This window comes from Larus michahellis, chromosome 19 (assembly GCF_964199755.1).
Source record: "Larus michahellis chromosome 19, bLarMic1.1, whole genome shotgun sequence".
Classification (NCBI taxonomy): Eukaryota; Metazoa; Chordata; class Aves; order Charadriiformes; family Laridae; genus Larus; species Larus michahellis.
Window position 1 is genome coordinate 8,257,926 of NC_133914.1, and position 70,950 is coordinate 8,328,875.

The 70,950-nt window shown below is 44.3% G+C and overlaps 1 protein-coding gene across 6 annotated transcripts; it reads left to right on the top strand.

The window, feature by feature from the left end:
- Window positions 1-2,171: 2,171 nt before the first annotated feature.
- On the top strand, window positions 2,172-29,077 carry HNRNPR (heterogeneous nuclear ribonucleoprotein R). Of its 6 annotated transcripts, none has more exons than XM_074563261.1 (12): window positions 2,172-2,417; window positions 2,919-3,101; window positions 9,512-9,680; window positions 11,989-12,107; window positions 12,542-12,649; window positions 13,352-13,465; window positions 20,029-20,205; window positions 22,859-22,994; window positions 24,102-24,307; window positions 25,294-25,443; window positions 27,487-27,608; window positions 27,801-29,077. In XM_074563261.1, exons 2-12 carry the CDS (start codon window positions 3,027-3,029, stop codon window positions 28,411-28,413), a joined length of 1,989 nt encoding a protein of 662 aa, XP_074419362.1. In that variant the 5' UTR covers window positions 2,172-2,417; window positions 2,919-3,026; the 3' UTR covers window positions 28,414-29,077. The 6 variants fall into 6 exon arrangements, with proteins under 6 accessions (XP_074419362.1, XP_074419363.1, XP_074419365.1 ...); XM_074563262.1 differs by having other exon boundaries at window positions 2,201-2,417; window positions 9,515-9,680; XM_074563263.1 differs by lacking the exon at window positions 2,172-2,417 and adding an exon at window positions 7,376-7,493 and having other exon boundaries at window positions 3,016-3,101; window positions 9,515-9,680.
- Window positions 29,078-70,950: the final 41,873 nt, after the last annotated feature.

Here is a 70,950-nt window from a genome sequence, read left to right on the forward strand (position 1 = left end):
CCATCTTTCACTCCTGGATACTGTATTACAAAACATGAGGATGAAGAACCGCCCACTGTACGAGAAGATCAGGTTCGAGACCATCTGAGGAACCTGAAGGTGCACAGGTCCATGGGACCTGATGAAATCCATCCATGGGTCCTGAGGGAACTGGCAGATGAAGTTGCTAAGCCACTTTCCCTTATATTTGAAAAGTCGTGGCAGTCTGGTGAAGTTCCCGCGGACTGGGAAAGGGGAAACGTAACTCCCATTTTCAAAAAGGGAAGAAAGGAAGACCCAGGGAACTACAGGCCGGTCAGTCTCACCTCTATGCCTGGCACGATCATGGAGCAGATCCTCCTGGAATCTCTGCTAAGGCACATGGAAAATAAGGAGGTGATTGGTGACAGCCAACATGGCTTCACCAAAGGCAAGTCATGTCTGACAAATTTGGTGGCCTTCTATGATGTTGCCACAGCATTGGTAGATAAGGGGGGAGCAACCAACATCATCTACCTGGACTCATGCAAAGTGTTTGGCACTGTCCCACACGACATCCTGGTCTCTAAATTAGAGAGACAGGGATTTGATGGATGGACCACTCGGTGGATAAGGAACTGGCTGGATGTCCGCACTCAAAGGATTGTGGTCAATGGCTCAATGTCCAAGTGGAAACCAGTGAGGAGTGGTGTTCCTCAGGGGTCAGTACTGGGACCGGTGCTGTGTAACATCTTTTTGACAAAGACATGGACAGTGCGATTGAGTGCACCCTCAGCAAGTTTGCCAACGACACCAAGCTGTGTGGCACAGTCGACACACTGGAGGGACAGGACAGGCTGGAGAGGTGGCCCCGTGCGAACCTCATGAGGTTCACCCAGGCCAAGTGCAAGGTCCTGCACCTGGGTCATGGCAGACCCAGGCACAAATCCAGGCTGGGTGGAGAATGGCTTGAGAGCAGCCCTGAGGAGAAGGACTCGGGGATGCTGGTGGATGAGAAGCTCAACATGAGCCGCCGGTAATGTGGACTTGCAGCCCAGAAAGCCAACCGCATCCTGGGCTGCATCAAAAGAAGCGTGGCCAGCAGGGTGAGGGAGGGGATTCTGCCCCCTACTCCGCTCTGGTGAGACCCCACCTGGAGTACTGCGTGCAGCTCTGGAGTCCTCAGCACAAGAAGGACATGGACATGCTGGAACGGGTCCAGCGGAGGGCCACAAAGATGAACCGAGGGCTGGAGCCCCTCTGCTGTGAGGACAGGCTGAGAGAGCTGGAGGGCTTCAGCCTGGAGAAGAGAAGGCTCCGGGGAGACCTTCCAGCCCCTTCCACTCCCTAAAGGGGCTCCAAGGAAAGCTGGGGAGGGACTCTGGATCAGGGAGGGGAGCCATGGGATAAGGGGGAAGGGTTTTAAACTGAAAGAGGGGAGATTTAGATGAGATCTCAGGAAGAAATTCTTGGCTGTGAGGGCGGTGAGCCCCTGGCCCAGGTTGCCCAGAGAAGCTGTGGCTGCCCCATCCGTGGAGGGGTTCAAGGCCAGGTTGGACAGGGCTTGGAGCAACCTGGGCTGGTGGGAGGTGTCCCTGCCCAGGGCAGGGGGTGGCACTGGGTGATCTTTAAGGTCCCTTCCAACCCAAACCATTCTATGATTAAAGAGCTTTGTGTGACATTTGTTAGGCGCCACTGAAGGGGCGGGTGCTCAGATCCCTCAGTTCCTCTCAATTTTTATGCCGCAAGAACTCCTTAAATCTATCATTCTTAACTCCTGGTAAAATAAACTGCTGCAGTGAACTCAAACGGATAAGGCTGTGAACAATTACATCTCTTTCCATCTTTATGCCACAGCAGAGCCTACATTCAGCAAAGAAGAGCTGTCACTACTGCCAAATCTGGAGAGGGAAGTAATAGAGGCAATGCAAATTTCACAAGCAGGGTGTCTGCTGCCAGACAGGTTCATCGAGACAGACTGAACACCTCCCACAGCTGTACGAGTTTCCCTCTGACTTCTGGATCAGAAAGCTTCTTTTATTTACATCAGGTAACACATACAACTTTAACCCATGCTCCACATTAACAGTGATGGAAACATACATAATACACCACGCAGGTACATGCAAGTCTTGAGGAGAGTCATTTTGTGGTTGAACTCCTGGAAGGATCTCCTCTGAGGGTATGGGTGCTACTGCTTTTATTTCTTTACCAGACTGAAGAGGGATGGTTCACACGACCATATGTACACACACACACAGATTCTCTGAATTCACTTTGAGCCGTGCTCCGGGGCTCAGCTCGGCCGGATCATGCACACGTTCACTATGTCACACAGCAGCAGGACGAGGAGATGAAGAGAGCACGCCACCGTTGGTGCCAACGAGCTGATTTCCCACAGACTTATGTATTTACTGCATCAAGTCTGCACTCATCAAGAGCCTGATCAAGCAAACCAGGTAAGCAGGCAAATTACATTTAATCCCAGATTAATTACAGAACAGAGGCCCAGACACCGGAGTCCCCCTGAGAAGGCTCATGCTGCCACTTCGCCTCCTCACCCCCAGCCGGCCCCGACCAGCCCCAGCACCGGCTGCCTCACAGCAGGACACGGCTCCAGCAGGGCCCGCCGGCAGCGCCCAAGCCAGGCCCACAGAGGGGCTGCTCCGCCCGCCTCTGGGCCGGAGCGAGCCCTGCCGGTTCACCTGGGCCGGCAGGCCCACGCGGGCGGCGCCGAGCCCGCTCCCCTCAGGCGGCGGCTCCGCCCGGGCGGGCAGGAGCGGAGGGACGACCCCGCGCGCTCCCTTTGTTCGGAGGCCACGGGCGGCGCTGCCCCTTTAAATCCCCCCAGCGCCGGGCTACCGGCGCGCCGGGCTAAAGGCGCTACGCCATTGGTTACAGCGCCTCCCTCTCATTGGTCTCCGGGAGGAACGGCGCGTCCCGCCTCCCGCTTCTCATAGGCGCCGCCACCCGCTCGTTGAGAGCGTGAGGCCCTGAGTGGGTGAAGCAGTGGTCCCTGGAAACAGTTCCGGGAAACCCCGCGTGTTGCCGGGGTCGCGCCGCCGTCCATGAGGAGAAGGAGGAGCGCGCGCCATTTGCCGTCGCTGCTTGGGCCTGAGCTGCGCCGCGCAGGCCCCGCTCCGGTGAGTCCGCGGGGAGCGTGGGGGGCGCCAGGGGCCGCTTCGCGCGGAGGGGGGGGTGCTCCGCGGCCGGGGTCGAGGGCTTCAGGGCAGGCCTCGCGGCGGGGCGGGCGGCCGCGGGCTCCGGCTAGGCCCGGCGCTGGCGGAGGCGGGCCCGGGGCGCTCGCGCCGCGCAGCAGAGCGGGTCGGGGGCGTCGCTGGGTGCCGGCCGCGGTGGGGCGGGCGGGCCGGCAGCGGCGGGAGCTGGCGCCGGGGAGCGGCCTGGGGGCGGGCCCTGTGGCCTGGTGGGGGAGGGCGGCTGGGCCCGGCGCGGGCCCTGCGCGGGGTGGGGGTGGGGGGGCGGGCGGGCGGCCGGCGGCGGGCTGAGGCGGCCCCGCTGCGCCCGCCCGCGCGGGTGCGGTGTGCATGCGGCGGGGAGCCGGGACGCGCTCTGCGCTGCGAGAGGAGTCGATTTCTCCTCGATCCCCGCCCGGCGCCCCAGGTCAGCGGGACGCGCTGCCATGTGCCGGTGGGGAGCGGGGGAAGCTTTCGGCAGAAAGCGCATCGCTGTCGCAGCGCTCTCGCGGATCTCGCGTAGCGTGTGTCGCGATAGAGCCGGCTGTGGGGAGGGCAGACAGCCCGGCTGCTCCTCGCAGCTCTCCGGTGCGCGCTTAGTGCTTCCGTTGAGAGTAACGCCTGTCAAATGCTCTGAAGGAGAAATGCTCCAGAATTTTGTTGCTAAGATATTGTTTTTCTTAAACGACGTTTCACCACAAGCTTTTACTAAATCTTAAAAAGTTTTGCATAAGTACGTCATTATTACTGTTATATTTAAAATGAGGCTTTGGTCACTGGGTCTTAGCGCCCTTCTTACCTGTCAGTTTTTGAACGTGGCTAATTATGTACTTAAATTATGCTGGATTACTTTTTTTGAAAAAGTTGCTTGGATTCCCCTTCCCTGCATACTGCACTAAAGCATCCCACCAGCAGTGATGCGTTTATGCTGCAAAGGATGTTGATGCTCATGAAGCTCTTTTCTTCCTTTTTATTTTTTTCTCCCTTTTGAAATTACACTTTGTATAACACTGATCTTTTTATGTCTCTTCTAAAAGTAAAGGTGATCTAACCAAAGTTCTGCATCTTGCAGTGTAATTTTTCTTAATTTATGCAAACTGTGGTGTTTGCAAACTAGCAGAGTTTGCTTCATAATTTTGTATCCTAGAAACTGTTTCCCATGAGTTCTTAATACCGTTACTTCTCAGTTTTTCTGTCTTGATGTGAACACTGTTGGAATAACATTTGAGTGTCAATTTACTACTCAATTTACTAGTTTTGTCAAAAAAAGGAATATTCCCTGCTTTCTTAGGCAAAGATCTGAAAAGTTTTTTAAAGATAAATTCGTCAGAACAAAGCTCATTTTTGTTGAAGTGTTGTGTTGAACTGGAGTGCCGTGAACGTTGGTCTGTACAACCCAGACGATCAGATGAGCTATGAATGGCCAGCTCCACTTAGGAACGGGCATGTCCAGGCTTTAGAGTTCAGGTTAGCAAAATGTAGTAGCTGCTGATGCAGGCAATGCTGTACTTTAATGGCACTGATGTGCACCTTGCTAAGCTGTTGTGGTAAAGTCATCTCCCACGATACTTGTGTTAGATACTGAAGCATAGTTTCTGTACAGGCTGGGCTAGTCTCTTGCTTAGCACCATGATGGAGGCTCTCAGATTTTTTTCATTCCATGGGGTTATGGAGTGGGAAAGACTGAGAACTCTCCACTGGAGCGGTGAGGGTGCTAACTACACTTAGTTTTGAAGATAGTCTACTGCTGAAATGCTGGTATGGCAGCCTGGCTAATGTGTAAAGGTCTTCAGGATGTGATAACTTTGAAACAAGTCGTCTTGTAATTGATGCTAATATAGTATATCATAACGAAGTTATTAAAAATGTACTTGCTGTGATTGAATAAGATATGGTACATATGGCTATAATGCCTTCATGTAAAAAATAAAGGGCTGTGCCAGTAATGTTGTGAACAAGTGAGGTTTTAATTAACCCCCAGTTCAGTCTTTTGATGTGAGTCGTTATCTCCCCTTCACTCATGTGTTCCTTATCTTCCTGTTTTGACAAGAGCCTTCTTGAAGTGTAAAGCATAATTTTATAGGGATTACGCTTTTCTTGTGGTTCATTTAAAAAAAAAAAAAGAAAACACCACAAAAGCCCAACAACCAAGTTAAAAACAAACAAACAACAATCCCAAAATTTCTCCTCAGTGCTGTTTTTAATGTGGTATAACTTAAATGTTTGACACAAATAACGTATTGGGTAGAAGGAATAGTAACATAAGCAAGTTGAATGATTGGTGCAAAGCTTTTATGTATGATTTAGTTATGCTTCCTGTGCACCTGAGCTAAACAAGTACAATTTAGTTCGTCCATGAAATCAGAAATCACGTAGCAGAAGGCTGAAAACAGCACTGGTGGATAATCTTCTGTGAAGTTGGTTATGGTAGTTTGAGATATTGTCCCTTTGCCAGAAATTGCCATTCCTGTTCACTTAAGTTGTTACTAAGCATGTTTTAGTTAACTAGACTATGAATTTATAATTAATTTGATGGAGTTATACTTAGATAGTCTGTGGGTGGCAATCTCTGCTAGAGGCATGGTATAAAATGCAGGGAATAGCAACGTCACGGCTGTTTAATCAGTGATTGTCAGATTGAGGCTGAGATCAGGTTTCTGTTTTCAAGATGGCATTCGCTGTGAGGCTCAGGTGTGCGTTATTTTTTTTTTTCTTTCATTTTCTAGGAAAAAGTACTATTTGAGCCATGTGAGCTATCAAACATGAAAAAGAATTGTTTCTAGGTAACTTAGAAGCACCTGTAGTTTTAACCTCCTACTTGTTGTAGGATTAGAGCTTAAAAAAGGCAGTAGTTACTTAGCAAATTATTCTTTTGAGGCGCAGGAATTCTAGGTGAAAGATAGTGTGTGTCTTACACCGTGCTTTGTATCATTCACAGTCTTCAGGAAAACATTGTTGGCAACAGCAGTGTGAAGTTTGAAACAAAGCAATCCTCCCCTTCCCTGCACACTCAGTTCTGCAGCTCTGAGGTGGGGAAGCTAGATAACTTCTCAGGCACCAGTGGAAATTCTCCTTGACTATATGAAGTTGTCCCTAATGTGTATTTATGACTGCTGCTCATTTGGTACACTTTCGTGTACACTCTTTCAAATTCATGCATTTCTGTATGTTTTAAAAACAAATACATATCCAACACATACTAATATACATAATCCTTTATTTATAATCCACACTTAAAATCATTTAGTTTCAACCAATCTCTGTTTTTTCTAGATATTTGAGTTACTTAATGCAGATGAAACATTCTTGTGTGGGTGCTCTTCTATGTGGCCTGGCTTGTCATAGGCTGAGTCACATGGACACACTGTGTATACAAACATAGGTATCATTCGTCTTTAACATGCTTTTAATATTTTTTTAGGGGATAAGAAAAATGTTAGTAAATTAATTGTTTTCCTTACTGATAAAATTCAGTTAAAAATATTTCCTTGATAGCTACACGTAGCTGATGTTATCTAGAGGAAGAGCTAAAATATCTCTTTCATCTATTTCAGCTATATACGTGACTTTCACCCACATATCTGTGCTGAACTCAGAGTGCAGATTCAGTATTGTAAGAGATGTAATTTTGCTTGTTGGTGATCATTCAGGAAGAAAAGTCAGTCTAATCTCAGATTTCAGCCCAAGCTTGCAAAGCCAGCAGGGCATCTAGTGCTATAACTGTGAAAAGAAATAAATTTATTCTGGATGCTGTCAGGACCTGAATATTTTGACAGCTATGTCACTTCAGATTTTTCCAGAGTAAATTTCTTTAAGAAAATCTTCTAAATTAAGTTTATGTGACAGGAAACAACTAAAATTTGAACACCCAAATGGAACTTTTCTGGCCGGTGAACATGCTCTGCATTTGACATAAGTTCTTTGTGAGGATACTAATTCTTAAGCAAAACTAAACCATGCGGCTAGTGAATTAAAATGCTGAGACTTAATTTACGTTGTCTACACGCCTACTTAAAAAAGCATTTGATCAGCTGTGGTGCTGTGTAGTAGTGTGATACTGAGGGGTTAGATATTGCTCCACACACTGGTGTATATTTGTCGTGTATGTAGATGTCTCTTCCTGCCGTTAGGCTGCAAGTCTTGCCTGTCAGAAGTTTGAGTTATTGAACTGCAGATGAAGTGTTTCTCCCTGGACACAGAATAGCCATCAACCTTTTGTTCAGTTATAGGCAACACTGAGAACAGTGCTAAACTTTTGAGTGTGTGACACTTGAAAGCTACTCCGGGTTCACAAAAAAATGATGTCTGGGAGCATCACCATAAGCCATTGAAATTTAGAAGGTACTTGTAATTGTTTCACATAACTTTTCTGTATTTATGTTTTGGCTTAGCCTCACAGTTCTTGGTGTGGGTGTTTTTATTTTTTTTTATTTTTTTTGCGTACAGAGAAGACAATATATGTGTAAGTAACTGATTTCATAAGGTAGTAAAAAGGTGAAAACAAACAAACAAAACCCCCTCCATATATCTCTTTTTGTGTATATCATCCTATGCATTTTTGAGAAGAGGAATTTAGAATGGTAACTCTACCCAAAGCATTTTCAGTTTAACTAAACCCCCTCTGCTCTGTAGTGTTTCAACTTTGAGATCTCGCAGAGGCTATCTAGCAAACAGACATCTATCTGATTTATGTTTTCCATGATTTTTGTAACCTATAGAAACTTCACGTTCAGTTAGCGTTTTGAGAATTCAGCTAATGCTTGTAATGATAGGTAAGCATTATTGTAGTCTTTGAGTACCATTTTTTTTTATTTATTCTGTGATTAGGCTGTAGTCACAGCTGCTTTTCAGTAAACTGAACTGGTTAGAAAATAATTTCTCTTTGTCAAGTAGAGAATGCGTGTGTTTATGTATGTGCTATGTAGCTATGAAAAACTTCCTCACTGGTTGCATAAAGAAGTGGCATCTGACAGAGAAACAATGTGAGGCTGTATTATGTCTCTCTAAAATTGCCCTTCAAGTCAAGACAGCTTTAGTAAAATCATTACTTTTCTGTCTGAAGAAAAATGATTTTTTTTTTTCCTTGCTCAAGCTTGCAGATCTTCATAGGATATCTTCCAAAAAGTTCATGAGCCGTAGTCTAGAAGGGATGGGTATACAAGTGCCTGTTAGAGGTGTGATTATGTTTGGAGACTTGTTTTGCAGCAGAGTAAATAGCTTGAGGCTTCAGCATTTAAAAAAAAAAACAAACCAAAACTGTTCTTGAATCATCTTCATACCTGTATTCCAGTACTTAATTGCATTGCTCTGACCATGCTGCATATGTCTGTCTGGTTATCATTTCACTGCTCATCATCAACTTCTTCATTATCTTTTGAAGCCCAAGGCTCATTTCATTTCTGAACTTAACAGCTGATCATCCTAATGTTCTCTGCTGGGTAGTTGAATTGTCTCTTGTCAGCCTTTTTATTTGAGAGTACTAAATGTCAGCTGGCTGGCTAATTGAGAAACTGAAACTGTTTTTAATGAATTGGGCAAAGCCCACTGGAATTGTCTGAGAAGATAGTTGTGCATTTTTTCAGTGCACATATTTGGAATCAGTTTTTTAATTCTGAAAGCAAGTCTTATTAAGAACTGAAGATGCTGCAGTCATGGCTTCCTTTTAAACCAGTAAGTTATATATTATAAAAAAAGTAGCTGTGATTTCTAGAGCTTCTATTTGAGTAAAACTGAAAGTGTGGAAACAGTTCAGTTGCAGCTTCAAATTATAATGTGCATTAGAGTGCAATGTTTCTATCCTTACTGAGTTCTGACAGTATCATAAGAAAGTGTTTGGCTTGTGCGCAGCATATTGGGTTTGAAGGAAGACATGGCAACAAGCCAAGAAAATGAAAATTAGCAAACAAGTATTGACATTTTTATACATTAAGCTACCCTGCAGGGTTATGTGTTCACTAAATTTTAAATGGTTGTTTTAAAAGTAGGGGAATGGGAAATGAAAATAGCACTAGCTCTTCTGATTCTTCATTTAAGGATGTTATTATCGTATCCCCGTATATTCTAGCTGCTATGGTAACCAGTTAACTTACCGACAATCAGCAGATAAAGTTTAGACATTGTTATGTACATGAAGTACATTTTTAAAAAATTATGTAAATTCTTCCATGTACATTTTCCACAGTATTAAGGGTTGTACTTTCTTTTGAAACTTAGGTCAGCTGCATCCAAAAAGTATTAAATAAAACTTTTGATATAGGTCATTTGCAGCATGTATACAAATTAGTTTAGATAAATCATGCATTGTCCTACAAACTAGTTATTTCTGGCTTATTGTAATATAGCTCCTGAATTTTTTCCAGCAGCATAATAAAATGGCTAATCAGGTGAATGGTAATGCGGTACAGTTAAAAGAAGAGGAAGAACCAATGGATACTTCCAGTGTAACTCACACAGAACACTACAAGACACTGATAGAGGCAGGCCTCCCACAGAAGGTGGCAGAGAGACTTGATGAAATATTTCAGACAGGTATAATATGCATTTCTTGTTTCTGACTGGTTATGAAAGTGAGGGCATACCATTTTCAAATTTTTATAGATTAAGGTTTAAAAATTCATTGTTTTTGATCTGTGTAGCTCTGAATGTTTTGCTACTTTGACTTCCCTAAAGGCAAATTGGGTTTGACATTGACTAATTACTTGACACATCCTTAGAGTTGTATGTGATATCTTAGTTGCTTTAGGGCACAGAGCACTAGTTTCTTAGATGTTGTCAAATAAAGATGTATGTTTGAGCATACTAAACTGTACTTTTTTTTTTTTCTTAAATCCGAATCATCATTTTGCTTTTACTTTTCTACTGTCAACTCCTCACAGTGGTTCTTAAACACTCAAAGGCTGGATAGGTGACTTAGTGAGAGAAGCAACTAGCTTGTCTTGCCTGGGACTACATTTGAATTGAGTCTGCCTGTGGATTTTTTTGTTCTCTCTAGTTCTGAGTGGACAGTTTAATCCATGTTGGTTGTTACACCGAAATGTTCAGTTTGACACTAACTGCTTTTCAACAAAGTTGAGGACTAAGCTATCTAGCAAATAGAGTAATATCTTGCTGGTAGCAAGTGGTCTCTGCAACTGATAGAGAGGTTTCTTAATACACAAAGGTTTTTCTAGTTTGTTTTTGTAACCCCCTTATTATTTTGTCCTATAGACAGAGGCTTCCTTTTCCTCTTTGGAGTGTGTTATATGAACAGATTTACAAGAAGCAGTAGAAATGCTCTATGCGCTGATCTTGAATGCCTTGGTGGCAAGATGTCAGTTTTTGTTGAAACAAGTCAAAATTCCACTGATGAAGTGAAGGCAGTTCAAAAACAATAGCTTACCAATCTTCAGTATGATACTCTGGCTCACATGGATGATGTCTTTTGGAAGTCATTCACAGTGAGCTTTCATCAAGCCTTTACCAGCTTTTATTGGCTTTAGACATGCACTTTCTAACTGTGGGTCATGATGATGTGCACTTGATGGTTTGAGAGGAGGTATAAGTGCCTGGTCAGAGGAACTTGTGGGGCTCTAACATGTGTTGCAGTTAGGTTGTGTTGTGAGGAGTTCTCAAGGGACTTAAAAGCTTTCCAGCCCAGAACTTGACTACCTAGTATAATTCTACTGCATGAGTAACCTGAAAACATTTATTCACACTTCCTTAATGCCACTGAAGATGTTTGCATTGTGCAGGTGTTTTGTCAGTGAAGCAAACTACTTTTGACACCCAAGCTAAATTTGGGGTTGAACTTTGGGATTTTTAATCTGCTGAGCTCTTACATGAAAGATACAGGTGCCTTCCAATATGCAGGATCACTTCTGAAATGTAGTCCTTGGGCTTGGCACTACTGTGCATTTTTTGAAATCAAGTAGTGGTTAAATAATCTGTGTATTTTGGACATCTGGCTGTTGCAAAGTGTGTGGAGTTCTTGGTATCAGTCCTAAATTTTGCTGTGTAGTTTAAAAAGTGCAAATCTTAGTCTGTACTTCTCATGCTCCACAGCTTAATGCAGGTGCATTACAAAAGGAAAGAAATAACCCGTAAAGATCCTTAAACAGAAGAAGTGCTTCAGAACTGGTCCAATGTTTCTTGGGGGAGTCTGTACCTGTAAAATTAACATTATCCTTTTCGGGTACATAGCAGGACTCGAAATAATACCTTTTTGAATTCTAGCTCTTGAAGTTGCATAGAGCAACAAAATGGGTAAAAAAGAAAAAAAAATTAGACATACAGAAAGTCCACTGATTTTTGCTTTTTGAAGTTGGAGAAAAGAGTGAACAAATCATTCTACTTCCTTATATTTTGTGGGTTAGAGCTTCATAAGTATTTGATCATCAGTTAGGTAGCTCCTTTTTCACAAAGTATAGGATACCTGTAATGTTCACGTCAGCTTACTCTAGAACAGCTCCATTCAAGAGAAGGAAGTGTGAAACTCAAAATGAAAGACAAACAAACAAAATCCAAATTATTAGAAGTGAGCCGGAATTCACTGTTTCAAACGCTGGTGTGTAGTACTGCTTTTATGCAGCACAGTGGATTCCTGAGTGTTAGAAAACTGTTACACGTGAGGTATAGTCTTGCACATCAGTTAGTACTTAGGTATATACATTTTAATTTAACTTTTTTCATTGTTGTACTCATGTTCTTTCATATACTTGTGTAGGAGTATGTAATTATATTAAATGTATAATTCTGTTGCTATGGAACGTAACTTTTTGACTTTAAAAGCAAACTGCATAGTACTTAGTTTTTATGAAATTCAATAGAAATCTGTAACTTCTTTATCTTTAACTTTTAGGGTTGGTAGCTTATGTCGATCTTGATGAAAGAGCAATTGATGCTCTTAGGGAATTTAATGAAGAAGGAGCCCTCTCTGTATTACAGCAGTTTAAAGAAAGTGACCTGTCGCATGTACAGGTAAGGTGAGAGCTCCAGGAGTGTGTTCTGGCACTATTGGCAGGAGAGTTGTAACTTAGAAATTCATTGATGTTGCTGTATTCTAACATTTCAAACCCAAATCACAAGCCCTTTAAAAATTGCCTTAAATGTGTAGGTATTTGAATGCAAAGCAAAAGCTCCCAGATAACAAAAATGAGTGTGCTATTGAGAAAATAAGGTAAAAATACTACCTGGAATCTGATGATTTTTTCAGTCTGACAAGTTTATTTGGTTCATTGTTATATGTTTATAAAGGATGTTTTCTAAAGGATTTCCAAAAATGTTTCTTTTGACACTTTCTTTATTGCATTGGCTTGATATAGTGACCTCAAGGTATGGAGTGTGTAAGATTCGGTGGATTCACAGGGCTTTTCATATGCACAATTGAATTATTTTGTAAATTGTATCTACAGAACAAAAGTGCATTTTTATGTGGAGTTATGAAGACCTACAGGCAAAGAGAGAAACAAGGCAGCAAAGTACAGGAATCGACGAAGGGACCAGATGAAGCAAAGATTAAGGTAACATTTAGAAAATACTGATTATTCTGTACTACCTGGTATATTACCTGTATGCAAACTGAAGTAATTTTGGATGTACTTAAAAAGCATCAATACTACCTGGATAAGTATCTTCACACTTGGCTTTAAAGAAATATATGACAGAGATCCAGAAGAGAGAGTGCTTTTTTGAAATGCAGATCTTCCTGATTACACAATTGCCAAAAAGTGTGAACTTAATGTTATGTAAGGTCTATGAAAAATATTGATATGTATTTAAGAATTGTCCTAGTGGTCCTTTTCTATTAAAGTTTTATGCACTCATAAAATCACTTTGAGACTGACCGGACATTTCAACAAGGTATTAATCTGTTAAGAAACTCTTCTGTTGTGCAAAAACTTAAGTACAGAGTGGGTGAAAAGAATTGCCTGGTGTTCTGGAATTCTTGGGTTACTACATATAAAATTGAAAATAAGGGAGAAGAAAAATCAGTTCTTTCCAGTTACCTTGTAGTGTAAAACAAGTGTTGCTGTGTGTGGTGGTAGTTTTTTAAACTCCCAAAATAATAGGGGTTTTTGTAAGTTCTGTTTGTCCATGTATACCTTGTTACCAAATGTGGCAAGGAGCAGATAAGGAAATGCTTATCTTAGGACAGTTTTAAAATTCTTAGTATTTTAATCCACTGTGCTCCCCCCATAACTAATGTGACAATTCTTTTTCAGGCTTTGCTAGAGAGGACTGGTTACACTTTGGATGTAACTACAGGACAGAGGAAATATGGGGGCCCTCCTCCCGACACTGTATACTCTGGTGTTCAGCCTGGTATTGGAACAGAGGTTAGTATATACAGACTAATCTGTTATTTTGAGTATTTGTGCAAACTGATAAAGAAATACTTGAAAATAAAATTATATTACAAGTGAAAATTTAAAGTATTGCAGAGGAAAACATTCTTCTATGTTTGTGTGTCTCAATCAGTCTGTCTTACTCTTACTTACTTGACATTAGGAAGCATTTCTTTACTGAGAGGGTGGTCACACACTGGAACAGGCTTCCCGGGGAGGTGGTTGATGCCTCAAGCCTGTCAGGGTTTAAGAAGCATTTGGACAATGCCTTTAATAACGTGGTTTAACTTTTGGTCAGCCCTGTGGTAGTCGTGCGGTTGGACTACCTGCCCGTTGTAGGTCCCTTCCAACTGAACTATTCTGTTCTATTAAGGACTGAAAATACTCAACTGATCTTAAGTATTTTGTCCTGTCGGTGGTGGTTAGCCTCTTCAGGAAATCACAGGAAAGCTGTAAAGTTGGCTGTGCTTTAATACTATTCTGAGTATGTTTTTATACTTTCAAGTTTCTTGAAGCATGCTAGAATGGGTAACTTGTGGAAACTCCCTTAAGATAAGAACATAAATGCTTCTCCCATGAATCAGCATTAGAGGCTGTAGCAAAACCCAGCCAAATAGTTATAGAAACCATACCTCTACCAAGTTAACTTATTGCTGGCATATAGTAGGATTTAAAGACTGAATACGGCTTTAGAGATGCTGCTTGGTTTGGCTGTCTGAGATGCTGAACACCTCGCTGAAATGTGTATGCCTTACTAAATGTAGTCTTTTGCTCTTACTCTTGAGCTCTGAGGCATAGTAATCAACAACTTCAGCATGATTTGGTAGACTAGGCAGAGCGTGTTTGAACACATGTTACTGGAGATTATTGTGGCACTTTTCCCCCCGCCCCCAGAATGAAGTGGGTGTTTTGTGTGGTAGTTTTTTTTGGGTTTGGTGGGGTTTTTTTGGTGTTTTTTTTGTTGGTTTGTTTTGTTGGGGGTGGGCTGGGGGGAGCTTGGTTTTATTTTGGGGGGGTGGGGGGGATTGTTTGTTTTTGTTTGTTTTTCTTAAGATTTTGAGAACTGCTCTTCTGTCCTCAATAGTTGTGGTTATAAAGGAGTGTAAATGCCTCTTTTTCTAATATGAAAGAATGAGATGTATCCCTTTGGATTGTGGCAGGTAATATTTTGTGTTTGAAACTTAAGTAATACCGAAGCTCTCAGAGCTTGTGCCAGTTCACATATGTTGATGGCAGAACTGTCGCTGATGTCAGTAATAGCAAACCTCTGGCTTTTAAGGATACCCAAGTACTGTTGCTGATTTCAGGAAGATTCATACTAGGTAGACTTTTTTTCCCCCAAGATGTATCAGATCTTTCGATTGTAAATATTTGTATGCTGACTGATTTGTCTTTTTAAAACATACAGTGGAATTCATTACCCGTTAACTGTAGCTTTAACTCTCTTTCAATATGTACTTGAACATTGTGCAGCAAAACAAAAGTATTGATAAATAATCTTAGGGATGTTCAGCATGTTGAACGTTCACAAATTGTCACAGTGACTATTTTGCTGAAAGGATTATGTTGGTGAAGCTGTCCAATGTATTTTTTCAAGTGGGTGGGCTTTAAGAGCAGCTGGACCTTTTTGGAATGTGATTATGTAATAAAGACAAAGTAGTTACAGCTGTGCAGAAGCTTGGAGGAGAAAATAATTGCAGTAGGATTTGATGTTAAATTTGAGTTTTCCTTTTATTTAAGGACCTGCTGCTCCAATGTAAAGCATTTTGCTTATAGTGTGGTCGCATGGTGTTGATACTTGGAGACTTATGGGAGTGTTTATTGGATGAGAATGGAAGCAATTATTTGGGTGTTTCCTTCTCTCCTTCCACTGGCTTTGTCATTTGCATCTGCAAACATTGATAACTGCTTATCATCAAGGGGCTTGTACTGTGCTCCTTTGTTTTGCTTAAAATTTCTAAGATGTGTTTTCTCTGCTTTTTCTTACCTCCTGTTACACCAGCGGTTCTTAAAAATGGTTGGAAGGGTTTTAAAAATAGATTTATTTATTTATTTTCCCTCTTCCAAGGGACAAAGGTGTAGTCAGTAAGCACGTGGGGAGATTCAAGGACATGATTCAACCTGTGTATCTGCACAAACTTCAGTTTGGTTATAGATTCCTCGCTTACCTATTTGCAAGGCTTTGGTCTCTAGCAGGTTGTTTTGTAGTTTATTCTAAACACTTTGAGTACTCTCTGTCACGCTGTTGTGACGAGTCTTTGTTACAGAAGTTCTTTCGGAGGTTCTTCTATAAACCACCAGATTATATTTAAGAATATGATGAACTTCTTGAACATCTTTCAGGTTATAGATTATTTTCCATTCTTTGAGATGCTGAAGCTTTTATGTATACCATCAAGAAGATGCTTAGAAGCATTGCAGTAAGGATGATTTCTAAAGGAAATATTCATATTACATGAAGAAAAATAAATTCCTTGGCAAGGGGAAATAATTGGAATGGGTCCTTGAACTGAAAGATGATTTACATAACTGATGCTTTTGCATGATGTTTTTGGGTTTTTTTGTAACTGATGATTTGCATAGTTTATCAAGCTCTGCTTATGTATGCCTGCTCTACACTAATTGTAGTTTATCATTTTACTAGAGTATCTGTGCAAGCAATGCTGCCATTTTTGGGGTATTCTTAAATTCCATTTTTTTTCTACGCAAAACTACTTGCAGTTGTTTTATTGTGGTTTGAAATACACCAGTTGTTCAGCAACATTGGAGGACATGTAAGCAGTAGTAACATCTACACAGCAATTTCAATAACTTTTGAAATTAAGTTCAGACAAGACGAGGAAATAAAATGTTATAAATATTTAATTCAATTCAGTCTCAGCAAAGACGAGTTTAAGTGTGTAAGGAACAAAAGGAATTTTGGTCACAAGTCCAATGCTAGTCAGGGGTGAAGAAGCTTTCATGCAAACAAGACAAGCATTCAGTGTTTCAGTTGGATATTGATGGATGGTAAATCCAACATCATATCTGTAGTATCTGCATTTGTGGGTAGTATGTAATAAGGTTGAGCTGTATTTGCTAAACAGGTTAAAATATATATTTTTCAGTCCTGATCTTCAGTCTGCTGATTGAGGAGTTTGTAGTTGTTAAATTCAGGGAAACAGAAGGATTTTTTTTTTTTCCTCTTTAGAGGAGCTTAAAAAAAATCTGACATTCATAGGGCCTGTCCAGACTAATGTTAAACCAAAAATTAAGGAGGTGACTGGGGGGTTACTTGATTTCCATTCTTCACTTTTTGGTGCAAATGAATAGAATACTGTTGAAGGCATGGTATGAAGAACAGGAGGCTTCATTGGTAGCTGTAAAATACTGGCCCTTTACCCAACTATAACAGGGATAGGAGGAAAGCACTTTTCAAAACTAGCACAACACAGCCAGCATGAAGAAAGTAATTGACTTAAATCTGTACTAATTGCTGGAATCGTCTCAGTTTTATTGAGGGGTCTCCAGATAAAGTCAGTCCTATTCCTGAAGTTTTGAGAGACTTCTATTTCAGTGTTTTTCAGTGATGTGAAATAAAAACTTGAGAATTCTGTCAATATATTATTTGCCCGTAATGTGCTAAGATGATGTGCAAGGTTAAATAGATGTTTAGACTGTGCAGAATGGAGGAATTGCTACATGTCCTTGTAAGAGCTGAAATTTACTGGGTAAGTAGTATAAACATAGTCTTTGAACATTGTTATCAAAAATGCAAAATTGCTTTTAGCTCTGTGAATGGTAAGTTGGTATTGCATCTGCTCCTCCATGGGTGCGTGGTCAGAATTTTTGACAAAGCTGGAGAAGGGTTGTGAAGCTAACTTGCAATCTGAAGAATGATACGTTACTGGAGATGTTGGGGCAATTTAACCTGCTTTTGTCCATGATCAATTGAATGGGAAGGATCAGATACTGTAATAACTCTAACTTAAGAAGCAATGGTATAATAAACTCAGCAGGAGTTGAACTAGACAAAGCTTGTGCTGCTTTTATATGCAAATGGAATGTCTCTTTTGTACTGGAAGAACTGTGGAGGTTCAAAGGTTTTTCCACTTCCATTTTAGTGAAGATTGTAGATTTGGATGAGATGAAGCAGTCGTGTGGCCTACACTAATTAACACTCAAATCTGGCATTTAGGAAAAATTGACTGCAAAGCACATGAAGAGCACTGTTAAAAGGAGAGAGGTTTTGAGGAAGCTCTTGCAATGCTGCAGTACACTTCTGTTAGCTTTCGATGACAACAGAAGAGGCTCTGTTGAAATAACTGAAGGACGCATCATCTAGTGGATTGCACCCCTCAATAATGTTCAATGAAGTTCAAGAAACTGAAAATGAATTTTTTCTAGTTAAGGCTTTTCATAATTAATTTTCTAAAACAGTAATAAGAAGAACAGTGGGGTACTCGAGTGCTTTGTACAGGTCCTTTAGGCAGCAAAACTGGAAAAAGTAAGTCTGATGATCAGTGTTTCCAACAAAAACCCGGACATGATTCAGTTGCATTCTACTTCGACACGTTCTCTTACATGTTTCACTGATAATACCAGTTTCCAAAGTTTTTCCAGGGTACTTCTGTTGTGGAACTAAAAAAAATATGAAACAAGACATGTGATGTTTACGTTCTTTGGTATTTCAGCAACTTTATTCAAGCTTATCAACATATCTGAACCAAAGTTATTGCAGATGTTTCTTCTGACCCTTGCAGGATGTTCACCCTGTGTTTGTCATGTCTAGTATTGATCTTGTAGTTCATTAATGTATTAAGTTTACATGCTCAAAGCAAATTCACTTAGATGTGAATTACTCCCACAGAGTTACCTTGTCCTTCTGTTATAAATGGAATTTACTCTAGCATATAGGTGAGATATGAATGTATTCAAATTAAATCCTTAATTCTGTTTCTCATACTAGCTCCTAGAGTGTATTACCTGAACTGAACTGTAATAGCAGTCTTGTGGAATTGTCGGTGGTCTAAAGTTTGTAGAGAGTGAGCCGAAGAGACTGGAAAGAAAGGAGGAAACAGAAGCTTTCAGGATGGTAAATCTTTGCTAAATAGCTGGGAAAGTAGACTTTGTATTTGGATTAGGGTTTTTTCTCAGACTTTCTCAAGTCTGTTCTGGTGTGTCACTTCAGTTTCTGCTGGAAACATGGGCAGCTGAAACAAAGAATTTAATGTGGACTTTTACATTTGACTGACTTAGAAACAGTTACAGTTTGTGGAGAGTTCAAGTGACGGTTTCACTGTCTTGGTAGCAAGTGGAGTTCCTGTCTTGTGCATTTCCATGATGGTATCAGTTTTTTGTCTTTTAAGAACTGTGCATGGGTTTTGGAATGAAATCTTCTAGGTAAAGACAATGGGCTTTTTGGGGCGACGAGGGGAAAGCCTGTTGGCTCTGCCATTGAATTTCCACTCAGTATAATAAATCTGTTCCTTTTTTTCCCCCAATAGCAAATAAACCACGATCGATTGGCATTCACACTGAACTGAGGGAAGCTAAGCTAAGAGAAAGAAATGTTCTGGAAACTGAATTTCAGGAATATCTGTACAGCATAAAGAAATATCTAAAGGCTCTAGCTTTCCTTTGGAGGAAAATAATTTGTGTTCCACATTTAAAAAAAAAAAAAAAAATCAGTCATCACGCTCCCCTTGTGGATTTGTTTGTATTAATGCTTACATGGGCATTCTGAGTGTCTTTACTTTGGGAATTATCTGCGCAGCCTTCAGTACTAGATATGACTCTGGCAAGGCCCTGCCTAGAGGGAAAAGGTTGACTCCTCCTGTTTTTTGTTTTGGTGTGTGGTTTTTTTTTTTTACTACAAAAAATATTTGAAGTAAAATAAATACAATTTGATCTTAATGGGCGTTAGGAATGCTTTGCTTGTATTAGCAATTCAGATATTTTGAGACCAAAGTTTATTGTTGTCACTCTGTGTAAGAACCAAAAATGTGAGGACTCCATGTTTTTTCAGGGAAATAGAAGAACATTCAGTTGGTAGAAGCTAAAACAAATACAGACTAAAAATGAGATTACAGTATATATATATACAGTGGAAAACATTTATTGGGTAATTTAAGGATTTTTGTAGACATTTTTCCATCTCTGTAGCTTTCTAATGAAGATTGGGCTACAGAATGATTTGAAAATACTGCAAGAGCTAGGAAGTGCTTGGCCTGCTTTAATACAGGATACTTAACTCCGTAGTCTGTAAGGTCTTTGTTTTCAATTGCCAAAATTATAAGCAGGTAAGAACCATTTACCTCTTTAGTGTTGGAAGTTTATAACCTCTTCAATATAAATAGCAAAAACAGGTTTTCCATATGTAAAACCTAGTACTAACAGTGGGAGGCTTAGAAGAGTTAATAGGATATGTGATAATGTTGGCTGCAGCGATGGCTACCGTATTTCTGCTGTGATGGTTTATGCTGCACTGTGCTTCCTTTCGCAGGAACTTTCAAATATTACAAGTAAGTTTGGATTTCTGAAAAAGCTTTGTTTAAGTGTCCCTTCCTTTTTAGGTTTTTGTTGGTAAGATTCCCCGAGACTTGTATGAAGATGAATTGGTACCACTCTTTGAGAAGGCTGGTCCAATTTGGGATCTACGCCTCATGATGGATCCTCTTTCTGGTCAAAACAGAGGTTATGCTTTCATTACCTTTTGTAGTAAAGATGCAGCGCAGGAAGCAGTCAAACTGGTAAGTAACTTATTTTCAGACTGGACAAGATAATGTAGACAGCAAACGTGTTGGTAATCTCTTAGATAATGAAGTCTTTGAAGTGTTTGATTAGAGCATCCATTGACAGACTCAAAATTTTACTTTCTTAAAAATTGCCTCCTGATTTGATTTAGTACGTACAAATAATGCTCCTAGGACTGTAGTCTACTCTAGCATGCTGCAGTCTGCTGGAGGTACTTGGGCAATTATAGTAAGAGCATACTGATTACAACTGGAAAGTAAGTTCTTTAAGCTTCACTGTGTTTAAGTTTTATCACCCTTCCTACTGTAAAGAGCTAATTAGAGATTCTTTGTTTTGCTGCTGCTGTGGAGGAGGTCTCTGACTTGGTGCTCTTTATGGTTCACAGTGGCCTTTAGCTCTTTCCAGTGGCAGTCATGCAGTCAGCTCAGTACATGGAAATCTGGCTTGGCCTACATCTAGTCATTTTGGGAAAGGACACAGAGCAATCCCTAGCGAGTTAAGAAGAGACAGCAGTCTGATTCATGCCCTGGTTCATTGGGCCTTGCCTCTGCCTGAGAGGAAGAAGTAGAATCAGGCACACCAATGTGTATCTCTCAAGGTTTTGGATATGGCTGTGAAATACTGCTTGTACTTTGAACCTAAACAGGTGAAATGCTTTGTCTCATTTGCCTGAGCAGAATTCATCTGATCCTGCATGAAGAAGGGGGGAAAACCCTAAACATCTAGTTAAGCTGGGTGAAAACAAACCAACCTAGAGAAACTCAAGAAGTGATTCTGTTGCATTGAAGGGCTTCAGAAGGAGTCATTGCGTCTAAATGTTCCACTGTTTTTTCCCTCAAATATTTTCATGTACTTAGAAATAGTTGCAGTTGTTAGGTTAGGCTTTTCCAGGTTAGGAATTGCACGTCCCTACTTAGGCTGTTTTTCCTTTCTAGAGCCTACTTAGATGTTTCCTGAGGGAGATGCACAAAATAGGTTTTTGCAATTGATTGCTTCTGGATTTTGGTGTTTGAAGTTGGTGGATGTGAGTTACTGTAACTTATGAAGGAAAAATTGTTTTGAAACTTGTTTCTTTTTTTGACCAAGTTGAAGGTGCTCAGAGGCGTTACTTGAATTTTTTGCTGATTGAGGGAGATGAAAGGGAAGATGCTGAAGTGACAGGAGATTTAGCAAGTGATGTGCCATTTTTGGAAGACTGGCCTCCATACGCTGGATATGGCACCGAATAAGTGAATTTGTGTGAATATATTACTTAAGTCTGATATCTGGATTTCCTTCCCCCTACCTCCTCCACCCTACCATTATTCAGTAACGGAGCCAGGCTTGTATTCAGGTGAAATATTTTCCAGAGACTACTGGGGAAAGGAAAATGGGGCAGACACATGCTAAATTTTGGAGATAATTAAACCTTGATGGCAAAGTTGAGGTTCATTCAGAAAATGAACTTGAAATTTTGAAGTCTTGGTTTCTCTACACCAGGTGGGCCTTCTGCTTGTGTTTGCAGGTGAAATGGTTATGGTTGTAGGTAAAATGGCTTTGTGGGATAAAATGTCATTTGAAAAGCAGACTCAGATTAAGTTCATGGCACTCAAACTCAGTTTTACTATGTTACGAATCACTGTTGTATTTGAAACTACATTCTGAGATGGTTTTGTCTTCCTTAAAGTGATCTTGTTTGATAGCCTGTGGTACCTGAACATTGCTCAAGTTGTTCTTGAGTATGAAGAAGTTTACTGAAGGTATTACTCTGTCGTCTGTATGACTATGTCTCAGCTAGGGTAAAAAAGGCTGAAAACTTGCTTTTAAAGAATTGCATGAGACTTTCAGAAGCTGGCTGATGATCAAACATCCATCCGCTTAGCTTGTGTTTGAAAATCCTACCGAAAACAAAGGTGATGTCTATCTTGAATTCTTTCTTTTTTTTTTTTAAGGTTGAACTCTCGTACCTTTGAAGACCTATTGGGAGTGTTAGTGTTGTAATCCCAGTGTGGGCAGAAGCATGAAGCAGTGGGCTAATTTTTTTTTTAATGGGAAGGTTTAAAACTTAACAGTAAAATTTGTAGAGTCTTAGCATTTACAAGGTCAAAAAAAATCCCTGTGGTGGGGACAAGATCACACATTGATTTGGACTTTTGAGTATCTCACAGCAAATATGCTCAGTGTTTAAAAGCTGTCACAGTAAAGTGGAAGAGCTCATAGTATCTATAACGCTGTGTAAAAATAATCGCTATAGTAATCTTGAATGCTTATTAAAAACAGCAGCAATGACTGACATTGAGTTCCAGCACAGGGAGCCATCACCAGTTGTCTAGAAAGATCTTTCAAGTCTGAGATAAACAGTAGGTGAATGAATTCACCCCATGCAGTTTCTGTCTGTTTACACGTTGTTCCTTGTACATCAGTTTCTTGCTAGCTTTCCATTCAGCAGAACTTCCAAAGTTTCTAAGGAAAACCTAAGCTCGGCAATGTTTGTCCAAGTGAATGTTGATCCAAATATTGCAGTTCTAGCAATTCTCTTGCAATGTGAGTTCAACATGCTATGTATAAAAGTAGTAGATCATGAAGAAAATAGATGATTTCATGATTATAGGGATCTTGTTATCCACATCATTGTGGAGGAAGCAAATGAATGGCTTTTTGTTTTCTCAGTGTGACAACTATGAAATCCGTCCTGGGAAGCACCTTGGAGTATGCATATCTGTGGCAAACAACAGGTTATTTGTTGGGTCAATTCCAAAGAATAAGACTAAAGAAAACATATTGGAAGAGTTCAGTAAAGTCACAGGTAAGACCTTCTTCACGAGTTTGTCACACTGATCCCAAAATTCCATTCAGTCCCTCTGTTTTATAGGTCCAGTTGTTTGACAGACGTGTTCAGCTGTCACTGAAACTATTTCCAAGTTGGATTCCAAGTTTGTTTCTGGTAGAAATTTTCTGTATCAGCTACATTTTATGGTGGAATGCAAAGGGATTAGTGTCGGTTTTGCTGATCGTTAAATGAATGATGTCATAGGTTTACAATTTGAGATGGAAACAGCACAAATGAACTCAGAAAAAAGTGAAGGTCTAATTCTGTTACCTGTTCTAGCTTCCTGTTGAAGGCTCTGTATTTGTAACTGGATCTACAGTAGATTCTGCTTTCACAACGGTGTAGCTTTCGGGGAGCCTCAAAAAAATGTATAGTTGAGGAATGATGGGGAGGAGGGAATACTAAATCAGTTTAGAGGGAATGTTACTGTAGAAGTAGTTAATGACAGGTTAATTTCTGTCCCAGTTCTTCAATGTTGTTCCCCGGTATATGCAGCAAGTAGGAAGAAAAGAAGTCAGCTCACCACTGGAAGGATGCTTCTGCTTTAAATAAGATACTGAAGTCTTGATCACTGCCTCTTGTTCCTGTAGGATAGTTTTAACCTACTGCTTCTTTTTTTAGGATTGCTATTTATAAGTACTTCAGGGAAATGGTGAAAACAGAAAGTGAATATTCATTTAGTTATCTCTCCTCTTTTTGGAGAGATGTGGAAGAAATTCTTTTCAGCTTCCCCTGGAGGCGGGGAGATGCCACGTATTAATGCTGACTGCTTTTCAAAAATGTCAAAATGGTAAAACAAAATATAGAAAACTTACACCGTGTGAACTGTTTAGCTTGATGTTTTGCAGGGCCTAATTGTGAGGTAAGTTTGTTTTGGAAAATTTCACATGCTGGGTGACCTGTTTCTGGGCAAATTGGATCGATATCTTTTATTTTGCTTTTCTTGTGCTCCCTCTCCCTTTCAGGAGTTAAATTCAAGGCTGTGTATTACCAAAAAAAACCAAAAAGTGAAGGCATTTTAGAGTAGACTCTAGATTTTTTTTCTTCCTTTTGAATTTTGATACTAAAGACCTGTTTTTTCAGAGGGTTTGGTGGATGTAATCTTGTATCATCAACCTGATGATAAAAAGAAGAATCGAGGATTCTGCTTCTTGGAATATGAGGATCACAAGTCAGCAGCACAAGCTCGCCGCCGCCTGATGAGTGGGAAAGTAAAAGTCTGGGGAAACGTTGTGACAGTGGAATGGGCTGATCCAGTAGAGGAACCTGATCCAGAAGTCATGGCAAAGGTAAGTAAAACCTTAACTCGGTGCTCTTGTGCTTTGGGAGGAATTTCTTTATGCCATAGCGACAAATCTTTGTTGCAGCTCAGCAATGCTAGTTTTGAGGCGTGAAGAGCAATTGGAGGGCATTTTTGTAGTAAGCCATGCAAACTGCCATGGTCTGAGCACTGCAAATTCGTTGCCTGTGTAACATGTTAGGAACATGCCGTTGTAACAGACTGCTGTAGACAAGGGCGAATGGGCATGAGCTGGACCACAGGGAACTCCACCTAAACATGAGGAAAAACTTCTTTACTTTAAGGGTGGCAGAGCCCTGGCACAGGCTGCCCAGAGAGGTGGGGGAGTCTCCGTCTCTGGAGACATTTCCAAACCCGCCTGGACGCGTTCCTGTGCCACCTGCTCTGGGTGACCCTGCTCTGGCAGGGGGTTGGACTGGGTGATCTCCAGAGGTCCCTGCCAACCCCTGTCATTCTGTGATTCTGTTTGTATTTAAACTACTGACGTACAGGTTATCCTACTGGATTGGCACATCGGTCTGTTCAATTATCTGCTTCCACTGATAATGAATACTAGCGGGTATTTTGTAAAACTATTTTCCAGAGGGAGAGGAAGCTAAAGTTCAGTGTAGGTAAATGGCATGCTCCTTTATCCCTGTGTTTTGGGGTAACTCTTTGTTGCTCTTGAGGTCTATTACTAAAATCTTACTGGGATTTGTAGCATCCCAGAAGCAGAAAATCAAAGTTGGATATTCTTCTGATCGTGGAAGGAAACTGTGGAAGGAGAGGAGTTGTAGAAACTTCATACAGGTAACTACGAGGCTATCTTTTTTTTTTTTAATTTTTTTTTATTTTTTTGACAGGTACAGAATTTAGAAGGTTACCCAAAATTTCTTAAAGCCGATAAGGAGGGAATAACATCTTACTACTTTATCTTAGTTTCCTTTCAGGTTTGACTTTTAAAGATTACAGGTTGCTTTCTCACTTTTTCACCAGGTGAAAGTTTTATTTGTAAGAAACTTGGCCACTACTGTGACAGAAGAAATTCTTGAGAAATCCTTTTCTGAATTTGGAAAGCTGGAAAGAGTAAAGAAGTTGAAGGATTATGCTTTTGTTCATTTTGAGGACAGAGGTGCAGCAGTGAAGGTATGTTGATTATTCTTTCTTAGCTAAACTGATGTGAGCAGTGGTATTAAGAAACTTCTTTACAGAAAATATCTAGACAAGACAATTTGTAGAGCCCATTTAATAAGGTTCTCATTGTGAGGATTTTAATACTGATAATTTTGTTCCTATGATTTCAGCAGCTAGGAGGATGTGAAACTTGCAAAGGACAAAACTGTAGCAAGTTAACAAGTAGACTGGAAATGAGGTATAGACCCATGCAGGAGAGTCTAGAGAAGAGGGGGAAAAAAAAAGATCAACCTAGACAATCTTTCTGAGGAAACACTGACAGAAGGTATCAGTCGTCTCTCAAAGACCCCTGTTTAAAGGCTCTGTGTAGTTTTGGAGTGGCAAAAGTACAAAATAGAAATTGCGAGGTAATTAAAAAAAAAAAAAAAGTGCTTTGAGAAGGGGAGAAGAATGGCACTGGCAACTCCTTTAATGCATTACCTATTTTTAACTCTATGTGCTCCCTGGAAGGTTTCTCCTAAATCATTTCTTAGATGTTGGAGGTCATTACTGTAAGCTTCAAAGGTGTCTACCTCTTTATCTAGGAGCAGTTGAGAAGGTCGTTCATCTCCGCTGTTTGTACTTCAGTGGATTGAATTCTGTAGGAATTACGCAATCTGTTTTTTAAATCCATAGTTTGTAGAGGGAAGGAGGAGGAGAGGAAGCGTTTTGCGCCTGAGAGTCTTGAGCAAGTATATTGTATGTGGCTATATAGACAGTTCCAACCTTATTAAACACTTTATAACCATGTAATAGCTTATAATTTTCCCGCCACCAAACCAAGGTTTAGAATACTCTTGAGTTCGGCTTTAGGATAAGTGTAGCTCGTATTTCTTGAAGTTGAAGTCAGTTTGGATGTTTTAGACAACCTGCCCAAGAGAGGTTAAGAGATTGTTGACATAGAAGGCGTGAGTCACAACATTTCCAGACATGTTTTATTGTAGTATTTTTTTTTTAAACATTCTCCAGTCCCTCCCCAGTAGACATTACTTCTAAATGCTCTGTTAGATTTGAGCAACTGAAAACTTGTAGCAGATGAGAACAGGTAGATCAAATGCAGTACAGCAGAGCGTCTCCGATGCTGCTCTTCTCTGAAACAAGCTGAATACTACTGCATCTGCCCCATGTGACCAATTTATGGGCACTAAATTGGTTTATGAATTCCGTGAGATATTTTTGCGTATGGATGTGTTGTTCATTTTTAATGAAAGCGTTATTATGATACGAATACATGGAATTGGCTCATTGATTCCAGTGTCTACTTAATTTTCATACTTTCTTTGAAATAAATCGCTATGATCTCTAATGTTTTTGAGGCATGTTGCTGTACAGACCTGTAATGTCTTTGTTAATGCAAATATTAATACCCAGAAATGTTAAATGCGAAGCAGATCACTCCAGGTAAAGAATCGGGGGGTACTTTGTGTATGTATGTTAAGCTCTCTTTGTGTGTACACTTGATAATTACAAAATACACATTACTTTTCTGGAGGATTGTTTCCTCAGTTCATGAGATCACCAAGTTTTAATAATTTTTTTCCCCTTAAGTATCTGTCCTCAGAAATAGTTGACTTCCTAGGAGGCACTCATGGGGCACATTCAACTAGGTAGGAAGCCCAAATATTAAAAAAACCTCTTTTGTGTGCATGACTTACAAGTACAGCAAGCGTTTGTGTCAGTGTGAGTAGTGAGAACTTCTGTCGATGTATTTCTGAAAGATATCTGGGCGATACAGGAACATACAAGGTGATGGTGTTACGTCTGAGTTTTTAAAAAATAATGGTAAATATATTTTAATACCATTTTCTTATTATATGAAGAGAGTATTTTTTTAAAATGCTGCTTCACTGTAACTTGAAAGAGTAATATGTAGTATTCTGTTTAAGTAGCACAGAAACAAAGCACATGGCATAGTTCACCTGGGGCCGCCCAACCCTTTGGTTTCTATCAGTAAGTTTTAGTTTCCTTTGGAACGGAAACAAATTTTTAGTTGTTTCTCTTCTAATTTTTGTACAGGCTATGAATGAAATGAATGGGAAAGAGATAGAAGGGGAAGAAATTGAAATAGTCTTAGCAAAGCCACCGGATAAGAAAAGGAAAGAACGTCAGGCTGCCAGACAGGCCTCCAGAAGTACTGCGTGAGTGTTCGTTCTTGCACTACTGTAACACTGCAGAATGAAGTTCTGCTGTAAAATATGAGCTAGTTTAGAAGAACCTGAATGAATTTTCTTTTCTCCATGTTTTCTATTGTTAATCAACAAGGGTAAATTTATACTTTAGTTTGGGAGACTTTTGAAGGGAAATAATTGCATGTTTCTTTTTCTTAATAGGTATGAAGACTATTATTACTACCCTCCACCTCGCATGCCACCTCCTATTAGAGGCAGAGGCCGTGGAGGGAGAGGTGGATATGGCTATCCCCCAGATTACTATGGCTATGAAGATTATTATGATGATTATTATGGTTATGACTATCATGACTACCGTGGTGGCTACGAAGATCCCTATTACGGCTATGATGATGGCTATGCTATAAGAGGAAGAGGAGGAGGAGGAAGGGGTGGGAGAGGTGCCCCTCCACCACCTAGGGGGCGGGGAGCACCACCACCAAGAGGTAGAGCTGGCTATTCACAGAGGGGGGCACCCATGGGACCGCCGAGAGGAGCCAGGGGTGGGAGAGGGGGTCCTGCACAGCAGCAGAGAGGACGTGGTGCTCGTGGAGCCAGGGGCAACCGTGGGGGCAACGTAGGAGGCAAGAGAAAGGCAGATGGGTACAACCAACCTGATTCCAAGCGCCGTCAGACCAACAACCAGCAGAACTGGGGCTCCCAACCCATCGCTCAACAGCCGCTCCAGCAAGGTGGTGACTATGCCGGTAACTATGGTTACAATAATGACAACCAGGAATTTTATCAGGATACTTATGGGCAACAGTGGAAGTAGACAAGTGAGGAGGGATTGAGAATATTGGAAACATAGAATTGGCTGTAGCTCTACATCCTTCAAAACAAAATTGGCTTAATGTTTCATCCTTCAGTAGCGATTGGCTGCCATTTGTATTGGGCTGAAGAATCACTCTATTGTGTATATACTCGAGTCTCTTAGTTTTCTTTTTTCATAAACGCACTTGGACATTACTGGGCTTGCAGAATTCCTGAACTCCATATGGGGTTTCAATGCTTTTATCATTTTAGGCTTCATTTTAGCAGTTTAAAAGCAGGAATGGCACACTGTTCAATCATGATTTTGCAGAACCTCTGGTTTTGGACAGTTTCTTTTTTTTTTTTTTTTTTTGATTTGGGATAGACTACATAGGAGTATGCTGTACATAAAAGTAAAGCTAGTGCTTTGTCTTAGTAGTTTTAAGAAATTACAACAAATTAAGTTTTCTTGTATTGAAAATAACGATTGTATGTTTTGCATTCCTAGAAGTAGGTTAACTGTGTTTTTAAATTGTTATAACTTCACACCTTTTTGAAAATCTGCCCTACAAAATTTGTTTGGCTTAAAACGTCAAAGCCGTGGCAATTTGTTCCTTGATGTGATTGTATTTCCAATTTCTTGTTCATGTAAGATTTCAATAAAACTCAAAAATCTATTCAAAACATTACCTATTTCAAATTCAATTGTGTCCTAAAACATTATTTCATTGGTAATTCTTGCGAAAAACATTGTTTTCAAAGTATAACTGCCTATGTGAGTGATCAAATTCATGCAAAATTTCTTGTGCTTTCCAACATGTAGCCCTGTGGACATCAGACTGAAAACTAGGAGAACTTGCAGATTGCCCGAAGGGCACTCTTTGTTTAATTGCTGTTCGATAACTTAACAACATCTAATTTTGAAACCTTTTTTTCTTTTAAAAAGTGTTGAAATGTATCCAAACATTCACGGAGATCTAATTTAAATATATTCTTCTAATGTAATGTGGAGAAGGAAGCAGAGCCTACAATGGTGTTAATTTTGTTCCTTTTCGTTATGTACTGTGGAGTCCCTCTAGAGGCTATTCTGGTAGGATCCAGTCGTATTGTATTATTCAGCGTACAAGCACATAGGGAAATGGGTTTGATCTCAAGCCTAATATTTGCCTAGGGATGAGAATTATAGATCAGGTGCTGTGGCACAGTAAACTAACTTCTTGCTACAGATAACACAAACGTACTCTCCATATCCTGCTTATTTCTGTCTTGACGTTTTAATTTGATGTTCTGCCATGATGAACAATTTGCCTTAGAATTCTCATGCCTTGTAATAAGGCTGTTTTTTAAAAAAAAAAAAAACAAAACCCAACAAAAACCAAAACAAACAAACCCCCAAAAACCCAACCCATAATATCTTTTGGGGGCATTACTGGCTACATTATTGGGGTATTATGTGTTGCTTTGACCCTTGTCTTGGACATTACCAGATGTCAATTTTAACTGGCAAGTCGTGACATTACTCTTCTGTTGCATCTGAGCCATTCTGTACCCCAATGAAGAACATTTGCTTCTCAAGAAAAGGGAGAAACAAACGAATTTAAACTTTCTCTAAACAAAACTATTGCCGGACCTCTAAATATCTAAATCAAACACATTGCTCGTCCTTGATTTACAACATTCTAAACACAGACTATTGAGGAAGTTAAACTTCAGTGGTCATACTCCTCCCTTTGTCTTCTATTCCTGTCTGGTGTCTCTCAAGTGTATTTTGTCAGAATGTTAACAGAAAGATGAACCTTCCCACGCTTTACTGTTGTGGGTCTGGTATATAATTGCATGGTTTGAGTTTTTGACCTGAATTGAAGTGAGGATGTCTGCCCGGTTCTCAAAAATGGGTTTGCCCCTGTGTCAGGCTCTTCCTTTCAAATTAATAGAATTGGTCATAAATAATATGAAGTGCTTTTCAAAATTAGTATGTAGTGTGTTAGAGCCCTTTTTGTTTGGTTTGGGTTTTTTTAACTTCATAAAGTTAACGGGGCCAAATCCTGTCCTCTCTGTTCCTTACGTGAGCAGTGAAGTCAGAGAGGCACTGCCTGAGTATGTCTTCCAGGCTTTCGCTGGTGGTAAGGATCTGGCTCGTGATTGTGTCCTAACCCAAGGGCATGCTGTCCTGTTAGTCTGGCTTTAGTAACTGCCCAGCTTTTGTGGTGTTGGACAGAACCCTGTAGTCCCAATGCGTATTTGTTTTCCAGTAATCATTGTAAAGGGGATCTCATACAAGGGAACTTAATTGGAACCAAATTTAAAAGTACTCTCCATCCTGGAAGAAGGATAGTGTTCACGTACTGCACGTCTTGGGTGTTAGTGCAGGAGAGGTGAAGTGCCAGTGCCTGCTTATGGGGGGGGGCGGGGAGGAAGCCAAACACTCCAGTTATAGTGTTTACAAAACAACTAAGGAACAAAAATGTTCAAATTGCCTTCCTTGAGAACTGTAAAGGTGCATCTGGTCTTTCTGCACAAATCACAATTTATCCTAATATTTTTATTGAATACGAGGAGCTGTCCATTTTTAAATTGAATATTAAAATCAGTGAAAGTTTATAATGTGTACCAAGTTCTTCGATTTACATGATCTATGGATGCTCAAATTCACCATTTAAATTTGCAGCAGTGCTGAATTCTTAAAGATCACGCGTACTACAGCTTAGCGGTGTATACTGAACTTGAAGAACTTAAAAAAAATTATCGAAAAAAATTACTGAACAAAAGATGCTGTAGCACAGTGGAAAAATCTACCATGCCTGATGACATACTCAAGGGAAGAATTTTGCACAAGGGAAGAATCTTCTCAGCACAGTTTCGATATAGAGTCAAAACAAAAAATAAATTTAAATTTACTCTTGTGCATCTGTTCTGATCATTTCTTCAGTATAACTTAGTAAAAATCCTCTCATGGAATACATTGAAAATGGATTTCAGCTTGCAAACCAATACTAAACTTTCATGAGTGTCCTGCTGGCGTTGGAGGAGGAGCCATGAAATGGGATTTTAATAATCATTTGATCACTCATTTATAGCAGTTGCTTAAATGTCTGTATTGATAAGGTGTTTGACTTCAAAATAAGTAGGTTGCCAGATTCCTAGCAATTCCAAAACTTAAGCGAAAGATTTTTACAGCTGTTGTGTTATTACAGACTTACTTTCACATTATTAACAAAATCGGTTTACTAAACTCAGCTTTTAATTTTACTAATTCATTAAACGTAGTCTGCATTTTTTCAAAGCGTTCAAAGTTTAATTTTTTTGTAGCAATTGTTTGTTTTCGGGACTCAACTTTTGTAGTCTAATTATTAGAAAGAATGACAACTGCATTGCTTAAACCTTTTAAAAATAAACTCTAAGCGGAAGGTCACCGCATGATTTTGGTGACTCTGTACAGAAACCTGACCGCTTTTTATCCCCTCTGCATTTGGACATGGAGCCCATTTGTGTATTTTGAACCACGCGTTTTAAAAATAGAGAAGGCACTCTTATTATAAGGCTAGCAAAAAATAAACGTGTAGTATTGAGCAAAAACTCTTAAACCTCTTAGTAAAACATGTTTGGCACCTAGACCTGCTGACCTCAATGCAGATGTTTTTATTGGCAGCAAGACTTTTAATTGTTACGCAAAAACGATGGTGGCCCATAGATGCGTAGAACAGCAAGGACCCTGACCTACAAATCTGTCATGAATAATCTTTGATCACGCATGGCTTGAGCTGGAGTATTTGTGTGATTAAGGATTCTTTGTACGAGGAAGGTTTGCCAGATTGAATTCTGTCGTTCACATCAACTGCTTGGGTAGATCAGAGCCTTATAGAAAGAGTGTACCAAGTTGTGTTTCCTGTTTTTTTCTAAATAAAAAAAAGTTGAAAAAGTTGGAGCTTCTGTTAACTTAGAATTTGAATGAAGCTGTTGTAGTCTATTGGCTTAAAATGTCTTTTGAAATCCAGAGTGGCTACGTTGGGCGTATATTAGTTGATAAAACGTGTAGAGTAGGGGAAAAAACTCATTCGTGTTAAAGGGAAATCTTAAACCTTTGTTCTCATTCAAACAAAATGGTCAAGGTGGATCTGCGATATTTGGTTATTGATCAGGAACTTGTGAAATTTGAGAACGGGAGAATCCCTCTGAAGAAATGTTTTAACAAGTTGGAGGTTACCAGAAGCTCTGAAAGACAGTTCAGAATATATTGCATCACATTTTCTGATGTCCAGAAATCTGCAAGTGTCAATTTTGTATTTTAACTCCTTCCTTTTACCTGACTATCAGGGAAGCGTGGTTGAGGCTGACCTGACATGTCATGATGTCGACTTGCTAGGTGGGGTTCGCAAGGGACATTAACCTTGGAGTTATCGGTAAGACAACTTTCTTTCTCATTTCCTTCAGTAAGGTTAAAGGGCTGGGCTGGGGTGGGAGGAGGGAGGAGATGAGCTCCACAGACCTGATCCCTGGAATATTGTTGAAAATCTGCCATTACCATGGAGAGGTTCCAAGCACTGAAGGTAAAAGTTAAATTTAAATTCGTCCATGTCCAAGAGGAGCATGGCATAGGTTCTTGCAACTGAAATAAATTCGAAAATAAAGATCACTTGCACTTCAAAAGAAAACCGTATGCAATTTTAGGGATGCTGGAAGCATAAAAGAATTTGAACACTTAAATTTTTGCTCTGTAATTACATCCAGGTATGGGGGGGTGGGGTTCCTCACCATGAAAAAGCAAAGAACTTGCAGCACACTTCTTCAAAGACTAAGAATACTGTTCGGAAATGTGTCCAAGTAGATCTCTGTAAAATAATAAAATTTTACCTTGAAAATAACAACAAAAGTGGTATATCATGAGTTTGGATCATTTACCTATTGAACGTGGTAATGCTTAGAAGGCATTAATTGAGAGAGAATTGCCGTTAAACCAAGGGACAGTTGTAGTCGCTCCCATTATAAAACCACTGGGTTTTAGTAATCACCATTTTTGTAGAGGGCACAGTACGTTGGTTCTAGACAAACAAACAGCAAAAGCTGAAGAACAGATTTGGAAATCAAACTTGAAATACTTGGACATGTTGAATCCTTCATGGCACCTGCTCATCTTGCACGTTTCCTCAGACAGAAGCGTCCCGACCTTTCTTTTCCCGATTGTACGTTTGTGCTGTACTTTGAAAGGAGCAGAGAAGTCGGAAAGAGCTTACTAAGCTGTAGGAGCATTCCAGGTTCAGTCATTCTTTCTCACGGAACTGAACTGCATGCCAGTTCTGACACCACCTGCAGAAGAAATGTAACTGGTGAGTAGAGGTGTTTTGTAAGGCTTTTTCAGGTATGAAGTCTTTGTTTAATTCCAGATAAACTTTGCTTGGCATACCTCCATTTGAAAACTGTTTTGATCACACAGTCATCAATGCTGTTTCACTTGCAAAATCTTAAAACAGAATTAAGAGGATCTCGTTTAACTTGAGATTCTCCAGTCTGCATGGTCCCATGGAGTTACTGAAGTGTAGCGGGACTTGCTGGCTGCGCTCAGGTGGCCTCTCTCTTGGCAATGAAGCAGCTGGCGAGGCTGTTACAGGGGGAAAAAAAAAGCTGAGTGGATTGGATTGGCTTTTACACCTGTGGAGTTTGGAGATAACCGTAGGAGTACACGATGGGCTGTACTCCTTTCGTAAAACAAGCGTCGGTCTCTTACCAGTGAGGTTTAGGAATTTAAAACACAACTTCAAAATGTGTTTCTGTGATTGTAATCTGCCATATTGCATTAAATGCAAAAAAGAAGAGAAGAAAGAATGAGGAGCAAACTGAACTTCAGTTCTGCCCTCCTTGCTTCGAGCACAGCTTCACTCTTTTTCCTCCTTAGCCCCAGTGAGCGTGCAGTCTTGCTCATTAATTTTGCTGTTGAACTTCCTGCAGAGCTTGTCTAAGCGTAGGATTGTGTGTCTTTCTTTTTAAAAATCTTCGCAGCGGCCTCTGGGAGGTCGTTGTATTTCCATTTTAACTTCAAGAAATGGGTATCCATTGCATCAGAGCCTGGTTACCTGACGTTATGCTGGCGTACCTTCAGACGTTACAAATTCAGCATGCGGAAAACGCATACCCAACTTGAATTTAAGAGGGCGTGTGGTGTAAGGATTAATTTTGTGATAGGAAAGGAAATCTTAATTCTGGAGAGCATTCAGCGGTCTTAGCAATGGACGGCCTTCTCTCTCTTTGAATTCCCTGCTGTGCTGCTGTAACTTCTACAGAACAAGAGGAAGTGAAATGCTGCACGGGCTACAAGTCCTGTGATTAAAAATAGCTCAAGTGCGTAATTGAAGATAGTATGGTAACGCACGTACTCAGGAGAACTGAATACATGCTGCACAGGCACTAAGTTGATGGTTTTTATGCTCGCTTTTTAACCGGTTCCTGGATGCTGACTACTTTCTGAAGAGTTCTTTGAAGCATGTTCTAAGGGGCCATGTTGAACCCTACTTCAAGTAATCGGGTTTTAAAATTCAGTATGTTGAACCAGTGAGGTAGAGAATTAGTGCAACTTTTCGCTGCTGGTACCTGTAGAACAAACACCAAAAAGGATAAGCTGACCTTGTTTTAAGTTTCATGTCTGTTTTATCAAGACCAGAGATCTTGAAGTCCTCTTTGTGCGTTTTCAGTCAAAATCAATTGCAGTTAGGGATTTTTCTCCCCGTCGTTCTGGGTGAGCTCTTTCGTCCTTTGTCTGCTCAGTGCTGGCAGGAGCAACGCTGAGATCACAGGAGGGGGAATTCCTTCTACTCTCAGTATCGTGCATCCATGAGATTGTAGAACCATTGGAAGAACCATTGCATTGAGCTTTATTTTCTTGCAGATTTTTAGGGAGTGACTTCTGCTCTGTAGCATGCAAAGACTGGAGCCAATATGCAACTTAACCTGCAAGAATTTAGTAAGTGGTTGTGCTGAAATGCAACTGATCTCACCATCCAGACCATCTTGGTTAATATGATTTTCCCAGAGATTCCAGCCGAGGTCAGATATTCAGCACGGAGCGTTCCGCTTGGAACAGCGGGAAGATGTCCCAGGCAGCTGAAGACAGCCTCCTAAGCCATCGCTGAGCAGCTTGCCGCAATATACTGGTGTTGCTGTTAATTCTGTTGCCAGTCGTCGATACCTCCGCTTACCCAGTAAAACCTAAAACCGAACAGAAGTTATTTTCCCTGTAAGGCAGCAGGTCAAGCCTGTTAGTTAATATTTTATTTATCGCTTTATTTCCCCCTTGAACAACCAGCAGTCGTAGCTGCTCTTAGGGTATGAAATATGTATTCCAGTCTTCCCTGTGTTTCCTGTTTTCTTTGTTTCTGCTGGTTTGCTGGCTGTTACTGCGCGCTCAGGTATTTCGGTTGTTTCCAGTTGGAGGAGCAGGAGCCAACATGTTCTGCTTATTTTTTCTCTTGAAGGTATTGGAAAGAGGAGGGGTAGAAAAGCCATAGAGCTGAGGAAGTCTAAGCCTGCAGCCCGTTGGCAGCAGCCGTGAGGGGTCCTGTGTTTAGTTAGAAGAAAAATTTCCTCTTGTCTGCTTTCTCTTCTGATAAAGTCCCTGTTGAAGAGCTGGCACTGGTCTGGTGCTTCTCAGCAGGTCTCTCTTGCCGAGCTCTTCTGTGAGCTTGCTCCAAGCGGGAAGCACTGGAAACGCTGCCTCTCTGAAGGCTGGGATGCGCTTAAGGCAGATTTTTTTTTCAGTGTGAAGGAGTAAATTACTCTGTTAAACTAACTAAATAAAATTATATTGTTAAATGCAGAACAAACTCATCCTGTGGATGTCTTTAGGCAGGTCCTAGGTATTCTGCATCAAATCAGAACAATCTTGTGAGGTGTCTGAACCAGCTGCTCAGCCTTCTGGGCGATTGCACACACATTTCCTTCCAAAGCCCAACTAAATTGTCTGATCCAAGTGCTCCATGTTAGTAGATCATTTGTACAGGAGAGGCTTTACCATGTTTGTAATACACTAATCCATAGATAAACATATGGATTAACTTTTGCGTGTGATGTCTCTACAAGATTAGTGTTTCCTCTGGAAATGCAGGGAGTCTCTTGTGGGGTTTTTGACGGAATGGCGAGCCTTTAGCTACAGTCAGGTGTTAGTGCATAGACACTTCGGCTCCAGTTTCCTTAAGGGGGTGTACGTGTTCTGATTAATGTCGTCTCTGCGGTGAATTGCATTTAACCGAAGCAGTCCCAGTTTTTAGTCTTGAAACGTTTTTATCCTGCTATACTTGCTTGCAACTTAGCCTTCTGCTTTGCTGTGAATGCCGCGTTGGGGAGATCAAAGTTGCGTCCTTGGCGTCTTGCAGACGGACAAGTTAGCCTGTTCTCCTGCTGCTAGTTACATTCTGCCTGTGAGATAGAGAAGATAGGGTTATTTCTTGTCTGTCAACTTCCGAAAAGCTGCTGAGCTTCCATCCATCAGGAATACTTCTGAAAGCGTCGGAGCAAGCGAGAGCAGTGGCTTGCTATGCTGGGGTATGCAGACGTTTTTCATACCAAAGAGCTACCTAGAAAAGTTAGGTTAAACTAACTTGGGGGATCTCCAGATAGGCAAGAGGAAAATTATCTAGCTGTGTTTTTCGAACCGCTTAAATAACTTCTATTCTTGCTTCTAGAAGTTATTTCCTTAAAGCACTGGCTAACAGGTTTGTTGGCAGAGCTCTAACAGTGTCTTTAATCTGTTAAAAAAACTTACATGGGTAGGGCAAAAGGCTTTTTCTCCTCCAAATAAGCTTTAAGTACTTGCATTAAAAACTGAAGGAATATAACCCAGTTTAGTTGACTCGTACAGTTCCTAGGCACAAACCTATTTTTCCATCATATAATCAGTACCCAGAACTGGCTGCTGGAAATTTGAGTGGCTTCAGGGCTGGGTGAGCTGATGTTCTTGCAGCTTACAAAAACGGATCTCGGAGGACTCACTTGGGGTGAGAGAGAGGAGAGAGTAGACTGCTGGGAAGAATCAGACCCGCAGTTTTACCAGCGCTGGATAGTATATAAGAGGCTGCTTCTAGTTTAACCCTTTTTCGGGTTTTTTCCAGTTTCAAAATGTAGCAGTTTACAAAACGTTAGAACTGCCTTGTCTCAGCTGACACAGCTTGACAAGTTGGGTCAGATTTCTTAAATTACACTTGATGGCCTGACACCCAGAATGGTCAGTGGATTACTTTCCCAGTTAGTTAAATTAACGTTTAGTGCTTGCAGATCTTCTTAAAAAATCAACGAAACAGCCAAAAAAAAAATAGCTGACAAAACCCCAAAATGCCAAACAAGGAAAGCCAATGCGACCATGCCCGCCGCACGCTGGGCGTCTTTGCCTTCTGTGTCTGCAGAGCGCTTCGCGGGGTGGGCCTGCAGGTAGGTGACAGCCGGCCAGATTTCTGCAACACTCCGCTAATGCAGCAGTTCAACAGCATACATGCAGCTGATCGTTTTTCAATAACAGTTAATTATTGGCAAGGGTGGCTCTAGTCGGACATCATGTTTCCGGACTCTTGTATGCAAAGCTTGCTGCGTGCCTCTCCAGCAAGAGGAAGAGAACTCTGAATCCTTTTTGCTTTCTATTTTTGCAAGCATGCCCCTTTCTCAGGTAGCCGGTAATCTGTTTGTGCTGGAGTGGGGGGTTCTGTTACCGCATCCCAAGCGTACTTTAGGCTGTTTCGGGAAGATCAAAGTTGGAAGGTTTTTTTGTAAAGGTGTTTGTGGAACTCTAATGCTGGGAATCCAAAGGTCTCATGCAGCGCTAAAAGTGGAGGCAGGAAGATGATAGCTAACGGGCAAGCCTTAGCCTTCCAAGTCGTGGTCGGGAGGGTCAAAAACTGGAGTAGTATACATCATAAAAGGGTCCTTGGGCAACGTAGGCGCTGTCATACTCACACCAGACAGTGGAGCAGTAAGCTCATAAGTAAGCACGGTCGTGCTTGCTCCGTCATGCTTACTCCAGGAAGTTGAGCAGCCGCTTTTATTCGCCTTCTGTTTTCCAACAGTTGTGGATTCAATGTAAAATCTTTGGTGGACACAACTTCAAAGAAGACTCTTAAGCATTTTTGTCAAATACTTGTCTTTTTTTCTGCCCTGCCCGTATTCTTTCAGGTATTATTAGGGGTTTACTACAGAAATCATACTAATTAATAGCTAGTCGGCCTTTATGCCATACATTTTGTGTCGGATTTCTGTAGCTTTGATTTTTTTGAATGGCTGTACCTTGACAGGAGGGTGAGTGATATATTACATGTAAGAAAGCAGCCCGTAAGCTTTTTGTCAGTGTTGCAGAGCTGAATGCATAGGTCAGGAAAAAAAAAGCTCCAGGTTGAAGAGGGAGACCTTAGCAGTGTTCGACAGTGCTAAGACTTTCTTGCTGGCAAAATTTCTCAGCTGCTTCTCATTCGGGTTCAGAGCGGGATTTGACCATCAGTGCTGTTCCCCCGTGTTAAAATGAAGCGTGCTCGCTGCTTGTGGTTCTTGCTGCTCCGGTACCGTATAAACTGATTGATACTAGTAGAGACATTGAATTCAAGGTTCCTGAGAAATGAGGACATTTAAAGCCTTAGTTGTAGTATTTGTGGCTTCTCTTCCACTCTTTCTTTAACGTCTTGGATTGGATGTACACCTCTGCTTGTCTGTCTGTGCAGAGAGAGAGGGAGGGAGGAAAAACGCGTTACCTGCAATATCTGGGATCTGTGTAGCCAACAAGCTACAGGTGCAACGTTCGGTTGGAAGGTTTGAGGTCTTTTTGAATGGCCCTTGCTGTTTTTCAAATGAATTTTTAATATGGCATTTAAAGGTCAGAATATGTCAGGGTTCTTTTTCTTTTGGATTTCTTTGATACCGTTACCTTATCTACGTGAAGTATGAGACCTTGAGTGACTAATTTTGTCAGCATTTCTAGGTGACACGTGTTTCACAAGAATGTAGGCACACACGTATTAGCTAATTTTGCATTTAAATTGCCCATTTTATGCAAATAAACATTCATTACTCCTTATGCCTGCAAAGCACTAAAGCATACATTTTCTTTAATGTTCCCTGCAAATACTAAATATTTCACGACGTGTTTCTTCCTGTGCCATTTCTCTAGTGGCGGTCCATAGGGAATAAATGTGCTTTTCTTCTCGCCTTTTACTTGTTGCTTGACTGACTCCTGGTTGTACAGTTTTTAGCCTTTTCAAGTAGATGTCAGGTAGATGCCTTCAACTGCATGCCTTAGGACCGTGTCCAAAAAGGCGCGCAGCATAGCACGTGGAATTTGAAGGTCGTAAATGAAATCTGTCTCACTGGGCTAAAGTGGGATACGTGCAGTGGAGACCGCGTCTTCCACGTTGCGAGAGGCTGCTCAGGTGCGAGAGGCAGTTCAGTTCCACAAATGTCTTTTCCCTTTCGTTGGGAATAGCTTCAAAAAATCCTTTCGGGAACTGAGCTGAGGCTTCAAAGAGAAGCAGCTAAAGAACGTCAAATGTCTTGCTCTGTCAGTAGAAGTGGATGAAATGAGCTATAAGCATGCAAGTACTTGAGTAGCTCAAAGTGATTTTATTTTTTTTTCCTAGTAAATCGTCGGATCTGTGTAGTGTGGGAATGGCAGTGTGTTTATACCCACGGAGGAAAAGCAGTGCGGTCGCCTAGCTCTCCGTTGCTCTGATTAGCTCCACCGCTCCCTCAACCAAGAAATAGTAATAATGGATTTTTAAATTAAATTTGAATTTAAGAAATAGATTAAAAATCAGTGCTTTTCTTTTATAGCACAAAGTTTAGAGCTGAGCATGGAGGGTTTAGAGTGCAGTTCTGTGGTGGGAATTGCCATCCTTCTCCTCAGAGGCAACACATACTCCTTTAACTTTACTAATTTTCACTTCCTTGAATGCTTCATATTAATTCAGTGTTTTCTGTTCTCTAACTATATAAAAGCCATAAATTGAGTGCTTTGGGATTTGAGGTTAGGTAACCTAGCTTTCCGTGAAGACTTTTCCTGCAAGGTAGGGATTTTTGACAGACTGAGGAAAACTGCTTATTTTTTGGTAGGCTTGTCTTGGCTGAACTGGCAGGTGTAACTAAAAGCACGTGCCCGTAAGTGTGGTCTTTTGAAGCATAAAAATTGTCTACGGAGTTAGACTTCTTTCAGCACTGTTTGTACGAGAAAGAAGAGTTGAGGGGGATTAGCTAGGAAAGTTTTCTACTCAGTACTTCAGAGAGACCAACCTTTAGAAAAACGGGGAAAAGGGAAGATGTACATTAGACCAGTATAACCAGTCATCTCCACTGATGGAGTTGATTCTCTCTTCCGAAGGTCTCCTTGCAGTGAAGGATGTAGTTTGGCTCAGAGGTATGTGGCCCGTTTGAGCTGGCTGGAGCAAATATTTTTGCGTTTGAGTGCACACAGGGTCCTTCTCATGAACAAAACTTGAGTTCACCCATTTCTTACCAGCAGTAGGAGACTTTCCATTATTTTAGGAAGTGGCAGTAACCCTTAAATATACAAAATAATGAGAATTGTGTCCGGCCCTTCTGGCTGTAGACTCCAGCTCCATAGTGTGTGGATCTGCAAGGTGCACCCAGTGTCATGGGTGTGGAGCTCCAGGAGATTTCCCGGAGGACGGTGACCGTTACCTGGGGGATCCTGCCACTCGTTGTGATGCTTTCTTCCTCCTGCTGCACTTCTGTCTGGCACGAACTGGACTTTTGAGTAACTCTCAAGAAACTTTCGGATTCCGAATAAACCCTTCCCTGACCAGCCAAGGTCGGCATATGGTTAACTCAAGGATATGCCACATCTCTTTGCATTGCATTTTCATGTTGTCACTGGAAGGGAGCGTTATGAAAGCAGCACGCATTGAACCACGCAGTGTATAGAGTCTTTAAGGATCCCTGTCTGTTAAAATACAGATGCAGCATTAGTTCCAAAAGTGAGTAAAAGCGTACTTCACACAAATATTTCTGTAACACCACATTGTCCATCTCTTTAACCACCTATTTCCTTTCAAAGAGATTGTCGTGAGCAGCACTGTTTGATAATCTTGTGCACCCAGCTGTTACCTTACGTGGGCGGACTTGTTTCTCCCTGCTCCTGTGCCCTTGCATTTTAGTTTTTAAGGTGCACATCATAGATGTGTACATTAACAACTGGAATAAAACCTCTACAGTTGAAGTATGTCCTGCCCTTCCTAACACCATATGTGTGTGTGTTGATTAACCAGTATTAAGTGATACAGCTCGGAGAACTGCACGTTTGGTGTATCCAGTGTACCAGGAAAAGAAATTGAAATAGTTTGCCTAAAAAGGTACAAGAACAGGCTCACTAAAGATGATAACCATATTCTCCTAGTATCCTTCATTTAGTACAATATATCAGTTCTGGATCATTCTATGTGGTTGTACAAGTCCGTCCTTCCTGGTGGTCAGACTGCGGAGATTCATCCAGACTTGATGTAGTTGAAGACGTGTTTATCTGAAGAAATTTCAACAGCCAAATATTGGAGTTTTTACGAAGTTTAGGAAATGGTCTTGTTTTTCGCTTTTTCCTCTATTTTCTCATCCAGAACTCATTTGACCAGCAGCCGGAGTGAGAAGGAAGTTCTTCCAAACAGTGATTCCTGTCATCTCATATGGATCAGTATCTAATGATGCATTTTTATGGACGTTATGAGTTTGTCAGTGCAAGAAGCAGTTCTTTCTAATGCAGGTGTTTGTTCTGCTAGTGCTGTAGTCTGCGTTGGGGAACTCGTTAACACTAACTCGCTGACACTTCTGTTTTCTGGCTTGGCTTCAGTGCAGGTTTTGTGTAGGGTTGAGAACGGCAGCTGTGGAAGGGCCAGAATACTGCGTTTGGTGCCCATCCCTGGAACTGTGATCCCAAGTAGGTGCTGTGGGAGACTGACTCGTACTACCTTCTCACTAACTGTAAAGGATTAAGCACGGTGGATCCCATCAATTACCATGTGACTTTCTGAACAGGAAATACTTCTGTTAATCTGATTTTACAGACTGGGAGTACGTTGGTTACATCTCCTTGATGTTGCATGGGGCCCATCCCTGGAAACATTCAAGATCAGGTTGGACGAGGCTCTGAGCAACCTGATCTAGTTGAAGGTGTCCCTGCTGACTGCAGGGGGGTTGGAGTAGATGACCTTTAAAGGTCCCTTCCAACCCAGACCATTCTCTGATTCTAAATTTTCGTGTTAGGCAGGCATTCCTTACCAGAATGAGTAAAGTCAAGGGTGCCAGAAAGAAGTTGCCAGGAATTGAGTAGGAAGGCCAAGACAGGCAAATAGACGCGATGATTTCAGGTGTCTAGCTTAAAGTGCAGGAGGGTAACAATGGGCAGTTCCCCAGCTGAAGACAACAGCTGGCGTGTTCTTTCTTTGTAAGTTTTCCTTTGAGTTAAAAAAGAAAATAATCTGTTTGTACTGCCCATGCCCAAGGCTAGAAAAAATGAGTGACAGGGTGGGATGTGTATCCGGCAGATAGCGGCTGCCGTCTCTGCCAGCTGAAGATGAGGAGTAAGGCAGGTGATACTGATCTGTGGGTCAGTGGGGAAGTTCCACCCGAGCACTGGAAAGATGTCAAGATGCGGCATCTCTTGTGCATTACAGGATCTTTCTGAGGGTCTGTGTTCTAACTGTGCCGTGGAATCAGCTGGTAGTCAACACACCGGAGGACCTTGTTGTTTGACTTGAATCTCCCTCCAGTGAATCCGAAGAACGCGTTTGGACTGCGTGCTCCTGGAATGAGGCATCTTGCTTTCCCAACAGTGTGCCCGCCACAGAAACGTAGACCTTATTAGAATGCTTCCACTTTTGAGATGTGTAAGCCAGGCAAGTAAAGTCATCTCCGATTTTTGAAGCAAAAATGCACATGAAGTCTCTGAAAACCCTGGATTGCAGTAAAAGTTTCCAAAAGAATTTTGTGTGGGCAGTCAAAGGACCACATTGGAGTCACATCAAAGTTGTGTTAAAAGAAATCTGACGTAATCAGATGATATGGTCTCAGTCTTCTTAGGTCTTAGATTTTTCTAAATACGGTAACTGGGCACAAAATAGCAGCAGTATTTGGGTAGGGAGAAGCAAGCCTGACAAAGTTGCTTGTTGTTTTTTAAGAAAGTAACATCTTTTTTTTTTTTTTTTTTATTTAAGAGAATGCTTGTAGCGGACTGCAACTTTCCATTTTAATCTCTTCCTCTGCAGTTCCATTAGTCCTGGTAGGAGGAGGGCTGCCTTTCCGAGTGAGGATACAGGGTAAACTGCTTTACAAGTGTATGGTAAAAACCGTGACAGCGATGGAACAGATTTTGCCTGGTGTGAAATCCGAAGTTTCAGAAGTAACTTTCTTGGTAACCAGCAGAGGAGTAGCAAGTAATAATACTGAAATACCTCTGTGCTGTCTTCTGTAGCTGTCTGTGGTTCAGGTTGAGGTCCTACAAGTGTGAAATGCAAACAGGTTGTGTATTTCACATCTCTCTAACCATCACGTATTTCTTATAAGCTTCCAATAATGAGTAAAATAATGCAGGGCAGACGACAAGGACGTTTCTCGTAACTTTTTTTCTATCTAAAAAGGCATATCTTTCGGATACTGAGCTGGATCTGGCAACAGAGACTGTGAGCTTTGCTCTCTTAACAGGAATGTGGGCTGCGTAATTCACCTTGGTTCTCTGCTGGCAGTTACTGTGTTGGTAGGTGAAAATTAGGTGACAGTGCCTGAAGTTACGAATTCCCTGTGCACTGGGGGACTGCAGTATATAAATACGTGAGAGGATCTCCAGGAGGAAGCGTGGGAATGGAAAAGCCACGCTGATGTCATGCAAAGACAGGCTTCTTTTTGAGGCACAGAGCCTTTGCTTGTGGTAGCGGTAAACTGTTGTAAATTGAGACCACAAAATCTTTAGCGAGGGGAAAAAAAACTGCATTCAGACTTTAATACCGAAGACTGGGAATGACCGTGGTTACGTAGAGAGATAGGATTGCTATCAGTCAGTAATTCAGCCAGTGCAGGTGTGTTACTCCTGTCTGGAAGATGATGTCTGATGGCAGAATGAAAGGAGAAGTAAAAGCTTATGGCTGTGTAGAAGGATTTTTTTTTTTTTTTTGGTCAATCGGTTGTCTAAATAAAACAAGATATTTTAGAAATTGTAGTTGATTGAACAGCAATCAGAAATTAGGCTCCAAAAAATTTAAAACTTATATTTTTATTTGGTATCTTCAGCGTGCAAATAGCTGGTCCCTTTTATCTATTAATCATGTTTTAGCTTCCATTCTCATCTCATCTCCCATCATCCCTGAAGAATATTCATGGCGCCATGTGAATTGAGCAGGCGGGTAAGTTACCTGCCTTTCTACCTCCGGAGAAGTTTGATTGCAGGTTTTTCTCAAAGTATTTCATTCCTAACACTTCATCTCTGCCCAGTCTGGTGTTACAGCCTCTGTGGACATACCAGCGTACTAAAATTGTGTCACAGCATCGAGCGAATTGGATCTGGGATGTGCTTTTAAATTTGTAAAAAAAACTCGCAAAATAACCCAGCACACTGTATGTGCGAGCGGATCCCGGCCGGCAGCGCTGCTGTGGGTCGTGGCCCACGGAGGAGAGCTGCCCTTCGCCTTCTGCCTGCCGCGTCTGGCAGCTCAGGTTTTGCAGAACAGTCACTGGGGGGAAAGGGGTCACCAGAACGCAAACGTCGAATGCGTCATGGTTTCTTCTGCTGGCCACCACGCTCCTGAACTTGTTAGAATAATGCCTGGCGTGAGCTGTGCTTCGCGACGTAAATCAAGCTTAATTTTAGCCCAGTGCTTTCTGAATTGGAATGGCTCAGGCAAACGTTTGTTTTGAAATGTTTATAATTGCTTCTTGTAGTTGTGCGCACAAGTGCCGGTTGTGTCCTGATTTAAGAAGTTCTGGCCTTCCAGTAGATGGCTCTTTAGCATCCTTTTGGAACCCTCATGGGGGGGGAGAAGTAACTGACAGATAAAGAGGCGGGACAGAAGATTATAGGACTCTCCAGTTGCTTTTCAATATTTACTGTAGTATTTTTTCAATATTTTTCCTTTTCTAGGTGTTTTCTAGGTTTCCTGGACTTAGGCTCTATCGCTCTCAACCTCTTACGGTTCATCATGAACTGCAGTCAGCAAAAGCACTCTGCCGGAAGGCTTGACTCATATTTACCTTACAGTTCAGAATGGATTCTCCTTGCAAGCATTAAAGAAAAAGAGAAAAGGAACTGAAAGATATTTAATTTTTTCCTGGGTTTCTGTACTTTTAATCAAAGTGTCTAGGGAGCTGGGTCTTAACTTTGCTTTTACTGGAGGTGAAATAGAGAAGTAGTTGTGTAACTGCCCGTTTTATTTGTCTGAAAACACCTTTTTGGGTGTCACCTGCGTCGTCTGGGTGCCTTCGGAGAGCCCTGCTGCTGTGCAAGGCTCACATCCGTGAGGCTCAGCAGTGCAACGTGACAAGAAGGGCAGAGCAGGATGCAAAACAATTGTATTCTCAGAAGTAGAGTTCAGTGCCTGCTTTTTTAGTATGTGATTTGGGTTGAGAGAAGGAGGATTGAAAAGCATAGTTGTAGTATTTCGTTTGTTGATCGTCTCGTAAAGAACCGCGTTGCACTGCGTCTTCTGGATAGAGAAGGGCAGACCTTTGGGGGCTGAAGACTGGTAAGATGCTGGTGCAGCTTTTCTTTGCTGGCCTTAGCGCCCCTTGCAGTCTTAAAAGTTTTGCTTTTCTAGCTTGTTTTCCTTTCCTTTTGCCTTCCTTTTGCTTTGCTTTTGCTTTTGCTTCCCCTTACCTTGCCTTGCCTTTCCCTTTCCCTTTCCCTTTCCCTTTCCCTTTCCCTTTCCCTTTCCCTTTCCCTTTCCCTTTCCCTTTCCCTTTCCCTTTCCCTTTCCCTTTCCCTTTCCCTTTCCCTTTCCCTTTCCCTTTCCCTTTCCCTTTCCCTTTCCCTTTCCCTTTCCCTTTCCCTTTCCCTGTCCTTTCCTTGTCATTTTCCTTTCCTTGTCTCTTCCTCTCGCCACTACTGCAGATGGGAGGTATTACCGTGTTCTTAACAACAGTAACAACCAAACCCAGCCCCACCCCCTCCAGTACCTGGAAGTTTCTGAGAGATGGAATTTCTTCAATAAAGCCGTTACTGTGGATTGTGAGAGGGAGCCAGGACAGGGATCCCTGCGGGCGCCTGCGCGGAGCCGTTGAGGTCCCCCTGAACCGAGGTGGCTGTGCTGGATCATCACATTTCAGGTCCGATGGAGCAGTGTTACGTCAGGATGTCCGCAGAAGTCTCCCACGCGGTTTGCAGAGTGCGTGTAGCTTGGAAAGCGGCGCGGTCATACGCATCCTGTGCTTGATTGCAGAAGCCTGGGTGGCTCCACCTCTGCCGGCAGCTTCTCCTGCTTTGTTCACAAACGTGTTGGACCCTGTACACGTGCGTCCTTTCCAATTTCTCTCAAAAGCCTGGTGAGAGGGAGGTTCCTGATCTTGCTAAAACCCAAACCCAAACAACAACGACAAAAAAGTAGCTTTGCTTGCAGCTTTTCAGCTCTTGATATGCTTTGCCGCAGAGGTCTGTGCTTGTCTCTTTGTGTTCCCTCTCAGCGTGTGACCCTTTCCCCTTTGGGCTAAGATCCTTTCCCCTTCTCAGAGCTTTGTCTTCCAGCCTCCTACCCATCTTACGTTTATGATAAGTAAAATCGTTTCAGTCTTCTTGTTCCCTTCGGTGGGTGTTTGTCCGTGGATACTGGCCAAACCTCCTGACATCATTAGAGCCTTGTTTAATGCCTGAGGCGTGGCAGCAGTAGGTAACGTTCGAGGTGATGCTGCTTCATTCACCCTAAATACCTTCCTGTGCTGTTGAGGTCTTCCCAGCTCTGCAGCGCTGTTATCCTAGTGTCGCTGAGTGCCGACGCGAAAGAATTTCCATCTTCCAGAACAGTACAAGTGGTAGCAGAAAGGATGAAAGCAAGCCTTTACTGGCTCTGGGGTTTTCTCCCTTGTCTGTGTTCTAGGTATGGTAGGACTTTTGATGTAAATTATGCTTCTTGTGACCCAAGAGTTCAGTTAAGTCTGGAGGTCAGCTTGATTTGAGTGAGCTTTAGAGCGTTATCACTCTGTAAAACTACCTGAAAGGAGGTTGTAGAGAGGGTGGGGTCGGTCTCTTCTCCCAAGGAACAGGCGATGGGACAAGAGGAAATGGCCTCAAGTTGCAGCAGGGGAGGTTTAGACTGGATATCAGGAAAGATTTTTACACTGCAAGGGTTATTAAGCATCGGAACAGGCTGCCCAGGGAAGGGGTTGAGGCACCATCTCCGGGGGTATTTAAAAGATGGGCAGATGTAGTGCTTAGAGATACGGTTCAGTGATGGTTTTTGTCAGAGTTAGGCTGATGGTAGGACTCAATGATCTGAAAGGTCCCTTCCAACCTGGGCGATTCTCTGATTATACCTCCACACTGGTGGCAGAAACCCATGAACCGTTGTTATTTCTTGGAACAGTTAATTTGCTAGTCAGATCCATTTGAGGCGAGCATTTTTCTTCTAGATCCCTTGATCTCTGGTCTCTTGCCTGTGCTGGATCATCGGCCTGGCTTTACGTATGTCGCTTGATCTCTTTAGGGTTCAAGAAATGAAGATTTCTTTGGTTTCATTCCTTTTTTAGGGAAATAGCATGTTGTGGTCACAGCTGTCAGGTAGCCCTTGAATCTTAAAATTCTGAGTTTCTCCAAAACTGGTGGTCGTTCTCTATTCGCTTCTTTTGGGTATTAGGCGTAGAAGATGCTCTCGGGGGAGTGTGGTAACGCGCTGCCTCCTGTGATTGCGCCTCGTTGGTGATACCTTGACAGGTAGCGTTGCTTCGACTTGCATAGGCAACAAGAAATCTTGCAGCCTGGTTGTTGGTCATTCATGCGAGAACATCAGGCGCGTTTAGGATTTAAAATCCTTGCCTGTTGCTAGTGGATCTGTCCTAAAGAAAAAGGCAAAAAAAAAAAAGCGTAAGTAAACGCCAATAAACATCGCCGCGGTGCAACTCTACGAAGTGCCTGTGTGGGCATCGGTGAAGTGTCTGTTGCATTTTATTTCATCTGCAGGACATTCAGGTTGATCCGTCTTTGACTGAACAGTTTCTCTCTTATTAATGGGCAGTTTGGAAAAAAATAATGATCTGTTCCAGAGGAGCTGGGATTTCTTTTTGTTCTACGTGCTTAAAAGAAGCTTCCAACATATGGTAGGAGAAACGGTTAAAAAGAAAGCCTTAGCTCTGAAGTTGGGGAACATGGATGTTTGTTACTAATCTTAGCCCAAACCTTACACAAACCGGTATTCAAAGACGAAAGAGTAAAAATAGCTTAAACCAGCTCTGGCAGTACGTCACGTTCCTTTCGGCGAGCTGACGCTGTAACTCGGGGAACCGTCACCTGCCTTCTCGCTTCCAGATTCAGTCCTGACTTTTAGTTCATAGATGGTTGTACAGACGCAAAGAGTTACAGCTTACGTTGCAAAACTGATCAGGATCTTCCCAAGTGTACCTCAGTAATTCGGGATATTTGCTGGCATGTAAAACGGATTACTTGCTTCATTTCACTTACTTTATGCATTTAGAGAGGCAGGAGGATAACGTTAACACCTTCTACCTCTAATTGCAGGGTTTTTTAAACCACGTGTGTATGTGACAGTTGATTAGCTATTTACATATTAAATTACTAGCTAGCAATCTCAATGAAATTCTTCACATCAGCAAAGAGGGCAGCAGAGCCTTTCCCGAGATTGTGAAGCCTGTTTTATTCACGTTATTTGTAATGAAGAGATCCCGTTTGCTGCTTTTGCATTTGCTAAACGCCAGCTTCCTCTTTTCCTTGACACAGGGTTACAGGACGTACGCTCTGTTATGATAACTTTCTCCTGTTTGAAATTTAATTATTTCTGCTCTCGTCTGTTTTTAGATGACGCAGGGTAGACGTTGCGATGGGCACTAAAGCACGGACGTGCGATGGGAGCTCTGGCGGCAGGTACTCGTATCTCCTCCCGGTGGTCTGAGGTGTCCGGGGAAGGCTTAGGTGCCGTGTGTCCCTTGGCCGTTGTTTTCTCTGTTCTCAATTTATTAATTTCAGTGTTGATAAAATTGTTTGTCTTCATTTGTAGCACATCCAAGAGCTGCGCTGCAACAGAGAAGGTGAGTTTAGTGGTGGGGGGGGGGTGGGTTCACAACCAGGCCCTCAATAGTTAATCTCTTCTGGTTTTCCTGATAGAATCCTTAAAGTTCTGTGGACAGATGTTGGATTGATCAGGTGACTGCTGAAACCGTGGCTTAATGTCAAGAAACAGGGCGTGTTTTTAGCATGGGGGAGGGAGGAAAAGAGACCAATTTGAGAATTGGATTTTTAACCCTTCCTGAAGTTTTTTTTTGTTTTCGTTTGAGATATGGACCCAGAGGCAGTGTCACTACTCTGTTCAGCGAGGTGTTTTTTCTGTTCGTGTTCCTGATGGAGAAGCAGGGTCTGTGTAGTGCTTGTTGCTGGAAACTACTGAGCTGCTCGTGCTGGTTGATGGGTCTGCTGGGCGTCAGCGGGACGCTGCCCTCTGCCCTGCGCCGGGGAGCCGCCGCCGCCATTAGCCGTGCGTTAAAGATAAGAATTCCTGTTTTCAGTCAAGTTCAGGTTGTGTTGGTTCTGAAGCCTAATGAAAGCATTAGCTAATGGGTACCTCACTTCTCTGATTTGGGTTATAAAGGACTTGCCTGTGAACCTTGTTTTGAGGAGGAACTTCTTTGCTGTGAGGGTGGCAGAGCCCTGGCACAGGCTGCCCAGAGAGGTGGTGGAGTCTCCGTCTCTGGAGACATTTCCAACCCCGCCTGGACGCGTTCCTGTGCCACCTGCTCTGGGTGACCCTGCTCTGGCAGGGGGTTGGACTGGGTGATCTCCAGAGGGCCCTTCCCGCCCCTGTGATGATTCTGTGATTCTGTGACAGCTAATTAAGTCTCTGAATTTCTTCCTTAGGTACCCAAGCAAATAGTCCCAGGTACGCTTTCCTAGGTAGAACAGTGTGTAGACAACAAATATTTATTAACAATAGGGAAAAATATAGTGTAAGAACGTGAAATCTAGACTACCTTGAACTAAAAGAAAGAAATAAACAAAATTTTAGGAGATACTGTAGCTTAATGCCACTGCTTGGAAGAATGATTCTTTAACATGAGGGTTTTTTAACTGTCATTAAAAGCATGCATACAATCTGTACTTCTGCAGTAAATGTAAAACATGCCGTGGATTCGCTGCCTTCCAGGAGAACCCCAGCGTCTGCCTGTCACGGCATGTGGTCGGAGCAGTGACGTACCACGTCAGCAGTTTCAGGTGGGTGTGTTACGTGTTTTCAGTCTTCTCTCTCGTTCTGTGCAGTGTACGAGAAACTGCACGTGCCTGGTATAATTTGTTTCCTACCTGGTCCTCTTGTAACGTCCAGTTTTTCTAATAAACATCTTTTGAAGTCATTGCTTTGTGGCTGTTTTCCAAGGGTCTGAGTGTTCTCATGTGTTGCTTGTCCTCAGTGACGTATTCTCTTTGGTTCACGCAGGGGAGAGGAGAAGAGAAACTCATAATCGCTTCCTTTGGGTGGGAACTTTATTTTAAGCTGCCAGGTCAAAATGCAAGACCATCTCTACTAGTTTCTCTGTTTTGAGTATTTTCTTGGAGTGTCCTGATGCTTCAGATGAGACAGAAAACCGTCTTAAGCAAACCTGAAGAAAGTTCTCAAGAAGCAAAATCAATTATGAATTGTTTGCTTACAAAAGGATGATGAAATGAAGTGGAAATTTTGCTGTTGTGATTTTATTTCTGTGAAGTGCTGAGTCCTGTGGAAATTTCAGCCCTGTGAAGTCGAGGAGTTACCCTGCGCTTACCAAGGGTTTGGCTTCATCCTGGCTGGTTAGTTTTTGTTTCAAAGGAGGACTGAGCAGAGGCACCCAGTGGCCGTTAATGTGCCGTACCTCACCATGTCTGCAATATTCCTCCATTTGACCGTTTCCGAGGAGCAGGGGGAAGGTGGCCTGCGTGCCCACTTAGATATGTTGTGAAGAGGTGAGAATTTGTGCACGTGCGTGTTTACTTAAAAATCCCTTTCTTCTGTGAAAGCCTCCTGGCATGTCACGTAGTTCAGTTTGGCTTTGTTTTTCATTTCAGCTGTGCAGGCGTTACCAGAATCACTCAGAAAGATGCTCTTTTTTTTCCCCATGCTTAATCCTTTTGACGTGCAGTGCTGTGCTGGTCTTGCTGAGCAGCAGGAATGAGCGGCTCCTGAAAACAACCGTTGCAGAAGTGTAAATTCAGGAGCGGGCATGAGATTATTTTGGAGACTGGCCAAGAAAGCAGGATTAGAGTTAATTCTATAACAAACCTGTTTGGCAAATTAAAAACAAAACAAAACAAAACAAAAAAACCCACCCAGAAATTTTGAAGTTTGACTCAGCTCTAACCCTCTTCAAACACGCAAAACCACCTCAAATACCTTGACTTGGTGCGTTGCGGCGTTAGTGCTGCGTGTGCGGTCCTCCGAACGCAGCTCTGGGTTCGGAAGGGGTGGCGTGCCGGCCGGCAGCTCCCTCCCTGGGCAGAGGATGGTGGGACATCGCGTTCAGTCAAAATTCAGTGAATGCCTCCTGTTACAGAAAGAAATTAGGTTAAATTTTGTAGGTTTACCGTCCTGTGAATAACGAAGCATATTGCTTTCCTGGGGGGAGAGGAAACATCTCCGATGCTTGTCAGCCAGGACTGGCCTGGAGGAATCGTTAGCCGCGTGTGGGTGAGGAGGCCTTTGAATCCACCAGAACGTGAATAAACATATTTTATGTTTGTGTGTGTTTGTGTGAATTCCTGCTCTTTCGAAAGGGACCTGTGAATTGGAAATAAATCTCGTGCGTAAGTTGTGTTCTGGGGAAGGGAGGGGGCTGAGAGGATGCTCTCAGTGTGCTCGTCCTGGTGGTTCTGTTGGCTGGAAACCAGCGCTGATGTTGCTCTGAGGCAGTAACCTGTAAACTGCCGCTGGGAACGGTTCTTGTCCTGGCAGACGTTGGGCTGATGGCGTTCCTTCAACTTCTGCTGCGCTTTGGGGAATGGAATGGTGAAGTGAGCAGTCAAACAAGATGCTCTGCTGTAAGGATGAGGATTGCTGAGATACTGCAGGGAGAACGTCGCTCTCTTCAGAGCTGTGCATCCTCGCACTCTGGAGATGTGGGATTTAGCAGTTAACGAACACTGCACCGTTAAAACTGAAGATACGTATTGAAAGGCGTCGGGCAGTTTTGCCTTGCTGCTCTTCAGCGTAGCGCGTGTGTAGCTGGGTCAGCGTAGCTCAGCGCATCCGGGCCGTGGTTCTCCCTGCGTGCTCTGTGACGCTCCACTTTAACCTCTGCCCCTCTGAGTCGTGTAAACCAAACACTGAAAATACTTTTTTATCAGGAAAACGACATGGTATATTTAAAGGGCCTTAAGGTAGGAGTTAATATTTTTTGCGACCTTCTTGCTCCCAGTGTGCAAGTTGCTTGGAAAGTGCCAGCGACCAGTCATATTGGAGTAAGAATTTGTTAGACTTCATAGAGGGAAGTCACGTATGGTGCAAACACCCCATGTCTTTATTTGGTACTGGATGGGCTTTAAGTTCTATTGTCTCAGTATTTTATTTTTTCTCCTCCCTGTCAATTCAACTTACCAGCTTTCAACGATAGCCAAAATTCTTCGTGCTGCCCAGCTCTCACATTTTAAAAATTGACACGTTTTGCATCAATTTTCTCGCAACTCTTTACAGGTCCTTTTATTTCCAGCTGCTGGATTTCCAATTAAAATTTGGACTTTTTTTAATTTTTTTTTGCATTTTTTTGACTCGCACTTGCTTTCTCCTGCTCTGTGCTGCTTTTGACTCCGCTGGCCAACCTCTGGGTGAAGCGGCGCCGCCTGCAGCCCGTCCTGCCGGGAGGTGTTGATGCTGCTGCCGTTGATTTTTCGGATGGTTGTGGCAGCTGGGCTTGGAGGTCAATCCCATGCCAGGATCAGTAACAAAGAGCTTGTTGCTGGACCACCTCCTGGCATTAGGGGGGAGCTGGTGAAGGTTAAATGCCGTGGATGGCTTGGGGGAACCTGAACCATCTGGAACTGATGTAAAAAGGTGAAACTAAAGGAAAGTAGGTGATAATGATTGTTTTACCGTTGATAGCGAGATGAATCACTTGTGAGCTGATGGTCTGGTTTAAATGTGTGCCCTGTGATTGCTCTCGGTGCTCTAAAAAGTCATGTTTAGTTTCTGCTTTGGACTTCGCTGTTTTCACTTCTTGATTTCTGGTGCTTTTTCCCCTACGCAGCTTCTTTTTGCCTTGTGATGAAATTCTTTCCAGAGCAAAATAAATGGGTTTCTGAGAGAGTCTTGCCCCCCAAAAAAAAAGTTAAAAAAAAAAAAGTAGTAGAACCTCTTTGATCGTGACCTCCCCAGAGCCGCAGAACACTTCAGATTTTAGCTGCAGCTGCCACAATCCCCTCTGCCTGTCTCAGAGGGACTGAGTGTGTCTGCAGATGCTGAATTACGGTCGCGAGAGGGCTGGTAGGTGCCCAGGGTCGGCAGGATTGGGCCCCAGGACCTGGTGTGGGGCGGGTGGATGCAGCACGGGAGCTCTGGGGCTGCTGTTCCTCGGTGAGGAAGGCTTGCTGAGCTTTGGAGCACACCTTGTGTGTTTTTTAAGTAAATACTCCAAAGGCAAAGTCAGGCTGACCTAGGGCACGCGCGCCGATGCAGGGCGGGAGCTGGGTCCTTGTCTGCCTCCCAGGCTTTGGCCTGACCCGCTCTCGCGGGAAGCCTGTACTGCTTCCCCCAGTTTCCCTTTATGTGGAAAAGAGTTCCTGGAGAATTGCTTGGTCCGTGCTGCTCCGATGTTAGTGGAACCCGGGAAGGGCACAGTGTCTGGGGGCACCCGCTCAGGGGTGCGGTGCAGAGCTGGGCGTCTTTCTGTGCCCAGTGAGGCGCTGCGTTAATAAGGAAGAAGTACTGCTGGGGCTGTCACGGTTGCACTTGGGCAGTGCTGCCCTCAAATTGAGCCTTTTAATTTTTGCATCTGGTGTGATCAACTAAAGAAAAAATAATTGAGAACAGAAATCGCTTTCTGTGCTGGGGACAGCAGAGCTTGGCTGTCTTCTAAGATACGTTGTTTTGAGGCACCTGGTCTGGTGTGTTTCAGATCTGCCTGTCCCGTCTCCTGACGCGCAGCATCGCCAGCAGCACGGCAGAGGAAGAACGGCTTCAGTACCGCAACAGAGAGGCAAGTGCCCTGGCCTCGTGGGCAATGGGCTTTAAGTCCTTTGCAGAACCATAGTTCTGCCAGCTGGCCTGACGAAAAACGTGCTGTGAATACTTAGGCATGTCACTAATTCTTGATTTCATGGTCTTCTACCAGGACAGAAGTTAGAGATACCTGGTAACCTAAAACACCAGAGCCTGGCTGAAGGGGCTGGGGCACGACCCAGGCGCAGCCGTGCAGCTCCTTGGAGGGCAGTTACCACGATGATGGTGCAGAGCAGGGCAGGTAACGAGCTTCAGCGTCCACGAATAGTGTCTTGGAAGTTTCAGATTGGATATGAGCAATGTCTTTGTGAGGAGAGCAGTGCAACAGTGGGACAGGCTGGAGAGATCTCCATCCCTACAGTCTCGAGCTGGGGTGGGGGATTGCTCTACGCGAGACTTGAAGTTGGGTGAGAGATCCGCAAAGGCTCTTTCCAGCCATCACAAAAGGGCTCTGCTGCAGAGTGGAATGAAAATGTGCTGCCATCTGAAGAAAAACTAACAGCTTTTTTTTTTTTTTTAAATAAAAAGCTTTGCTTTGTGTTACAGGAGTGATGTTCTTCAGCCAGCCTTCCTTCTGTCTGAAACTTGTGGTCTTGTAGGTCATCAGAAAGTGGCAAATAAGCAGCAAATGGAATAAAGAATAGCTTTGAAAAAAAACCATCTCTAAACCCTATAATCCAAAGCTTAACCTCTTTGGTTATAAATAAATGATGTTGTAATGTCCCTGCCCGCAGCAGTTTTGATTTCTCTGCACCAATGGAGGGAAAAAAGACCACTGAGAAACACCAGCTAGCACTGTCCGGGCAGTGTCCCCCAGCTCCAGCATTAGCCATCCCATTAGCATTAGCCATTAGCTTGGGGAAAGAGAAGTAATAACCTTCTCCTCTTCCTTTTGGCCCCCGCAGCCCCTCTCGGCCCAGGTCAGTGGGACCAGCGTGGTCCCCTGGTCAACTCCAGTCACCCAGTTCCCTGCATCTCTGCTGGGAAGGTTCAGGAGAGAGGTTTGATCACTAATAAACTGCTCTGAAGCTGTTCCTTAAAATGCAAATAATGCATTAAAACAAGCCAGTTAGGTCTCTTCTGGCCAGCATTGTGTCTCTAAGAGTGGGCACTTCAGTTAATAGAAGTCTGTTAATGTGCATGATGGATGGAAGCTACGAACATGAGCTGGCTGACGGTGTCCAGTGCTCCCCACTGAGCACAGGGATGCGCGCGGACACGCTGGGCTCGGTGCTGCAGTAGGAGTGGAGTGGAGCCCAGTCCTTTCAGCTTGTCCTGGTACAGGACAGAACCTCTGCAGATGGGCAAGAAAGGAGAAACTGGAGAAATAACCTCTCAGAGTGCCCTTGGGGGAAGTTGCGAAGCTTGTGAATTGGAGTCCACTTTTGAATTTGAAACTGATTCTTTGACCTCAAATGACGGAAAATGGAAACTCAGGAGCAGGAGGTGCTGTCCTACCCTGGTGTTGCACAAAGTGCTGCTCAGGGTTTTGCAAGTAGGGAGATGGAGTGATAATGCTTATTTAAGGTTAAAAAGCCGTTATGGTCAAAGGCAATGGAAGAGCTGACCTGCAGCTTCGAGCGCATCCAGTGTCTTGTAGGAGGGGAGGGAGGTTTGAACAGGAGAGCTGGACCACAGCAAGGGGCAATACTTTGGTAATAAAGGCAGTCTGTACAGGAGGGATGAAGTTCTGCTGGTGCTTAACAAGGTCGTTAGTGAGATTGATCTATTGAAGAATGGAGAAAAAATGTGAGTGAAGTTCTGTTTCCCCTTTAAATGACAGGATGGGGGATGGAAGTAGCCTTGGCAGAAGGAGGGGTGGTGTGCGACCAAGTTTTGTGAGTGTACTGTGGTGTGAGGATGAGAACCAGGCTGAAGGGCTTGGGGGTCCGGGCGTGAAACCCAGGGATGAAGTTGTGTTGGACGTGGGAAACCCAGCTCTCGCTTGGTGTACAAGACGTGCCGTTGGTGCTCGCCGTTGTTGATCAGTGGTGAGACCCTAGAGCTGGGACAGGGGATGCAGTGCAGACAGCAGCTCAGCGCTTGGGAACGGCCAATAGACAAGTTGGGTGTTAGGAACTACTGTAAAGGAAGAGAGAACTCAAATGAATCTAATTACAGGGCTGAACACCCCCCTGTGCACTGCTGCCTCTCTCTGCCTGTTCCCGTCCATCGCTTGTTCTTGGTGCTTTGTGCCTCTAACGTTTCAAAGATATTACTGAAGCCTAATTTTCCCCTCTCCACCAACATCTCTGTCTGGAGAAGGGCCGCAGGGCCTGTGCCAAGGAAGGGAAAGGAGGGGTTTGATAGTATTTCCAGTCTGTAAGAAATGCCGTCCTCTCTTGCTCTTTCCGTACCAAGAGGATGTGCTACTGTAATTTGCTGTCACTTGCAGCATGTGATCCTTCCTCATTTTCAAGGTTAGCAGTCGGGGATTGTACGTGGAAAACATAGAAAGACGGTAAATTATGTATTCCACGTAAGTTTTTGCTTGCTCTCTCGCAAATGATTTCTGGTTTTTTTGTTGGTGGTGTTTTTTTCCTAGCTGTGCAACTCAGTTGTGGGCGAGAAAATGTTGGATGTAGCTAAATTAGGGAGGAGAGTGGAAATGAGGAAGGATTGCAGGGAGGGAGCTTCAAACTGTGTAAAAGAGATTGAAAAATCTTGTTATGCGTGTTAATTAATTAAACTGGAGATCTAACCAGTTAGCAGGGCTCCCACCGGAGCAGCACGCTCTGTCTGCCTCCTGGGCAGCAGATGAGCGCTGCCGGGGCAAGCTGTGCGGCTGAGACGCGCAGGATGGGTCCGTCCTGCCTCTGAACCGATGCGGAGGGACAGGGGCTGCAAGCAAAATGTTGGGAGTTTGCTCTGGAGACCCCCTCGCACAGTCGCACGGGGACTGCGAGCGCTCTCCCGAGCGCTTCTCCAAGGCGGTGTTCCATCCCCCCTGCACAACCGCCGTGAAGAGCCAAGAGCAGGGGCAGGAGATCCTCCGGGTGCCTGCTCAACCTCAGCTGCTGCCCGCTTTAAAAGTCTACGTGGTTCACAGGCAGAATCACCCCCTTGTGTCTGTGGGTTGTCTCAAGCGTTGTGCTTTTAGAGGCCGCAGCCACATGGGTTGGCCTTACACAATGTCTCCTGAGAGACAAGGGGAACAGTGGAGAGAGGGACCAGCACTGGACCTGGGTTGTGGTGGTTCCTTTAGCATCTTAGGTACAGGTGATACTGGGCAGTGGGCCCCAAGGGAAGGGGAGGAAAGAGATTGGGATCATTGAGGAATAACCTTTCCATCTTTATCCATCAGAAAGAAGTTAAACTGGATACGAGCCATTTCTTTTCCCTCCGTGTGGAGTTGAGTAGCCCATAGCATCGTGGAGGTGCACATAGTTCAACTGCAGTATGATTATGCAATTCATATTCAGTTCAATTCAATACACAGTATGAACTGTGTGGAATACAGAGAAACTGTCCGAGTGGCCAGCAACCAGACTAGGCAAGCTAAAGCCCAGATAGAACTAAATCTGGCTAGAGGCATCAAGGATAACAAGAAAAACTTCTATAAGTACGTCAGGGATAAAGGCAAGACTAGGGAAGACGTGGGCCCTCTCCAGAAGGAAACAGGAGAATTGATCACCCAGGATATGGAGAAGGCTGAGGTACTTAATGACTTTTTTGCCTCAGTCTTCATGGACAAGGGCTCTAACCACACTGCCCAAGTTGGAGGATGCAAAGGCAGGGGCTATGAGAATGAAGAACTGCCCACTGTACGAGAAGATCAGGTTCGAGACCATCTGAGGAACCTGAAGGTGCAAAGGTCCATGGGACCTGATGAAATCCGTCCATGGGACCTGATGACATCCATCCATGGATCCTGAGGGAACTGGCAGATGAAGTTGCTAAGCCACTTTCCGTTATATTTGAAAAGTCATGGCAGTCTGGTGAAGTTCCTGCTGACTGGGAAAGGGGAAACATAACTCCCATTTTCAAAAAGGGAAGAAAGGAAGACCCAGCGAACTACAGGCCGGTCAATCTCACCTCTATGCCTGGCACGATCATGGAGCAGATCCTCCTGGAATCTCTGCTAAGGCACATGGAAAATAAGGTGATTGGTGATAGCCAACATGGCTTCACCAAAGGCAAGTCGTGCCTGACAAATTTGGTGGCCTTCTATGATGTTGCCACAGCATTGGTAGATAAGGGGGGAGCAACTGACACCATCTACCTGGACTTATGCAAAGCGTTTGACACTGTCCCGCACGACATCCTGGTCTCTAAATTGGAGAGACACGGATTTGATGGATGGACCACTTGGTGGATAAGGAACTGGCTGGATGTCCGCACTCAAAGGATTGTGGTCAATGGCTCAATGTCCAAGTGGAAACCAGTGAGGAGTGGTGTTCCTCAGGGGTCAGTACTGGGACCGGTGCTGTGTAACATCTTTGTCAAAGACACGGACAGTGCGATTGAGTGCACCCTCAGCAAGTTTGCTGACGACACCAAGCTGTGTGGCACAGTCAACACACTGGAGGGACAGGACAGGCTGGAGAGGTGACCCCATGTGAACCTCATGAGGTTCAACCAGGTCAAGTGCAAGGTCCTGCACCTGGGTCATGGCAATCCCAGGCACAAATCCAGGCTGGGCAGAGAATGGCTTGAGAGCAGCCCTGAGGAGAAGGACTCGGGGATGCTGGTGGACGAGAAGTTCAACATGAGCCACCGGTAATGTGCGCTTGCAGCCCAGAAAGCCAACCGCATCCTGGGCTGCATCAAAAGAAGCGTGGCCAGCAGGGTGAGGGAGGGGATTCTGCCCCATACTCTGCTCTGGTGAGACCCCACCTGGAGTACTGCATGCAGCTCTGGAGTCCTCAGCACAAGAAGGGCATGGACATGCTGGAACGCATCCAGAGGGGGCCATGAAGATGAACCGAGGGCTGGAGCCCCTCTGCTGTGAGGACAGGCTGAGAGAGCTGGAGAGCTTCAGCCTGGAGAAGAGAAGGCTCCGGGAAGACCTTCCAGCCCCTTCCAGTTGCTAAAGAGGCTCCAGGAAAGCTGGGGAGGGACTCTGGATCAGGGAGGGTAATGATAGGACGAGGGGTAACATTTTCAAACTGAAAGAGGGGAGATTTAGATGAGATCTCAGGCAGAAATTCTTGGCTGTGAGGGCGGTGAGCCCCTGGCCCAGGTTGCCCAGAGAAGCTGTGGCTGCCCCATCCCTGGAGGGGTTCAAGGCCAGGTTGGACGGGGCTTGGAGCAACCTGGGCTGGTGGGAGGTGTCCCTGCCCAGGGCAGGGGGTGGCACTGGATGATCTTTAAGCTCCCTTCCCACCCAAACCATTCTGTGATTCTATGAAGTGCGTTTCCTTCTGTGGACCTGCTTGGGTCCGGCCCTGTATCATCCTTCCTGTAATTCCTAAATAGCCTCAAGTTAGCTACAAACCAAACAGGTTCACTGTTCTTTATTGTGCCCAGCGTACAAAGTTTGTTGTTGGAGTAACCTATGTGATTAACTGGAAGCTGATCATTGATGACATCCGAAGGCTGGCAGCAGAATAAATGCGCATGCAGCGGGGTGACGGTGTCCACGTGTGTGTGTGCGCGCACACATCCATGGTCTGCCAGTCCCGATTAGAAACCAGAGCATGGCTCCGGGTCTTGAACTTCAGTGAACTCCCGTTATCCCCTTTGTGAAACCATCTGCACCTGTGTGACAGCGCCTGTACCTGCGTATTGTCTGCTGTGACGATCTGTCTTATTATCTGTCTGGCACGGCTGCCGTAATTGCCTCCCACGTTTAAGTTCTTCTGCCCAGCTTCCTCCCGCAGCAAAATTTGCAGTGCCTTCAAAGGAGAAATTGAAATTCCGTGAAAACCTGTAATCCCTGTGCCCTGGCTGCCTTGGCTGGGACCCTGTGGCTCTGCTTGCCTTTTCCTTCCCCTCTCCAGGCCGGGGGTTCCCTGGCTCCCTGCACCCCCGTGCAAATACGAGCTACCTCCTGCGTGGCCAAAAGTGTCTCAGATCAGATCAGAAATCCTGAGGCACCTCGAGTGCATTAAAAGACGGGGGGGTTCATGATTTACACGTGTAATTGCCTTCATCTTACTTGCGTGACTTGGGAATGATTTTTGTGTGTCCTGTGTGTCTGCGCCTAGTGCCGGGTCGGGTTCTGGGGCAGGGGGGCTGCTCCCCGGCCCCTCACCTGGGGCTCGTGGCTGGGCTGCCCCGAGAGCAGCACTGGGGAGATCCGCAGCAGCCCGGGAGCACAGCCCCACGCTGGGGCCAGCGTTCTGGTTTTTGGCTGTCTTTATTGCTTATCAGCAAAAAAATTATTTTCTCTGGGGGCAGGAGGTATGGACCTGGGTCACAGCAGGCAGAGCAGAGGGTCGCAAAGTCACTGTGGCTTCTGTGTGATCTGCCTGTACAGAGATAAGTACATTATACTCAGATATGGTACACACATGCTAAACGCAGTCTCCTGCTCCAGGCAAAGCCCAGACCGGTGGCTCTGCCTGGAGATCTGGCCAAGCCAGACCCCGCAGGCAAACCCCCCCCTTCCCCCGGCTCTCCGAATACGCTCCCCTTTGAACCGTGGCGTAGTTTTTCATGACTTGGTGGGCTGGATGGATCATAGAATCATAGAATCATAGAATTGTTGAGGTTGGAAGGGACCTTTAAGATCATCGAGTCCAACCTTTAGCCTACCCTGACAAGAGCCATCTAAACCATGTCCCTCAGTGCCCCATCTACCCTTTTTTTAAACACCTCCAGAGATGGTGAATCCACCACCTCCCTGGGCAACCTATTCCAATGTTTAATAACCCTTTCAGTGAAAAAATGTCTCCTAATATCTAATCTAAACCTCCCCTGACGTAACTTGAACCCGTTTCCCCTCGTCCTATCACTTGTCACCAGGGAGAAGAGGTCAGCCCCCATCTCTCTACAACCTCCTTTCAGGTAGTTGTAGAGGGTGATAAGGTCTCCCCTCAGCCTCCTCTTCTCCAGGCTAAACAACCCCAGCTCCCTCAGTCGTTCCTCATAAGGTTTGTCCTCCAGGCCCCTCACCAGCTTTGTAGCCCTTCTCTGGACACGCTCCAACACCTCAATGTCCCTCCTGTAGCGAGGGGCCCAAAACTGAACGCAGTACTCGAGGTGGGGCCTCACCAGTGCCGAGTACAGAGGGATGATCACTTCCCTAGTCCGGCTCACCACACTATTCCTGATACAGGCTAGGATGCTGTTGGCCTTCTTGGCCACCTGGGCACACTGCTGGCTCATATTCAGCCGGCTGTCAACCAACACTCCCAAGTCCTTTTCTGTCGAGCTGCTTTCAAGCCATTCTGCCCCAGTCCTGTAGCACTGCATGGGGTTGTTGTGACCCAAGTGCAGGACCCGGCACTTGGCCTTGTTGAACCTCATACCATTGGTCTCAGCCCATCGGTCCAGCCTGTCCAGATCCCTCTGCAGAGCCAACCTACCCTCAAGCAGATCAACACGCCCGCCCAGTTTAGTGTCATCTGCGAACTTACTGAGGGTGCATTCAATCCCTTCATCCAGATCATTGATAAAGATATTAAAGAGAACCGGCCCCAGCACCGAACCCTGGGGGACACCACTTGTGACTGGACACCAACTGGATTTAACTCCATTTACCACCACTCTCTGGGCACGGCCATCCAGCCAGTTTTTTACCCAGCGAAGAGTACACCTGTCCAGGCCATGAGCAGCCGGTTTCTCCAGGAGAATGCTGTGGGAAACAGTGTCAAAAGCTTTGCAAAAATCCAAGTAGATAACATCCACAGCTTTTCCCTCATCCACTAAGTGGGTCACCTTATCATAGAAGGATATTAGGTTTGATAGGCATGACCTGCCCTTCATAAACCCATGCTGACTGGGCCTGATCACCCTGTTCTCCTGCATGTGCCGTGTAATGGCACTGAGGAGGATCTGTTCCATGACCTTCCCAGGCACCGAGGTCAGACTGACTGGCCTGTAGTTCCCCGGATCCTCCTTCCGGCCCTTCTTGCGGATGGGTGTCACATTTGCTAACCTCCAGTCAGCTGGGACCTCCCCGGTTGTCCAGGACTGCTCATAAATGATACCAAGTGGCCTGGCGAACACCTCCGCCAGCTCTTTCAATACCCTTGGGTGGATCCCATCCGGCCCCATAGATTTGTGCACCTCCAGGTGCTGAAGCAGGTCCCTCACCATTTCCCTTTGGATTAGAGGGGCTTCATTCTGCTCCCCATCCCTGTCTTCTAGTTCAGGGGTCTGGGTGCTCAGGGAACAACTGGTCCTACTGCTGAAGACTGAGGCAAAGACTTCATTAAGTACCTCAGCCTTTTCCTCATCCTTGGTCACTATGTTGCCGGCCCCATCTACTAGAGGACAGAGATAATCCTTAGTCCTCTTCCTATTGCTAATATATTTATAGAAGCTTTTTTTGTTGTCCTTGACAACAGAAGCCAGGTTTAGCTCCAGCTGGGCTTTAGCCCTCCTGATTTTTTCCCTACATAGCTTAACTACCTCTTTGTAGTCGTCTTGAGTGGCCTGCCCTTCCTTCCAGAGGCCATAGATCCTCTTTTTTTCCCTAAGTTGTAACACTAGCTCCCTGTTTAGCCAGGCCGGCCTTTTTCCCCGATGGCTTGTCTTCTGGCACATGGGGACAGCCTGCTCCTGCGCCTTTAAGACTTCCTTCTTGAAAATCATCCAGGCTTCCTGGGCTCCTTTGCCCTGGAGGACTGCCTCCCAGGGGACTTTGTCAACCAGGCTCCTGAAAAGCCCAAAGTCCGCCCTCCGGAAGTCCAAGGTAGCAGTTCTGCTGACCCCTCTCCTTGCTTCTCGCAGAATTGAAAACTCTATCATTTCATGGTCACTGTTCCCAAGACAGCCTCCAACCTTCACATCCCCCACAAGACCTTCCCTATTTACAAACAACAGATCCAGCAGGGCACCTTCCCTAGTTGGCTCTCTCACTAGCTGTGTCAGGATGGTCTGGGTGTCATTATATTTGTAGAAGCCCTGGACGTACTGTGTTCCCTTGGGGTGAATACAAGACCCATCTGTCACCACCTAAGACAAGGGGTGGTCTCCCGCTGGCCGCTGGTCCAAATGCACCCTGTGAAGACCCTGCCAGACCTTTTTCCCAAGGACCAGCCTTCCTCAAAAGCCAGGCAGGGGCCAGCTGTTTCCAGTGGCAGACTTTCAGGGTGCTCTTCTCCCCTTTCCCTGGTGGATGTGCATCCAGTGCCCAAATGTGGCTCCTGGAGGGCTTGGGACTGGGGCTGCGCTGTAGAAATCGCTCTCGGACAGCTGGTGCCTCCTGAGCTGCAGGCTCCTGGCAGGAGAGTTGCCTGCAGGATAACGTGTGCAGTGAAGATGCTTTTTCCAAGGAGATACCTGTAGTGAAGATGCTGTGACCAGTACACACACAACTCCGCCGTGTGGCTGGTGGCGTGTCCTCCTGGCAGGGCTGAGAGTTGCCAAGCGGAGAGATTTTTCAAATGGGTTTTGACTGTCTCGGCACATTCAGAAACCTCTGAATAGAAGAGGGTAATGCAGGATCTGTGTGTCCCTTCAGAGATGCCGTTTTGCCGAGGCGTGGCGTCAGCATCTCCCCAGAGTGGGAGCGGAGGAGCTCTGCTTCTGCTCTCCTGGCTCTCCAGGGCAGGGCAGCTCATTTCCTCGCTGTCCTTGGCCTTCTGGTTACAGGCTTGGAAGAAGCCACACTCCTGCTTTGGGATGTTTGTGTGAAACGGCGACATGTCCTGGTGGTGCTGTTTCTCAGGGACTGGCTTGGGCATGGCTCAGCCGGCAGCAGCTGGGGTTGGTGCTGCTTCCCCAGGCCACCAGACACTTCTGTGAGGAGAGGGTGAATGCAACAGGTTGGACTTACAGCCTTTGTCCCATGCTCGTTATCCCTGTAAAAGCTGTTCAGAACTTTTGGGCACCTCAATACGAGAGAGATCTCGAGGTACTGGAGTGAGTGCAGAGGAGGGCAACGAAGCTGGTGAAGGGCCTGGAGTATAAATCTGATGAGGAGCGATTGAAGGAGCTGGGACTGTTCAGTTGGAGGAAGAGGAGGCTGAGGGGAGACCTCATCGCTCTCTACAACTACTTGAAAGGACACTGTAGAGAGGTTGGTGCTGGTCTCTTCTCACAGGTCATTAGCGATAGAACAAGAGGGAATGGGTTCAAGCTGCAGCAGGGGAGGTTTAGGCTGGACATTAGGAAAAAATTCTTCCCAGAAAGAGTGGTCAGACACTGGAACAGGCTGCCCAGGGAGGTGGTGGAGTCACCATCCCCAAATGTGTTTAAGAGTCATTTGGATGTGGTGTTGTGGGATATGGTGTAGGGGAGAACCCTGTAGAGTGGGGTTTGTCGTTGGACTCGACGATCCCAAGGGTCTTTTCCAACCTGAATGATCCTATGATTCTATGATTCTATGACTGTTGCAGCCAGCGCATTTTGTAGGTGTTGCCCAACTGTGACAAACATCATTCACCTAAGACAGTGGGGCAAAAGAAGTCCACCAGTCTTGGCTCATTATAACATTTTGAGTGATTGCTCCTAGGGAGAGGAATGACTTTGGAAACTTCCTAGGAGATGCAAATGGAAAAAGGGCTGCTGTCTGCAGGGCTGGGCATCCTGCTGCCACGGATAGTGGCTGCTGTGAGGAGCCTGCAAAAAGCGACCTGGTATTGCCTTTGCATGAGCGCTGCTGGCCAGAGGCCATGTCCCGGGGAAGGCACGAGCCCTGTCGTGTCACAGCTCTGGAGGCAAGCGACAAGACACAACTCCAAGCTCCTGGTGTCCATCAGGATACGTGGTGCTTCCTGCAAGAGCCCCTGGGTCCTCCCAGCTTGTGGCAGCCGTTACACCCGCGTGTTCCTTGGTGGGGAGGTTGCCATCTTCAGCACAGCAAAGATGAACTGGCTGCAGCTTTTTGCTCTTCAGTTACTCATTTCTGAAGTTTCATGGTAAATAAAGACCTGTGGTGAGACAGACTAGACCCTGGTTGCAGGTGGCTGCATACCTTTTAGTATCATTTTTTCATTTCTTTTTCTTATTGTGCAGGGAAGCTGTAAAATAAAATATGGGCATTGATCGTATTTTGTATCTTCTGTAGGCTCCATCTAGGTGGTTTGGGTGAAGTGAAATCAGAAGTGAGTTATGGGGGAAGTTCCTGGCGCCTGGTGGTCTTTTAAAATATTTTCTATGTAGTCCTGACGTATTCTGATAAAATGCTGTGGTGTCGCACCCTGGGGAGAGTGGTACAGTGGAGATCACTTATCAGAGAGGAGGAATTTGATGATTTTGACGTCTACAGAAATGGAAGGAGGACAAATGCAAATGCGCTGAGCAAGAGTAAAGGATGGTCCCTTTATGGGGAGATTTTGCACCATCCTCGGTCTGGGATGCAACGCCTTCAGAAAAGTCACTTCTGAAAATGATTATAAAACACAGTTGCCCACGAGGTTCCTGCTAGAACCATCTTGTTACAGGCATGTCTGCCTGTTTCTAACGTTTACAGAGACCCTCAGACGTGTCCTGAGGAGCTCACAGGAAGGTTGGGGTGGTGGATGTTGCTAAGGCAGCAGCACATAAGGAAGGCTCTGCCTGAGCGGTGTCTGCAGTGGGGAGCAAACTGGGACCACGGCCAAGGGGTTATCTGAGTTGCACAGAAGACTGAGGAAGCCTTTCCCATGCAGCCACATGCTATTCTTGAGATGAAAGTTGGCAAGCTAACGAAAAGGGCTGGGAACTGATGTGGAAAGCAAGAATCATCAGAATCAGCTGCGGATAAGACACAAAGAAATCATTCCCTGTCGTGTAGCTGGCAGTGTGTCTTGGGGAGCAGTCTGGGGCAAAGGAGACCTTTGCTATGACCTTCTTGGACAACTCGGGTGTTCCTGTCACCTCTGCTGGTCCTGTACCAGGCGCAGCTCCTTGCTTATCCTTGGTCATTGCCCTGGCTGTTGTGTTCAGAGGACTTGGGGCTGAGTTTCTGCTTTAAGCAAGAGTCTATCTCTTGCCAGGACAGGGACGTGGGGCTCACAGAAATGTCCCCATGGGCTGTATCCAAGCTGGTCAGTTATGATTGCGTCTGGAGAGCCCTGAGCTCTGCTACGTGGTGGTTCCACCAAGGCCACGGGAAATTTCAGCTCTGGTGCATGCAGGGGTGTGATGGGAGGAGAATGACTGAGCTTCCACTGTGGAGACCTTCCAATGGTGGGCTGGGAGGTGCCCCGAAGTCAGGCTGGTGAGGGGTCTGGAGCACAAGTCTGGTGAGGAGCGGCTGAGGGAGCTGGGGGTGTTCAGCCTGGAGAAAAGGGGGCTGAGGGGAGACCTTCTCGCTCTCTGCAGCTCCCTGAAAGGAGGGGGCAGCCAGGGAGAAGCCAGTCTCTTCTCCCAGGGAACAGGCGATAGGACAAGAAGAAATGGCCGCGAGTTGCACCAGGGGAGTTTTAGGATGGATATTATTAAAAATTTCTTCACCAAAAAGGTTGTCAAACATTGGAACAGGCTGCCCTTGGAAGTGGTGGAGTCGCCATCCCTGGAAGTATTTAAAAGATGGGTAGATGTGGTGTTGAGGGACACGGTTTAGCGGTGTTTTTGGCACTGTTAGGGTGGTGGTTGGACTAAATGATCTTAAAGGCCCCTTCCAAGCCAGACAATTCTATGATTCTGTGATTCCATTCTATGATCAACAGAGCACAGGGTTCTGCTGCCTCCAGAGAAAGAGGCTGCCTTATGGGGGACGGACTTTCCTGGAAGTTGCACTTAGACCCAGACTGAAGTACAAGCAGAATAAGGACACAAGGAAGGGCCAAGATGGTGTGTGGACAGAATAACGCTCACGCAGCCCTTCAGCGCACTCTAACAAGTGTGCTGTTGCAGGGCCATTAGCACAAAGATGGAGATGGGCTGACTTGCCCTCTGCATGGCACAAACATTTCATCATTCACTTTTTTTTATGCCAGTCTCGATGGGCAGCAGGAGGCCTTTTATCATCTGTCACCAAGGCATTTAAATAGCTAATGCTTATCCTAGGCAGGTGCTTGTAGCTCATCTTGGTGTATTTGATGTAGCTGTGCTGACTCTTGCTAATTGTTGCAATTGAAAGCTGGCAGGTGTGGGGAGATAAAGGCACTGATGGAGGAGCATGAGCTGTGATTTCCTGCACTGGAGGAATGAAAGGATGTTTGCAGAGAGGAAATCTCATGCTGCTTACACTGCAGAAATTGCTAGATCCGCTTTATGCCGTGCGAAGTGTGAGGGATCAGAAGGCTGAGGACAGAGCTTCTGTGGTTGTAGTTCAAAGGCAGCTGCTGGGGTTTTATAGAACTTAATTGATTTAGGAGCAGGTGGCTCTGTGGTGGCCAGTGCGATGCAGGGCATCAGGTGAGGCTCTTAGGCAGAATGCTGAGTTACAGGAGATGCGATGCTTCATATTTAACGTCCAGTAGCCCTCCAAGTGGCTCATTTTTCCTTGCAGATGCCAGAAGGAAAGAGCTGAAAGCCTAGTTTTGAATGAGGACACTAAAAAGTGTGTTACATCAGACGCCTGGTGCGAGGAAGTCACTCTGCTGCTGGGGTGCTCGGTGCGCAGCAGAGATCTCCAGTGTCAGTGTAGGAGTGGTGCCATGTGTTAAGGGAATGGTGAAGTCACGTTAGTTAAATAAGCGGCTCAACAATTAACACAGGGCCCTTTTTGAAATGAAGTTAGAGGCCTAAAAGCCAAAGGAACAGTGTTAGAAATGGCTCAGGACATGGAGGGACACTGAAAGGCTAAAAGCAGGAAAAGGGGTAGGAGCGATAAGATAAGAAGAATAACGAAGAGGCGATTGGCTACAATCAATATGGCTTCACCAAGGGCAAATCGTGGCTGACAAACCTGGTGGCCTTCTATGAGAAGGTCACAACATCAATAGACAAGGGGAGAGCAACTGACGTCATTTACCTGGACCTGAGCAAAGCCATTGACGCTGTCCCGCATGACCTCCTGGTCTCCAAGCTGATAAAATATGGCTTTGATGGACTGACAATTCACTGGATAAAGAACTGGCTTGACGGCCGCACCCAAAGAGTGGCTGTCAATGGGTCCATGTCCAAGTGGAGGCCAGTGATGAGTGGAGTCCCTCAAGGATCAGTACTGGGACTGGTCTTGTTTAACACCTTCGTCAGTGACATGGACAGTGGCATAGAGTGCACCCTCAGCAAGTTTGCCGACGACACCAAGCTGCGTGGGGCGGCTGACACGGTGGAGGGAAGGGATGCCATCCAGAGGGACCTTGACAGGCTGGAGAGGTGGGCCCATGCCAACCTCGTGAAGCTCAACAAGACCAAGTGCAAGTCCCTCCATCTGGGCTGGGGCAATCCCAAGCACCAATATAGGCTGGGCAGTGACGGGCTTGAGAGCAGCCCTGAAGAAAAGGACTCGGGGGTGCTGGTGGACGAGAGGCTCCACATGAGCCGTCAGTGTGCACTGGCAGCCCAGAAAGCCAATCGTATCCTGGGCCACATCGGGAGAAGTGTGGCCAGCAGGGCGAGGGAGGTGATTCTCCCCCTCTACTCCACTCTCGTGAGACCCCACCTGGAGCACTGCATCCAGTTCTGGAGCCCCTGCTACAAGAGAGATATGGACGTGCTGGAATGTGGCCAGAGAAGGGCCACGAGGATGATCCGAGGGTTGGAGCACCTCTCCTATGAGGACAGACTGAGAGAGTTGGGGTTGTTCAGTCTGGAGAAAAGGCTCTGGGGAGACCTCATAGTGGCCTACCAGTATCTTAAGGGGGGCTACAGGAAAGCTGGGGAGGGACTTTTTAGGATGTTGGGTAATGGTAGGACTAGAGGGAATGGATTAAAACTAGAGATGGGTCAGTTCAGACGGGACTGAAGTTCTTCACCATGAGGGTGGTGAGACACTGGAACAGGTTGCCCAGAGAGGTGGTGGAAGCCCCATCCCTGGAAGTTTTTAAGGCCAGGCTGGACGGGGCTCTGAGCAACCTGATCTAGTGGGAGGTGTCTCTGCCCATGGCAGGGGGGTTGGAACTAGATGATCTTTAAGGTCCCTTCCAACCCGAACCATTCTGTGATTCTAAGGGAGACTTCGATTACTGCAGTAGAGATTGGGAGTGATGCTGAAGCTAAATTTAGTTATACCGCGCATGACTGCTTTGTGGAGCAGAGTAGGGAACCCGCAAGAGGAGAAGGGACTTTTGACATGGTCCAGTTAGTGCACAGGGTTTGATTCACTTTTATTTTAATATGATATTTGTGCAGGGGCAGTAAAATAAGTCATCTGTGGTGTGTTTAATGAAAAATCAAAATGAAAATGTTAAAATGTAATGTTAAATGAAATGTTAAAAATGTAATTAAAGAACCAGCCAAAGGGTAAAATACTTGCAGAATGTGTGAAGCCTGTTTGAAGATAACATAGTGGAGGCTTATATCTTTTTTTTATGAAGGCCACGATGGCTACTCAGCAAGGCTAGGAAAGCTGCTGGAAGCAAGAAGCCGTCAGAGTGAAAAAAGTGATCCTGATTTTTACCTAGACAGCAGCAGGCCCTGAATTAGAATCAAATGTTAGAAACTATTAGAAAAGCACTTAAAAAGAACACAAGATGTATGTTTACAATGCTGTGTAAATCCCTAGTCTGTCTGTGTAGTGAGGCTCTCTGCAGCTTGTTCGTCTGTTTCAAGAAGGTAAACTAGCCCTGGGAGAAGCTCAGGAAAGGGCAGCAAAGATAGAAGTCATGGCATGACTTGTATGAGAGAAGTGACTGAATAGATAAGGGCAGCTCAAACCACAAGGAAGATGCCTGAGGAGCGTGTTAAGGATTATCCCAGGTAGGTTGGAGGGCTCAGATCTCCCGTTACCTCTTTCAGAATAAGAGCCGAGGACATAAGAAAAAAATGGCGGATGCAAACCAAACCACAGCTGGTCCTTCCCTTGGCATGCAGTGAAGCACGTAGACATGGTTATGGTAGCACGGAGGCTAAAGGCTTTACATGTTCTCAGAAACTGGTCTGAGAAGAGAACCCTCTCCATCAGTACTGTTACAACGGCTCCAGCTCAGGAGCCCCCTGAGCCACAGATGGATTGTAGAGGGGAAGGGTTTCTTGGGGAAGCGTCACTAAACGCTGCATGCCTGATAATGGCTGCCTGTGCTGCTTTGCAGAGGCGGAGGATGCTTGGACCTACATGTCATCCTGCAAGA

Excerpts from the sequence above, each read along its gene's own strand:
- HNRNPR (XM_074563260.1), top strand. The coding sequence starts at position 3,027 with ATGAGGAGAAGGAGGAGCGCGCGCCATTTGCCGTCGCTGCTTGGGCCT. Across the intron at positions 9,681-11,988 it reads TGATGAAATATTTCAGACAG|GGTTGGTAGCTTATGTCGAT; the intron begins GTATAATATGCA and ends TTTAACTTTTAG. Across the intron at positions 12,650-13,351 it reads CAGATGAAGCAAAGATTAAG|GCTTTGCTAGAGAGGACTGG; the intron begins GTAACATTTAGA and ends ATTCTTTTTCAG.